A 71,283-nucleotide genomic window follows, 5' to 3' on the forward strand; every position below is an offset into this window, starting at 1 on the left:
AGGTGGTGGAGTCCCCATCTCTGGAGGGGTTTAAGAAAAGCCTGGCCATGGCACTGAGTGCCCTGGTCTAGTTGCCATGGTGGTGTCAGGGCAATGGTTGGACTCGATGAGCCCAGAGGGCTCTTCCAACCTCATTGACTCTGTGACTCTGTGATTCTGTCAGTATATGCCGTGCTGTCTTTCTGTTAGGGGACTATTGTACTCACTCATTCCTTAGTACTTTGAATTTCTTCTTATTGAATTGTACTATTTTTTAAAATTCCAAATTATTATTTCAGTTTGCCAAAACATTTTAAATTCTAATTTTGTCCTCACTCTTCCTCCGCTGCCTCTGTGTTTGGTATTGTCTGTACATTTAATAACCCTGCTTGTACCTCTTCATCCATGGCTTGACCTGGAACCGCGAGAAGCTGCTGCAGACACTCGGTTATTAATCTCTCCAGTCCAGCCCTGAGCCTCTAACTCTTGGCACAGACCCCGGCTGCAGCTTTTCAAGAACTGGCACAAAAGACACTGCATTTTTTTTACAGGGAAGAAAATATTTCAGAATATTTTGCTTATTTCTGTTGCTTATTGAACCCGGGTATATTTATATCATCCCTGATACCCTGTGAGGAGTCCCACAGAAAGACTTTGCAGACACAGCACGTGAAGAAATGCTTCATCTTTATTTTTTTCCCCCTTTGGATGCTGGTCTGTGTGCGACCTCCCAAGAACAAAGCAGCAAACGGGCATCAACCACCAAAGCAGCAGTTCCCAAGTGCCAACGCAGATGCATGCGCTGCGATCACTCCGAAAGGGAAATTCAAGGGGTAGCCCAGACCCTCTGTGTCAGATAACGTTTTTTTCTGAAAAATGCAGTTTTAGTTTGGCTTCTCAGCCCAGCAGAAGATGGATAAAAATATTCCATGTGCCGTGTTCCTGCTGTCACACGGCGGTGTCAGCAAAACGCCTTCCACTGCTGTCACGCTGCTGTTACAGCGGTTTTCTGCCTCGTGGGGAAGGAGCGAGATGTCCAGTGCAGTGTCTGTCCTGAGGAGATGGTTCTGAAACGTGGCCCTGGGCGGCAGCTGGAGATGCCAGCGGCAGGGGAACGTCCTGCTCCGTCCCAGAGCTCCTCAGAACCAGCAATGCCATCTCCTGCGTGTTCCTGCTCGGGTGAACCTTCCTGGCTGCAGCCAGGGGCTTTGGGCTTCAAACCAGTCAGAGCTCCACTTAGAATCATAGAATCACAGACTGGTTTGGGTTGGAAGGGACTTTAAAGCCCATCCAGTTCCAACTCTCCTGCCACGGGCAGGGACAACTTCCACCAGACCAGGTTGCTCCAAGCCCCATCCAACCTGGCCTTGAACACTGCCAGGGAGGGGGCAGCCACAGCTTCTCTGGGCAACCTGGGCCAGGGTCTCACCACCCTCACAGCAAAGAATTTCTTCCTAATATCTCATCTCAATCTCCCCTCTCTCAGTTTAAAACCGTTCCCCCTTGTCCTGTCACTCCATGCCCTTGTAAAAAGCCCCTCTCCAGCTTTCCTCTAGGCCCCCTTCCAGGTGATAGCCTCAAGCTTCGCCAGGGGATGTTCAGGTTGGCCATTAGGAAGCATTTCTTCTCAGCAAGGGTCATTAGCCATTGGAAGGGGCTGCCCAGGGAGGTGGTGGAGTCACCATCTCTGGAGGGGTTTAAGAAAAGCCTGGCCATGGCACTTAGTGCCCTGGTCTAGTTGCCATGGTGGTGTCAGGGCAATGGTTGGACTCGATGAGCCCAGAGGGCTCTGCCAACCTCATTGATTCTGTGATTCTGTAAACACCCATAACCAGGGTTAGCCTCCACCATAACCAATGCCACAGGACTCAGGAGTCAGTCTCACATGGTCCAGCCCTTCCCTGGCCACCCTGGGGCGGAGCTGGGTAGCCATCGGGCCACAGGAACTCAGCCAGCGTCGCAGGTGGTTCGCTGTGGTTGGGATGTTGGTGCATTTGCTTATGAACTGATGTGATGATTCACGGCGGAATTTTCTGTTCTGCAACCCAGGAGCGTTCCGGATCTCGATTTGAATTTGAATTGGAGATCCCCGCACGGGTTTCCTGAGTGGCTCTGCATCCCGATGAGTGTTTCATCGCCCTGCCACGTGCAGCTGCTGGCGGGACCCTTTGTGTCACTGAACCCTGAGAGAAAAACCCACCCGCTTGTGCTTTGGGTGGGGAAAGGAGCTCTCTGGGCTTTCCTGTCCCAGCTCTGGAGCTGCCGAGATCTGGGTTGGATCGAGAAGCACCACGGACATCAGAAGGAATTAGAGGTTAAGAAACAGTTCCCGGGTGTTTTCGCTTTGTCCCGCAGCTACAGCGTAATGGAATGAGCAGGGACTTCCATCAGGCGCTGGGCTCCTGGCTGGGAGAAAATAACTCTTCCGAGGGCTTCCCGAGGAGCAGAGTGTTCTTCACCGAGAGCGTTCGTATGCTGAGGGACATTTTTTTAATGTCTATCATTTGCCTTTCCACTCGCATTATTTCCTTCCCTCCCCACGGATGACAGAACGAGTACGTTGTCAATCTGCTCGTCTCCCCAAAAGCAATCATAACTTTGATTTTAATTTCAGTAATTAGAAGGAAATGGCTCCCCTTAGACTATCGTAGGGCTGTAACCATAACGTTGTGATTAATGACACAAAACCTTTGCCTACTTCTAGCCTACAGATGGGAGAGGAGAGGCAAGAGGGCAGCCTGGGAAAGCAGGGAGGGCTGCAGGGAAAAGTAAGGCTCATTTTGGTGAAAGTAAATTAATTTTACAATAAAAATATAATCTGAAACATAAATGCAGTGGCAGTGAATTGTAGAAACATAGAGTGGTTTGGGTTGGAAGGGACCTTAAAGATCATCTAGTCCCAACCCCCTGCCACGGGCAGGGACACCTTCCACCAGACCAGGTTGCTCCAAGCCCCATCCAACCTGGCCTTGAACACTGCCAGGGAGGGGGCAGCCACAGCTGCTCTGGGCAACCTGGGCCAGGGTCTCACCACCCTCACAGCAAAGAATTTCTTCCTGATATCTCATCTCAATCTCCCCTCTTTCAGTTTAAAACCGTTCCCCCTCGTCCCATCACTCCATGCCCTTGTCAAAAGCCCCTCTCCCGCTTTCCTGTAGCCCCTTCAGGTGCTGGAAGGTGCTAGAAGGTCTCCCTGGAGCCTTCTCTTCTCCGGGCTGAACAGCCCCAGCTCTCTCAGCCTGTCTCCAGAGCAGAGGGGCTCCAGCCCTCGGAGCATCTCCGTGGCCTCCTCTGGACTCGCTCCAACAGCTCCGTGTCCTTCTTCTGTTGGTGCCCCCAGAGCTGGACGCAGCACTGCAGGGGGGGTCTCCCGAGAGCGGAGCAGAGGGGCAGAATCCCCTCCCTCGCCCTGCTGGCCACGCTGCTGGGGATGCAGCCCAGGACACGGGTGGCTTTCTGGGCTGCCAGCGCACGGTGCCGGCTCACGGTGAGCTTCTCGTCACCCATCACCCCCAAGTCCTTCTCCTCAGGGCTCCTCTCAATCCATTCTCCGCCCAGCCTGGATTTGTGCTTGGGATTGCCCCAATCTGGGAACTTGGTTTTGTTCGGTGCTTTTGAAACTTGCCCAGTATTTTCAGAGTTATTAAAAATGGCTATTAGTGATCAAGAGATCCTCAAACCCACCAGCTTTAAAAATTCCCTTATGCTCGTTACCTTGACCACAGGACCCAGAAACACCTCTCCGTGGAGCACACCGTGCGGCTCCATCACCTGGGTTTTCCACAAACATGAGGCGATCTGCTAGAGAGCAGCTCCGTGGAGAAGGACCTTGGAGTCCTGGTGGACAACAAGTTATCCATGGGACAGCGATGTGCCCTTGGGGCCAAGAAGGCCAATGGCATCCTGGGGTGCATTAAGAAGTGAGTGTCCAGCAGATGGAGGGAGGTCCTCCTCCCCCTCTACTCTACCCTGGTGAGACCTCACCTGGAGTATTGCGTTCAGTTCTGGGCTCCCCAGTTCAAGAGGGACAGAGATCCACTGGAGAGAGTCCAACGGAGGGCTACGAGGATGATGAAGGGACTGGAACACCTGCCTTAGGAGGAAAGGTTGGGAGACCTGGGGCTTTTTAGTCTGGAGAGAGAAGACTGAGAGGGGATCTGATTAATGGGTGGGAATAGATGAGGGCTGGGTGTCAAGAGGAAAGGGGCAACCTCTTGTCACTGGTGCCCTGCGATAGGACAAGGGGCAATGGATGCAAGCGAGAGCACAGGAAGTTCAAGCTCGACATGAGGAAGAACTTCTTTACTGTGAGGGTTCCAGAGCCCTGGAACAGGCTGCCCAGAGAGGTTGTGGAGTCTCCTTCTCTGGAGACTTTCAAGCCCCATCTGGATGCGTTCCTGTGTGACCTGCCCTAGACTGGTCCTGCTCTGGCAGGGGGTTGGACTCGATGATCTCCAGAGGTCCCTTCCAACCCCTCACATTCTGTGATTCTAAGCAGTATTTTCAGTCTTCGTGTGTTATTTTGGCAGTTCAGGCGGAATTCTTGCTCTTACGAATGCCTTATTTTGAATCCCGTTAATTATCTTTTATAATTAAAACCCTTCGGGCTGCCTTGTCCTTGTTGTTACTCGCAGCGATGTTCTGCCGGTCGCTGGGCGAAGGGAAGGGATTGACGGGTGGGAACGAACCCAAACCGGATGAACCGCGCGGGGGCCGCGCTGCCCACCCCCCGCACCCCTCCGGCGGGGTCCGCGGGGCTCCGCGGGAGCGGGAAGGAGGATGCGCGGAGGGAGGACGGCGGCGGGGAGGATGATGAGGGTGAGGAAGGTGAGGAATGCACTGAGGAGGCGGGGGGCGGTGCGCGGGGGTCCGGCCGCGGAGGGCGGTGCGCGGGGAGGTGCGCTGAGGGCGGGGCGCGGGGCGGGGCGCACGGCGGGGCGCAGAGGGCAGTGTGCAGAGGGCGGGACGCGGGCGGTGCGCGGGGCGGTGCGCAGAGGGCGGTGCGCAGAGGGCGGTGCGCGGGGCGGTGCGCAGAGGGCGGTGCGCAGAGGGCGGGGCGGGGCGCAGAGGGCGGGGCGGTGCGCAGAAGGCGGTGTGCGGGGCGGTGCGCAGGGGGCGGTGTGCAGAGGGCGGTGCGCGGGGCGGTGCGCGGGGCGGTGCGCAGGGGGCGGTGCGCGGGGGGCGGTGCGCAGAGGGCGGTGCGCGGGGCGGTGCGCGGGGCGGTGCGGAGCGCGGGGGGCGGAGCGGGGGGGGGGGCCCTACCCGGGCCCGCACCGCCCCTGCCGCCGGCTCCGCGTGGGTGGCGGCCGCGCTGAGCGGTGCCTCCGCGCCCGCAGAGCGCCGGGCCGGGCCGGGCTGGGCTCGGCGGCTGCGCTGCGCGGAGCAGCGCGGAGCGGAGCATGTCGGCGCTGCGGCGGAAGCTGGGGGACGAGTACCAGGTGGTGAGCACGTCGGCGAGCGGCGGGGGGCTGCCCCCCCCCCGGGCCGCCCCGCGGGGCAAGCGGCAGCGGTTCGTGGACAAGAACGGGCGGTGCAACGTGCAGCACGGGAACCTGGGCGGCGAGACCAGCCGGTACCTCTCGGACCTCTTCACCACGCTGGTGGACCTTAAGTGGCGCTGGAACCTCTTCATCTTCATCCTCACCTACACCGTGGCCTGGCTCTTCATGGCCTCCATGTGGTGGGTCATCGCCTACATGCGGGGCGACCTCAACAAGGCGCACGACGACAGCTACACCCCCTGCGTGGCCAACGTCTACAACTTCCCCTCCGCCTTCCTCTTCTTCATAGAGACCGAGGCCACCATCGGCTACGGCTACCGCTACATCACGGACAAATGCCCCGAGGGCATCATCCTCTTCCTCTTCCAGTCCATCCTGGGCTCCATCGTGGACGCCTTCCTCATCGGCTGCATGTTCATCAAGATGTCCCAGCCCAAGAAGCGGGCCGAGACGCTGATGTTCAGCGAGCACGCCGCCATCTCCATGCGGGACGGCAAGCTCACCCTCATGTTCAGGGTGGGCAACCTCCGCAACAGCCACATGGTCTCTGCGCAGATCCGCTGCAAGCTCCTCAAAGTAAGTGCTGGCCTGCTGGCCCCCTCCGCGTCCCCACCTCTGTGCCACCCCGGGTCCCTCCGAGCGCCCTTGGGGCAGCAGAGCTTCTCCAGCCCTCGCTCCTTCCTCCCTGTCCCTGCGCTGCTCAGCCCTCGGGCACCACGGTTACTCCCAGCCATCTGATTTACAGCAGCCTTGTAGGGGGGTATTTACATTCAGCGCTGGGTTTACGTGCGGATTTATGTATTTCTATTAAATGCTGATTTCTCTGAGGGGTAAATACTTTGTACTTGAATTCCTTGGGGTGCATTTTAAAAGAAAGCGCTTTGCCTTTCTGGTGTGTTCCTGTGTTTTTGGGCAGCGGTGAGTCCGGTCAGGCAGAACTTTATTTACACGGTGCCTGAACTTCACGGAAAGCAGGATGATGGGGTGAGACATCTAAAAATTGTGCTGATGTCTCTGGGTGTGTAGGGAAAATTGGGTGTTTGAGGGTTTGCTACAGCGGCCGCGTATTCGTGGGGGGAGATGGAATGAGCGTGGAGTGGGGATGGCTTGGGTGATGTTTGACGCATGCAGAGCATCCCGCGTGTTTCTGTGGCTGGTGAGGGTCCCCTGCCCACGGTGAGGGTCCCCTGCCCGCCGTGAGGGTCCCCTGCCCCCCGTGTGGGTGCCCTTTGGGGCAAGCAGGGTCCCCTTCCCCGGGGGGTGCCCCCTGGCAGGGCTGCCCTGCTTTCTTCCCCGCTCCCCTGGCTGCCCCCCGCGGAGGGATGCTCATCCCCCCACATGCTGTGCCCAGATGCGGTGAGGCACAAGCACGTTCTGCTCAGAGGCTGCTGAAGTTGTCGTGTTTTGGCCCAAATCCGTGGTTCCGATGAGGGCTGGCAGGGCAGGATCGTTGCTGCGTTGGGTGGCGGCTGCAGGACCCCCGCTGCACCCTAAACAGGGGAGTCTGTGGCCAAAGGAGGGGCAGTGCTCGCCCTCGGCAAGCTGGGGGGGGAAGAGGAATGGAAAGAACCTCCATGATTTGGCTCCTTCGTGTCGTGCCCGGGTGGTGTCTGTGGCTGGGGACCGAGCTCGGTGAAGATGTCCTCACTGCAGCTGACCTGGTGGCATCTATCCCTGTTCTCATCAGCTGGAGACTCGGGAACGCTCTGCCCTGAGATGAGCTATTCCTTAGAGCTATCCCTCGTTGTTTCCTCGTGTCCAAAGGTTAGATGGGTACATTGAATGACGAGCAATTAGCCTGGTAAGTAATCACAGAATCATAGAATGGTTTGGGTTGGAAGGGACTTGAAAGATCATCCAGTTCCAACCCCCCTGCCACACGTATCATCTGGTCTTTGGAGGACATCATGGTTTGAGGTCTCTTCCAACCTGATTGATTCTGTGACTCTGTGAGGCCATCCTGACTAGGGAAGGGTCGGGCTGTCACGTTTAACATACATCTTCAATAGCTTTAAAGAATCAAAATGAGTCATTTCCATCACAAGTTTTGAACTTAGCCCTTTTGTAGCCAGCGGTGCCGCAGGGAGAATTTTAAAAGTTTTTTTCCTGGTGAGCTTAGACCATACTGGAGAAAAAAACCAAAGCCTTAAAAATGGCAAGTTAGTGCAAAGACCTATTCCCTGTAGTATCACAGAATCACAGAATCAATGAGGCTGGAAGAGCCCTCTGGGATCATCGAGTCCAACCATTGCCCTGACACCACCATGGCAACTAGACCAGGGCACTAAGTGCCATGGCCAGGCTTTTCTTAAACCCCTCCAGAGATGGTGACTCCACCACCTCCCTGGGCAGCCCGTTTCAGCATTGAAAATATCACATTTTAAAGAATTTCCAAGATTGTAAAGAACACGGATGAAACTTAGAAGCTCTGTACTTTTCTTGCTGCATTACAGAGTCAAAAGAGTCACTCAAGGTCGTTTCAGAGGGCTGGAGCCCCTCTGCTCTGGAGACAGGCTGAGAGAGCTGGGGCTGTTCAGCCTGGAGAAGAGAAGGCTCCAGGGAGACCTTCTAGCACCTTCCAGTGCCTGAAGGGGCTACAGGAAAGCAGGAGAGGGGCTTTTTACAAGGACATGGAGTGACAGGACGAGGGGGAACGGTTTTAAACTGAAAGAGGGGAGATTGAGATGAGATATTGGGAAGAAATTCTTTGCTGTGAGGGGGGTGAGACCCTGGCCCAGGTTGCCCAGAGAAGCTGTGGCTGCCCCCTCCCTGGCAGTGTTCAAGGCCAGGTTGGATGGGGCTTGGAGCAACCTGGTCTGGTGGAAGGTGTCCCTGCCTGTGGCAGGGGGTTGGAACAAGATGGTCTTTAAGGTCCCTTCCCACCCAAACCGTTCTGTGATTCTATGACTTCCCCAAACCATCAGCCCTCCTAACGAAGCCTGGTGCACGCGAGTTGGCTCTGACCCACGGCCACTGTCATCCTCTGTCCTAAAGCCAAGCTGGGCAAGGGGTGTCTCAGTGTCCCCAGAGTGACAATGTCACCCAGTAAGGGCCAGCCTTCGCCCCCCCCATGGCTATAACGGTGTTGCAGAGGTGTGGGATGGCTGATGGCAGCAGGTCCCTCCCTGGGGCTGCTCCCTGCCCTGCGTGTGGGCGGTATTTGGGGCTTTGCTCGTGTTTTTGCCTTTTAATTGAACAGCAGCCCTCTCTCTAAAGCAGGAACAGGCACGGCCCCGCAGGCAGGATCTTTATGCAGATGTGCTCTAGATGTTCTGTGGCTCTGATGTCTTCAGCTACAACCGTGTACCAGGGTGGGGGGGCAGAGGCAGGCGTGAGAAATGGGCATTTTCACACACAAGAACTTAAGCACATTTCTTAGCCGAAACTTCAGGGCAGTGAAACCCACGATTGTTTGTTTGGGATTCGATCCCCTTCAAATCCAGCCACCATTCAGGGGAAATTTTAAAAATAGAACCCAAATCCTCAGCGAGGCGCATAATCCCGTTTCGCTCTGGCTGCTGCCTTTTGCTTTTGGGCTCCCAACTGCTTCTGACACCCGTGTCCGGGGGCTTGGCCGTAGCTGCACCCCTCGCCAGGGGCTGCCCCGGGGGCACCCGGCATCCTCCCACCCCCCCGCAGCTGCCAGTGCGGGCGTTTTACTGGGGGCACTGGGTTTCTCTGGGAGCTGGTGTCACTTGTAGGAGCGATGATAGTCCAGTGACGGCTCTGCTGGTCCCTGTCCCGTGGGGCATCTACCTCCCACCCCAGTTACATACATAGTGCAGCAGGTCTGAATAACGAGGAGATGGAAACACAGTTAGGGGAGAACTTAGAGGAAAGATTACGCTGCTTCCAGCAAAAAATAAAAAATTAAAATCCCATTAAAAACTAAATCCCATTTCCAGTCAGTGGTATTGCTCAGGATGGGAAATCTCACGGCAGCTCAGAACGTTGGGGATGATGGAAACGCGTCTCAAGCAGTGATTTCACGTCGGGTTTTGGCTGCGTAGGATGAATACGACAGTTTGTAAAACTTCTTTTTAAAATCTGAGTAGCAAATAATGATCTTATGGGCCCGTTCTGTAGCTGTTGAGTTGTGGTTGGTCGTGTCTGAGCAGGCAGCTCTAGCTAACGCTAGCCCTCACCTGTGCTCGCTGTGTCGCAGCATGGATTTTTGTGAGGTTTTGGGTGTCTGGAGGGGAGATGTCCCCTTGTCTGAGGCCCAGGCAAGGGCCCTGTCTTGGGGCACGCTGGTTGTGCAAGGGCTGGCGTGCAAAGCTGGGGGTCATCTCCTCCAGGTGGGCGATGCTGGGGGTCGGTGGCAGAGCCATCGCTGATGTCGGTGGCCGGTGTCCTTCCAGGGCTCCTTGTTGGTGAGCTGCAAGGTGTGTGTTAGGAATAATTCATCCCTGCTCCGCACGGCCAGCGCTGGCTTTCCACCCGCTTCATGGCCACGGGGCTGGACCGGGGGCTGGCAGGGGCGTGGGATGCCGTCGGGGTGCTGGCTGCTCCAGCAGTGATGTCTCTCTCTCTGTCTCTCCCCTCACTGCCTGTCCAGTCCCGCCAGACCCCGGAGGGTGAGTTCCTCCCTCTCGATCAGCTGGAGCTGGACGTGGGCTTCAGCACGGGGGCCGACCAGCTTTTCCTCGTGTCCCCGCTCACCATCTGCCACGTGATAGACGCCAAGAGCCCCTTCTACGACCTCTCCCAGCGCAGCATGCAGACGGAGCAGTTCGAGATCGTCGTCATCCTGGAGGGCATCGTGGAAACGACGGGTGAGTAGGGACAGCGAATGCCCCGCGGGGCAGATGCTGCCTGCGGGTCTCACCAGCTGCGTGCGAGAAGTTGGGTGTTTCAGGTTGCCCCGTGGCATGGTTGCAGCTTGCAAACGCTTTGAGACAGCCAAAGTATTTTCCTACAAAGCGACGGTGTTTGAGGGATGTTTGGCAACGTGTCTGTTACCAAGGCGATGCGCTGTGGTCGCGGGGATGCAGAGGTGGATCAGCTGGGCTGGTCAAGAAACTCCCAATTTCCAGAAAAACTCCCTGCTGTGAGCACAAGTGTGAGGCTTTCGGGGCTGGTGTGCAGACCAGAGGACTCCAGGTTGTTTGTTTTTTTTCCCAGCAGAACTGGTTTGAAACAGACATGATGGAAGAAAAGGTGTTTTGTAAATAACTCGCTAGAATTTTAAAACAAAGTGGCGTGTTTGTACACTTTTGAGTTTATTTTTGTAAATATTTCAGGTTTAGGCATTATGCACAGAACAAAAACAAAAAGGTGGTGTTTTCCGGAGCTGTAAAGCCTAACTCACATAAGCTTGCAAATGTTGTGACCTAGTTTTATAAGATGAGATGAGTATTGGGTAAAATAGAGCAAAATGTTTTCTATCTTGATAGAACATGGAGGGATGAAAGGGTTTTAAAGTTAAAAATATCTTTAAAAATGTGAATAAATGAGAGAGGAGGAGAGTACAGAGCTGGAGGGCAGCTGGACCGGAGGAGAACTGATAATGGTGATGGTGAGAGCACGTAAATACGAAGGTGGAGGTGCTGCAGGTGGTGAGGAGGAGGAGGAGGAGGCCTTCCTTGCTTTTCTTCTCAGCAAGGGTCATTGGACATTGGAAGGGGCTGCCCAGGGAGGTGGGGGAGTCACTATCTCTGGAGGGGTTTAAGAAAAGCCTGGACATGGCACTTAGTGCCATGGTCTAGTTGCCATGGTGGTGTCAGGGCAATGGTTGGACTCGATGATCCCAGAGGGCTCTTCCAACCTGACTGATTCTGTGATTGATTCCTCATGGCACTGCCTTCAGCACAAGCACCGGGGGTTTACTATAAGCTGCAGCACTTCTCACGGATGGTTTCCAGCAGGAAGCTTTTGCTGAGCCTGGCTCGGGCAAGGAAAACAAGAGCAGGCGCGAGGGAGGGGGCGATTGGATCTAAAGGAGGCCCTTCCTTGACCAGAGGAGGGGTGGACACTTTGTAGGTTTAAAACTTGCAGAAAGTCAGGACCCATCTCTCTCTCCTGGTGCTGTCTCAGCAGGTTCTTTATTACAGTTTCCACCTCCCTCAGCATTCACCTTAAAGCCAAAACACACTTGGCAAGACCGAGGTCTTGCTCAGGGAACACACGGTAATCTGTGTACCGAGCCATGGGCAGTCTGTTTACGAGTGTACGTTATATATCAAGAAAAATGGGGGAGGTATTCAGGGACATACCCCAGAGGACACCTCTCCAGCTGGGCTGGCTGGAGGGCAGGAGCCAGCAGCCACGTTACTGACGGCTTGTGCAAAACGGGGTCCTTCTCTTTGTGGAAATAATGGGTTGCAGGCATCTTCCATCTGAGTTATCTTCACTTACCTTCTGCGTCTGGCAGCCCACAGCCACCCTGGAACAGAAGCAATAATTTGGAGGGGATTATTAGAAATACTATAAAATAATTTGCAGCTTGCTCTGTTGGCTGTTCTGTAGGTAAAGCTGGCAGGAGACTCGGTCTGTGCTTTCTTCCTCCTCGGTGTAAGATGGCCACCTGCCCTCGCTGTGGTGTGTACGTGGTGTCAGAAGTGCAGTGCAAGCCTTAAATGTCTGCTGGCGTGGAAAGACCAGAAATAACTTGGGTTTGCTTGGAAAGCAGGGTGCTATTTTTGGGTACTTGTGAAAACGGTGCTTGTTTTTTGTGTCAGAAAGTCAGCGAGTAGGTCGTACGTTTGAAAAGGCTTTTCCAATTAATTGAGATCGTGTGTGGCTGGAGAGAGGGGGGTGGTGGTACCGGTAGGTCTCACGGGGGCTGACTGATGTGCCGGCGGTTCAGGGGAGCCCTGCGGGTGAGGAGTATGTAGCCTGTGGGAAGGAGGATGGAGGAAGATTAAATAAACTGTGGCTGGTTTGCAAATGAGCTGAAGTTCCAGCTATGCGTGTTTGAAGTGGGGATGTCCTCAGGCTTCACCAGGGGAGGTTCAGGTTGGACATCAGGAAGCATTTCTTCTCAGCAAGGGTCATTAGCCATTGGAAGGGGCTGCCCAGGGAGGTGGTGGAGTCCCCATCTCTGGAGGGGTTTAAGAAAAGCCTGACCATGGCACTTAGTGCCCTGGTCTAGTTGCCATGGTGGTGTGAGGGCAATGGTTGGACTCGATGATCCCAGAGGGCTCTTCCAGCCTCATTGATTCTGTGATTCTGTAATTATGAGTGAAACCTGCGCAGATAGGGCAGCAGCCTCCAGAGAGCCAGTCTGTCATCCAACCCTGTTCTTAGGGTGGGTTTGTCTTGCATCCCAGGGGTAAAATAGATGTTTACGGCAGAGGGAATGTTAAAGAAAATTGGCAGAGTCCGGGTCTCTGGGTTTGCTGATTCTTCGTTAAAGCATCTCAGAGTTGGACCCACCACCGCAGTGAATGGTCCCTGACTCAAATTCACCATCAGTTCATATAGAAACTGATAAGTAGTTACATCACAAACTTCTCACGAGCTTCTGTTAAAATTCCACTAACTATTTCAATTCCACTTTCTTCATTTGTCAGGAGTCCACCAAAGTCCATCCTTCTCCATTGCTCAGCTGATCTTTATCTTCTGGTTCCGTTTTGGCTTCGGCCAACACCCCATCCTTGATGTTCTTGCTGTGATCAGCGTCCCGTCTTGGTCCAGGTTGACCAGAGTCTGGTTTCCACTGCCAGTGTCTCCTAAGTATTAACCTAAAATAGCTAAAGTCTATTTAGAACCTTATTTCTATTAATGCTTATTTCTAAGTGTCCTATATTCTTTTAAGGTCAAAAAGGTTAACCAGACATCCTTTTTACTGGAATCATCACAAATTAATTCTTCTAGGCCCACTCCTGCTTAGCTACTCATTAAGCTTGACTGATGATTGGTTCAGTCATAGGTCAGGATTATACAAAGGAGCTTTGAGAACAATATTCATGGATTGTGAAAGCCCACCTGTGTTTATTCAGATAGACTTATATTAATTATTCTATTCTTAATTCTATTTCATCTCTATTGATTCTTATTTGCTTAATTCATGAGAACTTCTACAACAATTTATGTGAAAATGTCCCTGGAAGGACCAACAGGGTGGATTCAGGGCTCTTGACGTGTTTTAAAATGCTTCAACCTTGAACTATTCTATAAATCATGATTTAAAAAAATATTTAGCCATATTGTGGCATTTCTGCATTCACACGTGGTCGTATGGTGCCACAGGGAGATGTACCACGTCAGGGCACGCCAGGACAGCACAATTGAAGGGTGAGTTGTCTGAAGGATCCTGTTTACTTTGCCATTTCCCACGCTATTCCCATTCCAGTCCTCTGGTATTGCAGCCTGGTGCGGGCCAGGGTGCAAGTGTCCTACAAGTTGTAGAGTATTAGTACATATTGAGTATTTCTCACTCTAATATAGCCCTTGTATTTATGATAAATAGGGACTTAGGCGTCCTGATAGCCTTCGATTTGAGTCAGCTCTGTCTTTCATAGGGACTTGGAGCCTCTTGGGTTCCTTCAGCAGCTCCTTATGAAGACCTTTTTTATTTTCTTTGACTTTTTTTTTCTGCTTTAATCAGTTGGCTTCTGATATGCAACGTTACCAAGGGATTTGGAGAATTAGTAAATATATACAATAAATCTTGTTTTGACTGTCTGCAGGGACAGTAAAGATTTTTTGGAGAAGTCTAATGAGTTGTTTAAGCAGGATCTTCTTGCTTATAAATCCCACTTGGCTGATTAAAATCACCATTTCCAATGCCTTCTCTCATTAAATTGTATAAAAATCATTTCTCGTAGATGCCTCCCAACTTGATTAAGTTTAATTTACTGCCTCATCACTGAGATTTTAATTTCTGGCAATATAAATATTTCTTTATGCTTTCCTTACCCTCCTTAATTGCAGCTTTTAGGTTGTTTGGATAACACCACGTGGGCAGTGGGAAGCAGACCCAGTGCATCCCTGGAGGGAAGGGAGCTTGGCTCTTGGGGGGGGTCACTTTCCAGCCAGCCCTTTCTTTTAGGAAACAGAAGCAAAATATCTCAGCAGACAGATTATTTTTAGGAGGATGCTTTAGGTAGCCGTGGGTGGCTCCTGATGCTCCTCTCTACCTCTGGCGTGACCCACAGTGGGCAGAGCTCTGGGGTCATCCCAGCGCTGGCTCCGGGGTTCGGTTCATTGACGGGGGAGTTTCACAGCTGAGATGTTCAAATGGCTTTTCAGAGCTCGAAGGTGGTTATGATTCATAAGAGTAATTGCTAATCATTGTGGAATATTTTTGATATATATTCAACCCCTCCATTATTATGGCAACGTATAATTTTGAAGAACACTCAGAGCGTTTATTTTCAAAACCTATTGTCCCGATTTCACATTATTGTGATGGAGGATTTGAAGCGTCGTCGTCAGCAAACCTTTCTGGTGGTGTTCGTGGGGAGAGCAAGCTTTGACTCTTACACTGGATTCCCCTTCTGGGGCTCTGCCTCTGCACGTGTTGAGGAGTACGTAGCCTTTTCCCATTGCTGTTATCCTGAGACTCACCGATAAGCTGCTGAAATTGCTAAAAATAATGAGCAGTTAATAAGAACCTGAAACATCCAGAAACCTGGCGGCAATGATATCTGCAGCCATTTTCAAAACTCATTAAATGTTATTTTGGAAACCTTTTAACATCATTGTCTGATTAAAGGAATCAAACAGCCTGCCACGCTTTTTAATTAACTAAATAGAGAGGGAATCAAAGGCGTATTCCACTGGTTTTACCTTTGAAAACAGGAATAGCTTGAATTATGAAGCTGTGGGTCTCCACAGGAAGGTTTCTCTCAGAAACAGATACGTGGGAATGATTTCAAAACTGAAACAACTTGAGTGAAGAAAGGACTGTAACACAGATCTGAAAGCTAATGGGATTTAGATAATTTCTAGAGCTATTTAAAAATGTTTTTTCTATGCATTATTCTCAAGGTCGCTTAGCATCAAAGAAACCCCAGTACCAATTTAGCAGCTTTAAAGGTGGAACATAAAATATATTTATTCTGTTTTTATCTTGCCATTTGGATTTTGGGGGGTTTGTGCAGATGTGGGCAGAGGACAGAAGAGAGGGAAGATACTCTGGAGTTAATGGAGGAGCTAACCAGAATTGAAGCATTGCATCACTTGGTAGTTGGTAGACTTCATCATTTATACCTTCTTCATCCTTCTCCACCACCTTACAGTAGTTTTTGTGACCAGATCTTGGTGTCCATAAGGTATCACCAATCTCATTGGGTTTGGTGGAGTATGGACATGCACGTGTGTCGTGGACCTGTTCGCCGTGGTCTTTGGCAAGGGATGAGGGGAGTCCTCACCTTCTGCGTCGGTGGGAGGGGACCAGGGTCTTGGGGAGCCCAAGCCAGCTTTCACCAGGGATAACCTGATGGCTTAATTCACTCAGAAATCACCTCTCTGAATCAGTTCTCTGCAAAATATCACAGATTCACAAATGGTTGAGGCTGGAGGGGACCTCTGGAGATCATCTGGTCCAACCCCACTGCTCAAGCAGGGCCACCCAGACCTGGCTGCCCAGGACCACGTCCAGACAGCTTCTGAATATCTCCAAGGAGGGAGACTGCACCTCTGTGTTAGTGCTGGCACTGTCACAGCGAGGGTGTGCCGAAACTGGGACATCATCGCCCAGCTCCCCTCTGCCCCTCCTGCAGCAGCCGCTCAGGTGCAGCACAGCCAAGGGCTCAGCTGGACCAAAGAGGACAGTTTTGGTGAGTGTGTCCCTGTTGTAACTTGCAGCCGTTGTGTTTTGGGTACCGCGTCCCTCCTCCTGCGTGAGGCAGCAGTTCCCCAAACCACGGGATTTCACCGCAGAAAAGCCTTCAGGGCTCTTTCTCTTTATCTTAGATCTCTTTGGAGATATAGAAGAGAAAAACGATGGTGGTTTTAATCTGGAGCTCTGCAGGAGCTCTCCTTTCACCACATATATTCTGAATAACCGGTGATTCATCAGAAGTCATGTCTTTGCGAAAAATACTTGTTCACGCTTAATCAAACAGAATACATTCTCCTTGAACAAGCCTCCTTGTGCTGCGTGTGCTGCCACAGACAGACCTTGTACCAGCAGTCTACACATCTAGCTCAGTTTTTTCCCATGAATAAGTATGGGAGGGCTGAGCACGAGCTGGTAATCTCTGGGGGAGTGACATGTGTAATCATCCCGAAAACTCGGGAGCACTAAAACTTGATCTCTGGTGTAAATCTGCACCGTGCCTCCAGGAAATCAAACATCTCTAACAAGAAAAATATGAATACGCAGTTCAAGAGTGGTTAGAAAGAGAGCTGGGGGTGCTGATCGACAGCCGGCTAAACGTGAGCCAGCAGTGTGCCCAGGTGGCCAAGAAGGCCAATGGCATCCTGGCCTCTATTAGGACTAGTGTAGCCAGCCGGTCTGGGGAAGGGATCGTCCCTCTGTACTCGGCACTGGTGAGGCCGCACCTTGAATCCTGTGCCCAGTTCTGGGCCCCACACTTCAAGAGAGATGTTGAGGTGTTGGAGCGAGTCCAGAGGAGGGCGACCAAGCTGGTGAAGGGGCTGGAGGGTCTGACCTGCGAGGAATGGCTGAGGGAGCTGGGGTTGTTTAGCCTGGAGAAGAGGAGGCTCAGAGGTGACCTTAGTGCAGTCTACAACTACCTGAAGGGAGGTTGGAGCGGGGTGGGAGTCGGCCTCTTCTCCCAGGCAACCAGCGATAGGACAAGAGGACACAGCCTCAAGGTTCACCAGGGGAGGGTCAGGTTGGCCATTAGGAAGCATTTCTTCTCAGCAAGGGTCATTAGACCCTTATATTAGTTTAATATATGGTGTTCTTGATTTTTACATATCTGGACGCGGGGCAGAAATGTTTGTTCCTGCTCTCCATCACACTCCTGTAATCAGGAGGGAGCAGGCTTTCCTCGGAGGGGTACAAGGAGAAAACACCTTTGTGGCAGTGGCTGATGTCTCCCAGGCTGAGACGGGGTCTCTGGTCCCCAGGGTGCTGTGGAGCAGCGGCAGGGCTGGGGCTGCTCTGCTTTAAAGAGAGCATTTTGTCAGTTGTATTGCAGTCTTAGCTGTTATTTTTATGTAGCAACTTATTTCCTCTCCTTGGTTAACACATCAGATCAGCTGGCAATGCAGCCTTCCTCTGGATGGTTATCCTCAATAAATTATTAATTATATTGTCAGTATTTTTTGTCAGCAGCCGATTGATACCTCTTAGGTGTTATTTATTTATTGTTTAAATAATACTCATCAGGATACCTGCCTCTGGCTGATGTTCTGTCTGCTTAAAACCTGGAAGAGATGCCCAGCTGTCTTCTCCATGGATACCTGTTACTTGTCCTGGATACCTTTGTGCTCGGTGTTCTTTGTTCAGAGCGCTGCACAATGGGAGGTTTTTACTCAATATTCCAGCTCACAGCAGCTCTCTCCCAGGTGGTTCCTCATGCACTTGCTCTCCTAAGAGATCATGAATTGCAATCCAAGAAAAAAACAAACTAAATACCCCTGAAACCTCTCCCACCAGTGTTCTGCAAGCCTGAGAAGAGCTTTCTAGCATCGTTTCTGTGTTCAGAGTGCTGAAGGACACTTATTTTTTTCAAAAGAGCTTATCTGGGGTTTGCTTGCTCTGAAATAACGCGATTTACTGGGCTGGTTAGGGGGGCTGAGCTGTGGCTGGGGCTCGGGGAAGGCAGGGGCGGAGAGCCCAGCTGGGTGGTGGTGTGCGAAGGGCTTTTTCTGCTTACAGCTACAGAGACTATGGCCGAGCTCTCCCCATGAGACACCTGCGTGCTGGAGTTGTTGTCAGTGTAGAGGTTGCTTGTCAAGCCAAAACCTGCTATCACCAAGCAAAAGGTGTTTAGGTGAACTTTCTTCTCAGCAAGGGTCATTAGCCATTGGAAGGGGCTGCCCAGGGAGGTGGTGGAGTCACCATCTCTGGAGGGGTTTAAGAAAAGCCTGGCCATGGCACTTAGTGCCCTGGTCTAGTTGCCATGGTGGTGTCAGGGCAATGGTTGGACTCGATGATCCCAGAGGGCTCTTCCAACCTCATTGATTCTGTGATTCTGTGTGATTCTGAGTGCTTGGACTTCATGAAGTCTAATGCCTGAACTCTCCATATCTGTGCTTGGACCCGGGATAACCAGGCTCGTTATCAGTATTTTGTGTGTCGGGGAGCGCTACAGTCGTGGAAACACACAAATTCCATCGCCAAGGTCTTAGCGTCTTCCTCACACAATGGTTCCAGGAATCTTTATCATTTGTGACAAAACCTGAGCACGAAGAATACTTCTAGGAAAGAAAGGAAATAAACCTCTAACAACAGAAGGAATTTTAACACGACGGGTAGGGCACGTGCATGAAGGGAATCCAGGAGCTGAGTAAGCAGCGGATGATTTCCAGCCCGGGAGTGCGTCGTGCCTGCCACGGTCTCACAGAGATAACACGCTGAACCAGCTCTAATCCCACAATCAATAACTCTCCGGATAAATAGGCTTCATAGACCGTTTTGCTGTCTGGTGGCGGAATTGCTTGTTGCTTTCGTGTTTTTTTCTGTTCTGCCAGCACCAAATGTGCTTGCAAAATTTGTGTCTTGGCAGAAAGTCAACTCCTTGGCGTAGGCAGGAAAAAAAATAAGGAATTGAACATGGTCTGCATTGAATATCACCAGGAATTACACACATGCATGTGTTGGTGACAGGACATTAATCAGGAGGTGTGTACTGAGGTTTTTGCCGATGGGTTTTGTCCCGTTGGGAATCGCCATGTGTTTAATTTAATTTAAGGAATGATAACACAGAAATGAATGTAAAAATGAGGTGGCCTCTTGGAGCAACAATTTTTCGAAGATTTCCTCTGCTCCTTGTTGAGGTATTGATCTGTGTCTGCAGCGGGATCATTCAGGACAAAGCTGGGCGCTCCCGTCTCCTGCATAAATAACGGAGGACACGGCGTGACTAATTGTTTGTGATTAAGGACATGTGTACGCCCGCGCGTCCGACTGGGCTGTGCTGCGTTGAGGGCTTTCAATCTTTCTCCTGTCGATGGCTGTTCGCCGTTTCAGGGCTCTGTGCTGCAGAGTGGCTCCTCTAGCAGGACCGTGGTGCTCTCCCTCCCTCCCGCGGTGGTTTTAATGTTGGGTGCACGTGGGTCTGTGGCTGATTGTGGCTTCTGGAGTGCTTTTGGGACTGGAGTAACTAAGAGTTGGAACAACTTTAAAATTATGACCTCAGAGTATAGGAAGGTGAAGGGTAATAAAGATCACAGAATCACCCAGGTTGGAAGAGCCCTCTGGGCTCATCGAGTCCAACCATTGCCCTGACACCACCATGGCAACTAGACCAGGGCACTAAGTGCCATGTCCAGGCTTTTCTTAAACCCCTCCAGAGATGGTGACTCCACCACCTCCCTGGGCAGCCCCTTCCAATGGCTAATGACCCTTGCTGAGAAGAAATGCTTCCTGGTGTCCAACCTGAACCTCCCCTGGCGAAGCTTGAGGCTGTGTCCTCTTGTCCTATCGCTGGTTGCCCGGGAGAAGAGGCCGACTCCCACTTCACTACAACCTCCCTTCAGGTAGTTGTAGACTGCACTAAGGTCACCTCTGAGCCTCCTCTTCTCCAGGCTAAACACCCCCAGCTCCCTCAGCCGTTCCTCGCAGGTCAGACCCTCCAGACCCTTCCCCACCTTGGTCGCCCTCCTCTGGACTCGCTCCAACACCTCAACATCTCTCTTGAAGTGCGGGGCCCAGAACTGGACACAGGATTCAAGGTGCGGCCTCACCAGTGCCCAGTACAGAGGGACGAGACAGAGATGCCTTTAATGTCAAATACTGCAATTCTTTACACATGGATGACCAGAAGCAGAGGGGTGGGCGTCCCACTGAATCCCCCCCAGTTACTGCTGTGTCTTTAGGCAAAGGGTATCAAAAGAAGTGGTTGGTTTGAGGGTGCCCTGGGGCTATGCAGTAGTTAATCGTGAGGTAGCTGGTGTCATCCTCTGAATTCCTCTCTCAGAGTTTTGCTGCCAGATTGGAGCTTGAACGTGCCAATAAGTATTTTGCTGGTAAAGGAAGGAAATGGCATAAAAAAAAAGAGAGAAAAGAATTAGAAGAATATTTAAACCCAAAAGGAGTGCGGGGGAATAATACATAACAAACTGAATTGCAAAAATATTTTCCTTAACATAAATGAGCCCAATTTGGGTGCTTGGAGAGCCCGTGGATTGCTGTGTTTCTGAAGCGGCTGGCTCTGGTGTGAGGATTTATTGTTCAAATCGTGTTATTGCCATTACTGCTGATGGGAAATTATGTTTCAACGTGGTACTATTGCTGTTGTCATTTGGATGTGAATTCAGATGAGCTGTTAATATCTAAATACAGCCAGAGTCCTGCATCTCGATCCCATGGCATGCGCTATTGCTGCATCTTTTCCAACAAATTGTGTACTGCATTGCACAGGAATTACTCTTGAGGAATCCATGTTCACCAGCAAGTTCCTCTTTGAAATTTTTATGCATTTCTGCCCTTAAAGAACTATTTATACGTACAGGCGTTAGAGTCATGGAAAAACCCTTGCAGAAAGCTGCGCAGGGTTGGTCACCTCCCTTCTTTTGTGTAGCTGGCAAAGAGCCAGGCTGGGACTGAGGCAGGGACATGTCTTCTCAATAGTCTGCTCAGGGTTTCTGGAGACAGCTTCAGCACATGAGGCTACGACAGCAGTAGAACAGCAAAGCCGGCGTGGGCATCCTCGGAGGTTTTGGTTCTCCTGCCCTCACTTCGATACCACGGCGGCACCGCAGCTGTAGCTCAACGGGGTGCGATGAGGTGATACTACTCCATGTCCGTGGAGCACCCAGGGGTGGGTGTCGTGCTGCTGGGTGCCTCCTTGGCTGGGCTGGCAGGTTTCTGAAACAGATTTCATCTGCCTTTCCCATAATCTCAAAGCAGCTGAACCTTCTGTCTTGTTTAAATTATTAACTTCAAGAAAGATGCTGAGGTGTTGGAGCGAGTCCAGAGGAGAGCGATCAAGCTGGTGAAGGGTCTGGAGGGTCTGACCTGCGAGGAACGGCTGAGGGAGCTGGGGGTGTTTAGCCTGGAGAAGAGGAGGCTCAGAGGTGACCTTAGTGCAGTCTACAACTACCTGAAGGGAGGTTGTAGTGAAGTGGGAGTCGGCCTCTTCTCCCAGGCAACCAGCGATAGGACAAGAGGACACAGCCTCAAGCTTGGCCAGGGGAGGTTCAGGTTGGACATGAGGAAGCATTTCTTCTCAGCAAGGGTCATTAGCCATTGGAAGGGGCTGCCCAGGGAGGTGGTGGAGTCACCATCTCTGGAGGGGTTTAAGAAAAGCCTGGCCATGGCCCTTAGTGCCCTGGTCTAGTTGCCATGGTGGTGTCAGGGCAATGGTTGGACTCGATGATCCCAGAGGGCTCTTCCAACCTCATTGATTCTGTGAACTCCTTTCCAGTATTTTCCATGTACGCCCACTTTGCATCCAGTCATGACATGACCAAGCCAAGGCTATCTTACAGGTTTTGCTTCTCAGCCAGCTTCTGCAGCACTATAATTAGGGATTTTTTTCTTCTTAGTTCCTTGTCTCCAGTTTGTGACCTTCCACGTAACACAGAATTTGCTCCCAAGTATTTTGCATCTCAGAGTGGCAATTTCAGCTCTCGGAGATGCTGATGTCCACAGTATAGAAACTTGGCTGGCCAGTGTCGGGGTTATCCGTGCCCTCTGGGGCTGCCTGGGCGTTCTCCTCCCACACCGGGGTCACACCAGGTACCCGGCGCTCTGTGCCACGGACCCTTCAGAGCCCCATTAATTATTCATTCTGTTCTGCCTTTTAATTTCTTGCGGTGACACTTCACATACATTATCTGCAGCCATCGAAGGGTACACAAACCCTAGCGCTAAGCACAGCAGCAGTGTTTCTCTGGAGCTCCTTTCCTCTTCCTCATTATGCTGCAGATGCTTTAAATTCACGCGGCACGCGGTAATGGGGATGAAATTTCCCACAGCGGAACATTGCTGACTTAATTTAATGACAGCGCAGATTTATATTTAATATTCCTTCTCAAGCAGGCAGCGCAGTGCGAGGTTTTCTCTGCTGGTGGCTGTTCCTTGCAGCACAGCTCAGCTGCCAGACCCAGGCGGGTTTTTGAAGCTGTGGGAAATTCATATAACACTTTGTACTAAGCGCCTCATACATAACAAAACATTGATTTTAATTTATTTTTTTTTTAACCTGGAAGAGCTTAAGACCTGGAGAGGAACCTCATGAAGTTCAACAAGGGCAAGTGTAGAGCCCTGCACCTTGGGAGGAAGAACCCCCTGCACCGGTACAGGCTGGGGGCTGATCTACTGGAGAGCAGCTCTGCAGAGAAGGACCTGGGTGTTCTGGTGGACAGCAAGTTCCCCATGAGCCAGCAATGTGCCCTTGGGGCCAGGAAGGCCAATGGTGTCCTGGGGTGCATTAGGAAGAGTGTGGCCAACAGGTCGAGGGAGGTTCTCCTGTCCCTCTACACGGCCCTGGTGAGGCCACACCTGGAGTAACCGTGTGCAGTTCTGGGCCCCCCAGTTCAAGAAAGACAAGGAATTACTGGAGAGAGTCCAGCGAAGGGCTACAAAGATGATCAGAGGGCTGGAGCATCTCTCTTATGAGGAGAGGCTGAGGGAGCTGGGTCTGTTCAGCTGGAGAAGAGCAGACTGAGGGGGGATCTTATCAATGCTTACAAATACCTTAGGGGTGGGTGTCAAGAGGAGGGGACCAGACTCTTCTCAGTGGTGCCCAGAGACAGGACAAGGGGCAATGGGCACAAGCTGAAACATGGGAAGTTCCATCTGAATATGAAGAGGAACTTTACTGTGAGGGTGGCAGAGCCCTGGCACAGGCTGCCCAGGGAGGGGGGGAGTCTTCTTCTCTGGAGATATTCAAACCCACCTGGACTGACCCTGTGCAACGTGCTCTGGGTGACCCTGCTTTGGCCAGGGTTGGAGTTGATGATCTCCAGAGGTGCCTTCCAACCCTTAACCATTCTGTGATTCTGTGACTTTAAAACCTGGCTGACAAACATGCCTCAGGATGTTGCCTTATCCATGATACCCGTGAAAGCATCCTCTCTTTCCACTCTAGGTGTGTCTGTGGATATATATTGCCCATGCAACTATGACAGCAGCATTAAGGTAAATAATATTCTCTGGGTGCCATGGCTCGGGGGACCTCGCTCCGAGGGGAGGAGAGGCTCCTGCAGAAGGCTGAGCTCACCTTGTAATTAATTCATCAGCAAAACTCGCTGGAATTAGAGCTCTGTTTTGAGAGAGGCTCCTAATTGAGAGTAAATGGCTCATTAGCGTTGAACAGATGAACCTGAGAACATCAGTAAACACAAACAAAATAATGAATGGCGCTCAGGTAGTGCAATATGCTGCTGCGAGTGAACAGGGAGGTGGGTCTGGCCCTGGTCTGGGTTTTGGGGACTCTGGGTATGCTACAAAAAAAAAAGTAAGGGAAAAAAAAAGACTGTTATTTTTTTTTTGCAAATGGAGCGGAGAAGAAACACGCTCTGGAGAGTATCTGGTCATGTCAGTGCACAGGATTTTTGAGAAGTAGCTGGACTTGTCCTAGAAAGTGATTAAAATTAACAACTTTGCTTTGCATTTGTGCAAATTTAAGTGGTTTTTTAGATGTGCATAGGAAGCCTGGCATTGCAGATGAAAATTTGCAATTTGTGATTCAAGTTGAATTGTGAATTGAAATTTGCCATTCAAATATTAATTCAAGTTGTCCCCACGCAAGGGTCCAGGTTATAGAATCAGTGCCTGGGGTCGGGGTGAGTGCCTGGGGTCGGGGTGAGTGCCATGAGGTGGGACCCTGCCCTCTGCTGTGGAGATGGGTCCTCTGATACGCGGGAGCGTGAAAGGCAGCGGCGCTGGTGCCGGCACGGCGAGGGTGCTCCGAGGGGAGGATTGCTGCGTGTCTGGCAGAGAGCCTGCGGCGAAGCCTCGGGGCTGAACTGAGACAGTGGAGGGGAAACCCGGAGGGGAACACAGCTTTCTCGGTTTCCTTCTTTGTGTTCAATATTACATGTTCTACAAGTTAACACAAGTGCTGGCACGGGGTGAGGGGCCCTACTGGGACATGGAAGTAGCACATTTGTAACTTGGCACACAGAGTTGGGTCCATCTGTGGGTTCAAAAGCTGTATTTCTCAAAAGGAAAACCTACACCACCTTTAAATGACTCTTCTGTGGCAAAGAATGATAATTCACACAGTCCTGACAGCGTTTGTGCCTGCTGCAGTCTACAACTACCTGAAGGGAGGTTGTAGCGCAGTGGGAGTTGGCCTCTTCTCCCAGGCAACCAGCGATAGGACAAGAGGACACAGCCTCAAGCTTTGCCAGGGGAGGTTCAGGTTGGACATTAGGAAGCATTTCTTCTCAGCAAGTGTCATTAGGCATTGGAAGGGGCTGCCCAGGGAGGTGGTGGAGTCCCCATCTCTGGAGGGGTTTAAGAAAAGCCTGGCCATGGCACTTAGTGCCCTGGTCTAGTTGCCATGGTGGTGTCAGGGCAATGGTTGGACTCGATGATCCCAGAGGGCTCTTCCAACCTGAGTGATTCTGTGTGATTCTGTGCTGTGTTGAGTTTCTGAATGCAATGGTATCACAAAAGGGAGAAATCGGGGTGGGGGTGAAGGAGGAGTGTTTTTCCATAGGGTGCTCCGTGGTGGTGGTGTTTTTCCAGAGCAGTTGTTGGCGAGCTCAGGACTTTCCGGCATCACATTGCAATGTATATATCTATAGTCATTAATTAACCTTCGCTAACTGCTGTAATAGTCTCACCCCTGTGCACACCACAGGGAATTATTTTCTCCTGTATTATCTTCTTGATGCTTTGTATAGAAACTGTAATGGAAGATGGGGCCATATGAAGAAAACAGCACTCAATAACTCTGAGCCTTATCTGTCTTCATAGAATAGTTTGGGTTGGAAGGGACCCTAAAGATCGTCTAGTTCCAACCCCCCTACCACAGGGACACCTTCCTCTAGACCAGGTTGCTCAAAGCCCCATCCAACCTGGCCTTGAACACTGCCAGGGAGGGGGCAGCCACAGCTTCTCTGGGCAACCTGTTCCTCTGGTGAGGCTTCTTTACATCTTCTTTACATGTACCATTGAGGCATTGACCCAGTACATTAATTCAAAGAAGAGAAGGCAGCTGCCAGGTGGTCCCTGTATCTCTTCAGGTCCTTCACCCCAACACCAGCCAACTTCTATCACGGCTACTTCAGGAAGACAGAGAAGTTGACAGCTCTCTGCCAAGGAAAAACTCTCCTTCCAGAGGGGATGGATAACTGATGCTGGCTCTTGGGTCCTGTAGCATCCTGTGAGACCAGTCTCCTGCCCAGGGGTGTGCAGCATGGTGCTGAAGGGCATAACTCGGTTTCTAAGTACATATGTATGTTATATATACATATGGTGCAGCAAGGTGTGTCTGGATTCCTGAGGAGGCTTTTACAGCGCAGGGGTGGTGGAGTCACCATCCCTGGAGGTGTTCAAAAAACATCTAGATGTGGCGCTTCAGGACATGCTTTAGCAGGCATGGTGGCATTGGGTCGATGGTTGGACTTGATGATCTTCCAGGTCTTTTCCAACCTTAACAATTTTATGATTGTATGATTGTCAAGTCCAGCCTGATACTCTTTTCCTCCAGCACTGACAACACTGATGCCTCTCTTCCCTAGGCAATTCTGTGTGCCTGACGTGTTTGCAAGTCATGTTTGTCAGCTAAAACCGACGCCTGCGCGGCAAATGCTATGTTTAGTTCAAGGGATCTCGTGTAAAGCACTGTGCATTAATTTTAAATACATGACAGGAGCTGTACCAGGCTGGGAGATGCCGGTGATGGAGCTGGGAGCTGTGAATGTTTCAAGTGCAAGACAGGCACTCAGATAGCTGTGGGTGAAGGAGCTGTAGCTGGAAAAGCTGGTTGCAAAATCATGTCAGAACATCTGTGTAGCAGAAAGGAGCAGAGTAGTCCCTCGGCGCAGGAGGAGGTGGTTCAGGGTTCTTAGGGTTGCCAGCGTCACGCAGTCCCCTTCTCCAGGTATGATCGACAGCCGGCTAAACATGAGCCAGCAGTGTGCCCAGGTGGCCAAGAAGGCCAATGGCATCCTGGCCTCTGCTAGGAATAGTGTAGCCAGCCGGTCTGGGGAAGGGATCGTCCCTCTGTACTGGGCACTGGTGAGGCCGCACCTTGAATCCTGTGTCCAGTTCTGGGCCCTGCACTTCAAGAGAGATGTTGAGGTGTTGGAGCGAGTGCAGAGGAGGGCGACCAAGCTGGTGAAGGGTCTGGAGGGTCTGAGCTACGAGGAACGGCTGAGGGAGCTGGGGGTGTTTAGCCTGGAGAAGAGGAGGCTCAGAGGTGACCTTAGTGCAGTCTACAACTACGTGAAGGGAGGTTGTAGCGCAGTGGGAGTCGGCCTCTTCTCCTAGGCAACTAGTGATAGGACAAGAGGACACAGCCTCAAGCTTGGCCAGGGGAGGTTCAGGTTGGCCATTAGGAAGCATTTCTTCTCAGCAAGGGTCATTAGGCATTGGAAGGGGCTGCCCAGGGAGGTGGTGGAGTCACCATCTCTGGAGGGGTTTAAGAAAAGCCTGGCCATGGCACTTAGTGCCCTGGTCTAGTTGCCATGGTGGTGTCAGGGCAATGGTTGGACTCGATGATCGCAGAGGGCTCTTCCAACATCATTGATTCTGTGTATTTTCTGTGCATTTCCTGTAGGCAGCCCCTGTCCCAAAGAAGGAGGTTGTTTCTCCCCTTCTCCCCTCTCTTTGGGGGCTGTCCCCTGGTTTCCACAGCTGAGCACCTCCGTCCCCCCTGGATCTAGCCCTGAGGTACCTGTGGGGTACATAGGAGTCCTGGGGCAGTCGGTGATCACCGTAATTTTTAGTACTAGTACACCAAGAGGGGACAGTACATGGGGTTTTCCCTCTTTCACGGGAGGCTCATGGTTTTTCCATCCCAGGAAGGCAATGTTTAACACAAAATACTTTCTCAGATTTTTTTTGGTCTACCAAAGCCCTGAAGATTAAAGTGCTCTATTTTGGGTGCTCAGCAGCATATGGCTGGGTGGGTGTTTGGAGCAGCGCAGGGCTGCTGAAGAACTCATGTATTCAAAGGGAAGGGCTGGGGTTTGGGTTTGGGTTTCTTGCCTCGTAATTAAAATGTTCTCATTCAAAGAGAATGAACTGTGCACTCTGGAGGTGTCCTCTGACCACAAACAATTTTCTTCTGATTTAACAAACCAATCTGTCTTCCCGTGTCTCTTCCCCAGCATCCCCAGTGGACAGTTACATTGTGCTGCGAATAAAAACACTGCGTTTTTGGCTGCACTTTGGAGCCAAAACTCCGTTAATTGCAGAACTGAGCTCTTTACTTCTTCTTGAAGAGCTGTAGTTGCAGTCTGAAGACAAATCCAGCACAGAGGAGCTACCCCTGGCTTTTCTTTAAGCAGTCAAGGAGAGGAGGTGGTTCAGGCAGCTTGGAGGTTAAGGGAAGTCACTTCAGATACTAAACAAGGGAAGAAAGTTGTTCTGATATTAATTAAGGATTATTGAGAACTTCTTGCATATAAAATTAAAGGTTGCTATAGATGGAGCAGACATGAAATAATGAGTGGTGATTTAGCCTGGAGAAGAGGAGGCTCAGAGGTGACCTTCTTGCAGTCTACAACTACCCGAAGGGAGGTTGTAGCGCAGTGGGAGTCGGCCTCTTCTCCCAGGCAACCAGTGATAGGACAAGAGGGCACAGCCTCAAGCTTGGCCAGGGGAGGTTCAGGTTGGCCATTAGGAAGCATTTCTTCTCAGCAAGGGTCATTAGCCATTGGAAGGGGCTGCCCAGGGAGGTGGTGGAGTCCCCATCTCTGGAGGGGTTTAAGAAAAGCCTGGCCATGGCACTTAGTGCCCTGGTCTAGTTGCCATGGTGGTGTCAGGGCAATGGTTGGACTCGATGATCCCAGAGGGCTCTTCCAACCTGACTGATTCTGTGATAGGAGTCATGCATAGACTGATGTTAAACTGAACACCTTTTGTTTACAATAATTTGGGGAGCCCAGAGCTGGAAAGAGTTACTGGGTTATTGAAGATGTTCCCTTGGCAGTCTCAACGTGCCCACAGCCACGCAGAATTTCAGGCGTCCATGGGGAGGTGGGCACGTGTACCCCGACCTCCCCCAGCCTCTGTGTCCCCAAGCGGGAGGGCTCTAGGGCACTTTGCCTTCTCAGTCTGCTCCAAGGCTTTGAAAAGATTATCAGGTATTAGCGAGAGGAAAGTTCTCACAGGCCTGGTTATCAGGAAAAATGACAGAGTGCTTGGGGCTGGAGGGGGGTCTGGAGAGCATCCTCTGCACTTTGTCAGGGCGTGGGTGGGCAGCTCTATTTTATGTCAGAGCACCACTTCATGGGTGTCACCAGCTCTGTGTGGGCACCCTGTAAACACCCGTTACCGTCCCCCTTTCCTCCCTCCATCCCTTTCCTCCTGCCCTTGCCCGACGCCGGCAGCGCTCCCCACGCGTCTTAGGGAATGAAACCCTTCCCTTGTGGTGCTGCGGCTGCTTGTTCAATAACATCCTGGTAGGAGGGAAGTGATGCAAAAACGGGAACGTGGCAGATGGCTCTGCAAAAAATAAAAACCTGCTCAGAGAAAGGAGCCGGAGGGGCTGAAATCAGCCCTGACGCACTCCTGCGCGGAGGTGGGAGGGGTGGATCAGTCTGTCGGAATAACACGGGGGGTTGGTTATGAAGAAAAACACCAGGTCGGGTTCTCAGAGTACAGATTTCTGTCACGGCGTTAAATATGCCTTAGTTTTGTGCAGATAGCTGAGATTCTGGCCCTGTTTTTTCAGAAGAATGGGGGACACTGCTGCGGGCTGAGCACAGGAGGGCAGCGCTGAAGGCTGCCGTGTTTTATTCCTTTTTTCCCTTTTTTTTCTGGGTAAGTGGCTCATGGGAAAGAGGGGAGGTCAGCTCACCTGGCAGCAGCCTGTTGCATTCCTTCACGTGGGAACAGAATTGATGTAGGCCGTGGTGTTCTGGTGGACAACAAGTTCACCATGAGCCAGCAATGTGCCCTTGGGGCCAGGAAGGCTAGTGGTGTCCTGGGGTGCATTAGGAAGAGTGTGGCCAACAGGTCAAGGGAGGTTCTCCTGCCCCTCTACACGGCCCTGATGAGGCCACATCTGGAGTAACTGTGTGCAGTTCTGGGCCGCCCAGTTCAAGAAAGATAAGGAATTACTGGAGAGAGTCCAGCGAAGGGCTACAAAGATGGTCAGAGGACTGGAGAATCTCTCTTATGAGGAGGGGCTGAGGGAGCTGGGGCTGTTCAGCTGGAGAAGAGCAGAGTGAGGGGGGATCTTATCAATGCTTACAAATACCTTAGGGGTGGGTGTCAAGAGGAGGGGACCAGACTCTTCTCAGTGGTGCCCAGAGACAGGACAAGGGGCAATGGGCACAAACTGAACCATGGGAAGTTCCATCTGAATATGAGGAGGAACTTCTTTAGTGTGAGGGTGCCAGAGCCCTGGCACAGGCTGCCCAAGGAGGGGGGGAGTCTCCTTCTCTGGAGATGTTCAAACCCGCCTGGACACGACCCTGTGCAACGTGCTCTGGGTGACCCTGCTTTGGCAGGGGGTTGGACTGGATGATCTCCAGAGGCCCCTTCCAACCCTTAACCATTCTGTGAGTCTGTGAGTCTGTGGTGCCTTGCTGTTACACGCTGGGTTTATAACATTTTCGAAACCATAATACGTGCTAACGATGGGTAGCTGTGGTCCTGCTAAGCATCAAGATGAGCTGTCTGCAAGATGTCAGAAAGCTATGTGTGTATGAGTGATTAAAAATTGCCCTGAGAAGAGGGACTGGCTGATAAGGAAAATACCTTGGCTGTCACGGCTGGTTTTTAAGTGTCAAGATCGCTGCTGGGAGAACAGCACAGCCTGAAGAAAGCGGGAGGTATTTATAGTGCCGGCGCATAAACAGCGTGTCTAAATGGAGCAGCAGAGCAGCAGCCTGGGTTTGCTGTGCAGGGCGATGAGAAATCAGGATGTTTAGTGTAAGACTGATGTCTCATGATGACTCTGGCATAAATGCATGCATTGCCTGCCTTGGTTTGCTCTGCTCCCCTGGTTCCCTTTGTCATACGTGCTTAATCGGTTCATCCTGACCTCCTTTTGTCGGGGCAACTTCTAGACCTCCGTAATAAATGGTGATGAAGCATTACGTTGCAGTCTACAACTACCTGAAGGGAGGTTGTAGTGGAGTGGGAGTCGGCCTCTTCTCCCAGGCAACTAGCGCTAGGACAAGAGGACACAGCCTCAAGCTTGGCCAGGGGAGGTTCAGGTTGGCCATGAGGAAGCATTTCTCCTCAGCAAGGGTCATTAGGCATTGGAAGGGGCTGCCCAGGGAGGTGGTGGAGTCCCCATCTCTGGAGGTGTTTAAGAAAAGCCTGGACATGGCACTTAGTGCCCTGGTCTAGTTGCCATGGTGGTGTCAGGGCAATGGTTGGACTCGATGATCCCAGAGGGCTCTTCCAACCTGATTGATTCTGTGATTCTACTCATGAACAGTGCATCTGTTCACTCGTCCCAGAAAGAAAGAACTCAGATTACCCACAATTACCAAAATCTGAACTATTTTCTCCTTCTGACCAGCGCCGTCATGCCCCTCACCTCCCTGCTCCAGCTCCATGGCCCACCCACTGCCAGGTGATGGTGATGGTGATGAAGGTGATGACTGATGGCCAACGTCCTTGCCCAGTCCTGGCAGGGGCAGGGTGGGCAGGGTGTGCATCGTGCCTTTCCCTAATCCCACATGTCTTCTCCTCGGTCCCACCATGGGAAACACCCCCAGGCTGCCTCAGGCAGGGCTTGGGATTCACAGACTTGTATTTTCATGAATTCGTAGAGCTCCTTTGTACAGTTGTTACCTTTAAGACTCTCTTGTCTCTTGCATTTCAGGAAATGCCATATTTTTTTTTTCTCTTTTAACAAAAGGGTTTTTTAATTGAAACATGACTTTAAAAGTAATCAGCAGCATTAAAGGCGTCGATGGCAAGGTGGCTGCCCATCTCCCTTCTGCTAAAGAAAATCAGGCTGCAAAAGTGCAGACATTAAAGCAGACACTGACAGCAGACAGCGGCAGCCACACATTGACAAGAAGTTTTATTGCACTTCAAACCATCATCAGTTTAATAAAAAAATACCCCCTGAAATGATGATGGGAAAATGTTAATGCTAAAAATAGCCGTTCTTTCCAAATAGATGGAAGTGTGAGAGTTTAGACCCCACGCTTTGTCTGCCTAGAAACCCTCCCGTCAGGCTGTACATTTCTCAGCCATACAGCTCGTCATCTTAACTTCATAGAATCACAGAACGTTAGGGGTTGGAAGGGACCTCTGGAGATCATCGAGTCCAACCCCCTGCCAGAGCAGGACCAGTCTAGGGCAGGTCACACAGGAACGCATCCAGACGGGGCTTGAAAGTCTCCAGAGAAGGAGACTCCACAACCTCTCTGGGGAGCCTGTTCCAGTGCTCTGTCACCCTCACAGTAAAGAAGTTCTTCCTCATGTTGAGGTTGAACTTCCTGTGCTCTCGCTTGCATCCATTGCCCCTTGTCCTATCGCAGGGCACAAGTGAAAAGAGGTTGCCCCTTTCCTCTTGACACCCAGCCCTCATCTATTTATACACATTAATCAGATCCCCTCTCAGTCTTCTCTTCTCCAGACTAAAAAGCCCCAGGTCTCTCAACCTTTCCTCCTAAGGCAGGTGTTCCAGTCCCTTCATCATCCTCGTAGCCCTCTGTTGGACTCTCTCCAGTAGATCTCTGTCCCTCTTGAACTGGGGAGCCCAGAACTGAATGCAATCACAGAATCACAGAATCAATGAGGTTGGAAGAGCCCTCTGGGCTCATCGAGTCCAACCATTGCCCTGACATCACCATGGCAACTAGACCAGGGCACTAAGTGCCATGTCCAGGCTTTTCTTAAACCCCTCCAGAGATGGTGACTCCACCACCTCCCTGGGCAGCCCCTTCCAATGTGTTCCTGCTCCCAGCCCTTGGCCAGCAAATTGCAGCCCAGAAACATAAAAATATTTAAGGTGAAATTCATGGCGCTACTTTGGAGAGAGAAAAGAGCCGTATAACCTTTGTACGTCTAAATTGCTTGTGAGGACTTTCACAGGGAAGCTGTTAAAAGCTTATTAGTGGTCTAAGCTTTGCCAACTCACAGCCAACTTCTGTAATGAAATGTAAGAGGGCCACATAAATAGCAGCACGCCTGTGGTTTTTTTTTTTTCAAGGCAGTATATTACGAGTTCTAGAAATTGCCTGAATGCAGCCAGCTCCATCTGGGTACTTTAGAAATTTAGAAATAATTTGAGGGTGATTATAGGGTAGAATTAGTCAAAGCGCTTATTTACAGATTTTTTGGTCCTCCATCTGCCCCCTTATTAGTTTGGGGAGGCAGCTCTCAGCTGTGCTGGCGGCGAGGCACAGCAGTAGGATGCTTTGTGGCCAGGAGGGACCATGTCCCTGGGTACTTTAGGACACGTCTAGATGTCTAAAGCCAGCACTAACCACTATAATGACTGTAACTGAGCTCAGGCAAGCCCAGCCTGGGGATGAAGGACAGGTTGCCCACATCCAACTGTGTCCATCACAACCCAAAGCCACCAGTGGGGACGTCACAGCCAACACACATGGGGCAAGACTTTGGGCGATGCAAGATGACGCTGGATTTGTGGTGGGTTTGGTGGCAACACCCGTTGTCCTATGGGTTGCCTGTGCCTTCCTGGGGAACTGGCCTTATCCTGCAGCAAAGAAGCTGTTAGGATCATTAACTGAATTATTAGGATTTCAGATGCCGGGGAGTTCTGACCCCAGGATGATGCTGGGAGCTCCGGTCGCTGTCAGCTGTGCCAAAGTGTGTGCACGACCCTGCTTCTTGTTGGTGTTCCCTGGAAATGAGGTATTGAGTCTAAACCTGCCAGAGAGAGAGAAAAATCACAACCTAAGCAGTCTGCTGCTTGGCTGAGGGTGGGATAAGTGCATCCACTTTCTCAGCTCGGCTAGGGCTCTGAAACCAAGAGTTGTGTCTCATTAGGAATAACAACTTGTAATTAATAACTTATGATATGACAGAGAGATGCGTTTTTCTCCTCTCAGAGAGAGGGGATGCTGAAAGGAGAAGGCATGGTTATTAAAGACAAATAAATAAGATACTTTCATATCAAACTCGAGGAGAGAAATACATCGGTTTAAGCCGCGCTCATCCTCCAGAGCTGCTCTGCTGGACCTTATTTAAGGAAGTTATGGCAGATGTTCCTAGATACGCAGGGCTGGGGTTTTTCTGTGTGATGGACTGTGACATTGTGTGCTGGCCTCTGCAGAGGGATGCCGGGTCACTACGGGTGGGTGTAAATGACTGAATTTAATCACTAGCAACATTTCTAAAGATGTCTAACACTAAAGCTCTGCCTAACACCATTTCAGCCTCTGCCCATGAGGAGGTAAGTTCCCAGACTTTGCCTTTGCCTTCCTTCAAGCTCGTTATGCATAATGCCTTGAAAACAGAGTCAGCTCCAGGTTTCTGCAGAAGGGATATAGCACGGAGGAGTGAGGTGTGTGGAAGTAGGGCCACAGAGATGCTCAGAGGGCTGGAGCCCCTCTGCTCTGGAGACAGGCTGAGAGAGCTGGGGCTGTTCAGCCTGGAGAAGAGAAGGCTCCAGGGAGACCTTCTAGCACCTTCCACTGCCTGAAGGGGCTACAGGAAAGCGGGAGAGGGGCTTTTTACAAGGGCATGGAGCGACAGGACGAGGGGGAATGGTTTTAAACTGGAAGAGGAGAGATTGAGATGAGATATTAGGAAGAAATTCTTGCTGTGAGGGTGGTGAGACCCTGGCCCAGGTTGCCCAGAGCAGCTGTGGCTGCCCCCTCCCTGGCAGTGTTCAAGGCCAGGTTGGATGGGGCTTGGAGCAACCTGGTCTGGTGGAAGGTGTCCCTGCCCATGGCAGGGGGTTGGAACTGGATGGGCTTTAAGGTCCCTTCCAACCCAAACCAGTCTGTGGTTCTAAGTACGGGGTATCTAGAATTGCTTGCCCCCGTAGGAGCAGTGCTTCTGGGTGCAGATCTCTTCCTCTGGACATGGGAAACAACGGTTTTGCAGCCTCTGTTTTTGAAATAATAGAGAGGGTGTTTACTGGACATTTGGTTGGGGTTTTAGCTGGAATACAGGCATAAGTGCACCTCTTTTTCAGGTGTGTTGCTGTGGTTTGTACGCAGGCAGAGCCTGGCTCATGGCGTTGCGATCACTGGCCGTTAACAGCTCTGGAGAGCCCTTCGTGATGGAAGCGCGTGTCAGGAGGGATGAACAAAACGCACCAAAACCTTTCACTGTGACAAATGGTCAGCTTTTTAACGACATGCACTGCGTACAGCGCTTCCAAACGAGAGTTTAAAATTTATACTGCAAATGAATATTAATAGTATAGACAACTTGGTAAAGTTCTAACAGGGCAATTAACATGATGAAGGCGTCGAAGGATCTGCTGGCTGCGTACCCTGCTGATGAGTAACTTTTTAGGGGAAAAAAGAAAAAGCACAAAAAAAACCAAAAAGCCTTTCGTAGCAGCAGCAGGAGAGGGACACTTACTAGCCCGAGCCCATGCCCACCGCAACGTGCAGTCCCTGGGGGGGTGTCCCTCAGCAGCCCAACCCCCTGATGATCTTTTTCTACCACCATGGTTGGACTCGATGATCTTTTCCCCAACCATGCTTCATGGTTGGACTCGATGATCTTTTCCCCCAACCATGCTTTATGGTTGGACTCAATGATCTCTTCCCCCCCACCATGCTTCATGGTTGGACTCGATGATCTCTTCCCCCCACCATGCTTCATGGTTGGACTCGATGATCTTTTCCCCCAACCATGCTTTATGGTTGGACTCAATGATCTCTTCCCCCCCACCATGCTTCATGGTTGGACTCGATGATCTCTTCCCCCCCACCATGCTTCATGGTTGGACTCGATGATCTTTTTCCCCCACCGTGCTTTATGGTTGGACTCGATGATCTTTTCCCCCACCATGCTTTATGGTTGGACTCGATGATCTTTTTTCCCACGCCATGCTTTATGGTTGGACTCGATCTTATTCCTACACCATGCTTCATGGTTGGACTCGATGATCTTTTCCCCCACCATGCTGTATGGTTGGACTCTGAGCCATGAGCTGGCTGCTCAACATGTGTAATAGCAGAAGGGCATTGCAGAGCTTATAGCTGGGGGCCTGGGGCTTTGCTGGGGAAACGGAGAGGGAAGGAAGAGCCGAGAAACACAGCGGAGCTGGAAGAAAACCTGAGAATTGATTTCTTGTCCAAGGGCTTATCAGAGCCTGTTAGCACCTCTTAGCGTGACAGGTATTCCCTGTACTGATGAGCGTATTAGTTTCTGCTGTTCATCCTGAGAGGCTGCTAAATGATTTGCACCCTCAGGTTTGTTAGTGAGTAAGATAAATTGATTTTTAAAGAAAAATTATATACCTGCAAATACTTATCTCTCCAGTGAGCTTACAAAGGGTTACATCAGTGGAACAAAATGCGAAGCTGATTTTCCTGAGGTTCAGCCAACACGTTTTTCGATAGGAAGCAGGTATAAAACTCCTCCTTTGAAAGCCTGCTGGCAGCAGCAGCTTTGGGAGGTGGCAGGGTGATCGATCAGGAGGTAGAAATAGCCCTGCAGCACAGCGGCTGGCGGGGATGGGCGAGCCGAACCCGGCAGCCTGCGGGTCCCATACCCTGGCATCGCCCTGGGCGTGCGGCATCGACGTGGGGTCTCTTGAGGATACAGATGGGGATGGGGACAGGGATGGGGATGGGGATGCAGATGTGGATGAGGATGAGGATGGGGATGCAGATGTGAATGGGGATGGAGATGTGAATGGGGATGCAGTCACCAGCTGGTCCCCTTCCCCAAACCCTGGCAGCACTGCTGACCCGCGCGTTCCCCCCACGCCCCTCATTACACCCCCCATGGCATTTTGATAGCGCTCCTTTTACAGTAAAGCTTAATTCTTTTTTTTTTAGTGTTGCCAACGCAAAGAAAAAGCTGTGCAAGGGGTTTCCAGCCATCAGCCAGCTCTGTGCAGCTCGGGGTTGCGGTGGCCCCGGCGCCGTTCCCACGGGAGCCCTTGGGGCACGCCGGCGGTGCGGTCACCCCCGCAGCAAAGCCTGCGAGGTCGAAAATTACCAACTTTCCTGTACAGGGAGATCTGCATTTTAAGCAATTTGTTATCTAAAGCGTAGGTCACTGGAGTTAACCAGCCATCTGCTTCACGGGCACCGCAGACCCACTTCCAGCCATGGCGCCCGCATTTGCATGCATTATTAGGCTAATGAGGTCTCCCTCGGAAGCCAGGTCTGAAGAAGCAGAGGGGGAAAGGTCTGGGCTAGGTACAGCTAATGAACAGCTGCAGAGGAAAGGACACAGATGGGAGAAGTACTCACTCTAATTACCATTTTTCTAAAAATTGCAGGTTTTTTTTTTTCTAAACCCATTAGGTATGTGATTGCTTCTGCTTCACTTAGTAAACAGAGCTGGAACACATGGTGACTGGGTGAGAATACACCTTCAAGTATAAAATCCCGTCCTGTTGGAGGCTGAGGGGAGGAGGGGGGGGATTGCTCGGGCTCAGGGTTTGCTGCTGCGGGTGTGTGAGCTCAGGTGAGCGTCACGGGCGGTGGGACGGCGTTCAGTGCAAAAAAAACCCCAGGTTTGTATTTGTCTTCTAAGAGAGAAAGGAGAAAACTGTGATGTTTATGTCTTGTGCTGTACTCAGGTGTATTTTGCAGCCTACAACTACCTGAAGGGAGGTTGTAGCAGAGTGGGAGTCAGCCTGTTCTCCCAGGCAACCAGCGATAGGACAAGAGGACACAGCCTCAAGCTTCGCCAGGGGAGGTTCAGGTTGGACATGAGGAAGCATTTCTTCTCAGCAAGGGTCATTAGCCATTGGAAGGGGCTGCCCAGGGAGGTGGTGGAGTCACCATCTCTGGAGGGGTTTAAGAAAAGCCTGGCCATGGCACTTAGTGCCCTGGTCTAGTTGCCATGGTGGTGTCAGGGCAATGGTTGGACTCGATGGTCCCAGAGGGCTCTTCCAACCTCATTGATTCTGGGATTCTGTATTAGCAGTAGAAATTGCTATGCAAAACTCAAACTTTGATTCCATTAGCAGTAAAGTATAAAAAGATTTTCTTTTTCAGGCACATATCCATCCCCTTCTCCCCCCACTATTGTTTTTCTTGTGCCTTCCAAAGTTTCCTTTAATTTCCTCCTGACTTAAAGGCGTTCTTGCCAGCTAAGCAGAGGATGTGTTTGCAGAGGCAGATTTAGCTTCCTGAAAACCAAATGTCATATATCCATTTTGCCATCCTAGGATGAAATGGCAGGGTGATTCTATTTACAGATTGCTACAGATACCATTTAAAAAAATAACAGAAAAAGAAGCAGCAGGGTTTCTTCTAGAAGGCTGCAGCAATCCACGGTCATCGTTTCCCTCTGATTTCCGAGGTCAGGTGGGTCACCGCGATGCCCAAGTGTGGGTGCTCGGGAGGAGGGAGGCGGTGGAGGAAGGGGAAGGGCAGTGTTGTGCCTCTTAGTCATATTTCTTCTTCCCTGCTGATTTTTTGAAGCTTGGATCTCAGCCTGGCAGCGATGAATCTGCGAGCAGATCGCTGGTGGAGCCCTTAAAGAGGAATAAATGTGTTTCATAGGACATCCCTGGGGCTGGAAGGCGCCGACACGGGCTTGGCTTGTGCATTTCTTCTCAGCAAGGGTCATTAGCCACTGGAAGGGGCTGCCCAGGGAGGTGGTGGAGTCCCCATCTCTGGAGGGGTTTAAGAAAAGCCTGGCCATGGCACTTAGTGCCCTGGTCTAGTTGCCATGGTGGTGTCAGGGCAATGGTTGGACTCGATGATCCCAGAGGGCTCTTCCAACCTGGTTGATTCTGTGATAGGGTCCATAATACGTAGGGTCCGGCTTTGTGGGCAATAAGATGGAAATGTGGCATAATTTAGTGATACTTTCTGATCCCGACAAGTCCAGCTTTACATTACAATGAGCAGCTCTTGCTAATTTAATCGCAGGGTTATCAGTTAGCCCTCTGTTTCCCTCTGTCAGCAGCACCTTCTAAAGTGTCTGTAACAGCAGCTGTGCTGCTATTCAGTTACACTCCTTCCCCTCTCATTGGCTCTTTTCCCCTTGAGGCTGATGATTTAATGGCCACTGTATGTAAATGGTGGCCATGCCAATGCCTTTTCTTTTAGACATTTAAAACACAAAATACATTTCACTGAAACGTTCAAAAAACCCCCAAGATTTATGTTCATCCACAATTGTCCGTAACTGGTGAAGGTTTTTCTCCCTTGCTCGTTGCAGGGATGACGTGCCAAGCCAGGACATCCTATACCGAGGACGAGGTGCTCTGGGGTCACCGTTTCTTCCCCGTTATCTCCTTGGAAGAGGGGTTCTTTAAAGTCGATTACTCCCAGTTCCACGCGACGTTTGAGGTCCCCACCCCACCGTACAGCGTGAAGGAGCAGGAGGAGATGCTGCTCATGTCCTCTCCCTTGATAGCGCCCGCTGTGAGCAACAGCAAGGAAAGGAATAACTCGGTGGAGTGCCTGGATGGTCTTGACGAAGTCAGTACAAAACTGCCTTCAAAACTGCAGAAAATAACTGGGAGGGAAGACTTCCCCAAAAAACTCCTCAGGATGAGTTCCACCACCTCCGAGAAGGCCTACAGCATGGGGGATTTACCCATGAAACTCCAGCGGATCAGCTCGGTCCCCGGGAATTCGGAGGAGAAACTGGTGTCTAAGACCACCAAGATGATGTCGGATCCCATGAGCCAGTCGGTGGCCGACCTGCCCCCCAAGCTGCAGAAGCTGTCGGGGGGCGGCAGGATGGAAGGGAACCTTCCACCCAAACTGCGAAAAATGAATTCGGATCGGTTCACATAACCCGACGGGACTCCTGGCTGTCCTCCAGAGCTTGAACTGCTACGGGCAGGAGAGCAGGCCCTCCACCAGCCGCACGTGTGCGGGACTCCGTGGTCCCCGGTGTGCCGGGAGGCAGGAGCAGCCCCTCGGTGGTCGGTACGAACACCGGGAGCTGGTGTTCGTTGGCATGTAGTATCACAACACGCATGCAATAATAGTGTGCAATTTTTGCATATAGTTTTATGGCATGACTCCTACTATATTTATACTGTATATTCTGAAAAAAAAAAATATGGAAAGGGGTGTTGCTTTCCCCTCTATTTCTTAGGAGTAAGTAGTAGGTAAAACATGCGAGTCGGTAACTTTCAGGGTAAGTTATAAATTGATTTTAAAAATGTTTATTTTATTTTTTTCTGATGTGGATCGTGATGTTTTCTTCAACAAAGTAGTTACGGTGCATGTCTTTTTTTCTTAAAAGAAGGTGTACTAGTTAATTCTTAACACCAAATCTGCTAGCCTTAAATTAACTGCTGGTTTCTATTTTGCTTTAACGTTTTCTTGGGGTTTCCTTTGCCTGCGTTTAGGCTACCAGAAAAAAAATTAAGATGTTATTTCATAAGGCATTGTTTAGAGAGGAAACTTGTATTAATAAGCCTAGGCAAAACAATAAATAAATGAATAAAATTCACACTTTAGATACAATTAGTAAAAAATTTTTTAAATCTTCATGATTTGTAATATACGTGCAAGAAAATAATTTTAAATAAGCAGGACGTGCTTGATTTCTGATGTTGATAGAATAACTAAACGTGAAAACAGCTGAATGAAAAGAGTCCCCATGAAGCCAAGCAGGAATTTATTCTGGATTAAACGGCACCCCAAAGGCAGGGCCGGTGACGATGAAGGTGATGGTTGTGAGAGCCGCCGTCTCGCAGCCGGAGCTGCTTTCTCTATGGTGAAAATGATGTTTAAACATGTTCTTAACTGAAGTTGACCCTGTGGGTTTCAAAATGAGTAATACTTTGTATAAATGTGTGGTTTGATATCCTTCTGTGCTCGTGTTGGGGTTTCCTTTTCCGTGGTGGTTGGCTCCGGCGGGGTGGGGGTTGTGCGGGTGCCCTCCCCGAAATGCTGGAGGTTGGCTGTCTGATGAACTTTGGGGAAAAAAATTGGTTTTGTTATAAATGTTGTCATGGAATAAGAACTCGTAAGCTCAGCTCAGACACCGCTGTGGCTCAGTGCTTTCACTGGAAGTCGCAGCGTGTGACCCGTCAGTTGTACACCCAAGGACTTCCTACTAACTTCCAAAGGTACTTTTCATCGTTCATCATGATTTTTGAGCGGCACTGCATGCTTTTTACACCTCTGGCTGTGCCTCAATTCTCTGCACGTGGCTGTCGAAGGGAAGGGCGTGCGTGGCTCCCCGTTTGCTGATCCTGTGCTCTACACGCGCGGCGAGCGTGTTGCTGATGTGGCAAGGTGACATCTGGACTTCTTTTCCCCCGTTTGCTAACACTTCCTCAGGTTGTCTTGTAAAATACCGCTGACTTTTGTACCGCACGTAACTCTTCTACCAGTCCTCGACTGGCAGCACAAACAGCCATGTACAATTGCCAGGTGCCAACGGTAAGAACCCCACCAGGTCCAAACCAGAGAGCCAGGAACGTTGATCACAGTGCCATGGTCTAGTTGCCATGGTGGTGTCAGGGCAATGGTTGGACTCGATGATCCCAGAGGGCTCTTCCAACCTCATTGATTCTGGGATTGTGTTTGGGGGATGGCTCACAGTCTGGTTGACTTTTCTTTATGGAAAAGTAAATGTCACGTGTCCCCAGAGTAAGAGCAATGGTGTTTTACCAACCGTGCCCCAGTGGCTCCAAAGTCCTGCCCTTGGGAGAGCCAAGGGGCATTTTTCCTTGGGAAACGTTGGGTTGAATCGGTGTACGAGATTGAATTGAGTAGGAGCAGTGTGGATGTATCCTCACCTTTATTAAATCAATGCCATAGAAAATATTAAGTTATGATTAACAGAAAAGTTTGATTTTTTTAAAATCAAAGCGTGCGCCTGTCCTTGCTGGACGCAAGATTTCTGAGGCTTGTGGCTTGTGTTGCGTGTGGTAAGGTGACCGTGCGTGCGTCTTTCGTTAGTAGGAGTGAAAGTACAAACGTGGGTGGTAACTTTCTTTAATTATTCATTTTAGGAAGTTGCTTCTGGTTAATAGTTAATTTTTATTGGTGTGGCCACTTTTTTTTCTTCCCCTAATTAACATTTTGGCCCAGCCCTAACGCTTGTGCTGAGTAACTGTTTGATTGCACAGCCGGTCTGTGTTCTCTACTGCTGAATTTATGCTTGAATTATACTGTAAATTGTACATATTCAAATTAGAACAAACTAAATGCATTTTCTGGCATGCGGTCTATAACTGTATAAATGTACAAGTTTATTTGAATTATACAAAATAACAAACTCTTGTATTCATTAATACTGCAAGCTCAGTTTTATCTAAAGCTATATTAAACTTTCAAAAGTTGTTCGGTTTAAATGTGTTTGGTTTTTATCCCATCCCCTTTTTATTACTTTAATAAATGACTACGTATTCAAGCTGTTTAAGGGCTTCTGATTTCACATTTGGTGTGTGCAAAAGGCCAATCTCTCGATCGCTTTTGAAAGCAGCAAAAAACACAGCCTGGGTTTAGTTGAGCGGCGCTTTGGGGGTCCTCGGCGGCGGTCTGGCTGAGCCCAGCCCCAGGACGCTGCGTTGGGAGCCCACAGGCTCCTTCCTGAAGGGCAGAGCCCAAGGTAGGTGCTGAAAAACCGATGGGCTCCATAATTCAGGCACGTCCTGCTGAATTTTGAACGTGACGTTGATTGATGACATGATTTTTATCGTTATCTGGAATTACAGCTCCAGAGATCAATCGAGGCTATCGGATCTCCCCATTAGAGCAGACCTTCCCCTTTGGTTTTTACTGTAAACTGCCCCATTAGTGGCTGGATATCACCGCCCAGGGTGGGCAAAATTTGTTCTGTGCTGTAAAAATAGAAATAATAAAAGAATGATGAAAGAGGTGTGATGATAACTGAGTTTTTTAACTCCTTCCCCTCGAGAGGCTCCTGAATGAAGGTTACTAGAGCAGAACCGTATTTAACTGCTCACCTGGCTCTGAGTCCTGACCTTGTATTGCTGGTCCACCGTGTGCTTCCCCTATATGCTAATATATATATATATTATATATATGCTAATATAGATATTATATATGCTAATATGGGTATATATATGCTAATATAGATATATTTTTTCCATACTGTTAGAAGTGATGAGATAGTAAAAGCTTTTTCTTTTTTCTTTGCTCACGCACCTGGTTTCCATTCAGAGTTTTATTCTCGGTGTTGTTTCCACATCCCCTGGTGCAGCACAACTGGAGTGACCCAGGGATACCTGTATCAGCTCGCAGATATCCCGGCTTGTGGAGGGCATCCCTGGGGCACCGAGGAACCGTTCTGCTGCTGCCTGGGGTGTGAAGATGCTGCAAACCGAGGAAGGGCAAGAAAGAGCGAGCAGCCAGGTATAGCAGCTCGAAAGGAAATATATTCTCACCCTGTGTTGGGGCAAACAAGGAGAAGGATTTGAACACCTTTAAATGAGGTGTGAGGGTGAACACCTTTAAATGAGGGGCAGGAAGGGCAGAGCAGTATTCATGTGGAGTCACCATCTCTGGAGGGGTTGAAGAAAAGCCTGGACATGGCACTTAGTGCCATGGTCTAGTTGCCATGGTGGTGTCAGGGCCATGGTTGGACTCGATGATCCCAGAGGGCTCTTCCAACCTGATTGATTCTGGGATTCTGTGATGTGTGACCATAGACTCACTGCCAGGGATTCGGGGTGATTCATGCTTCTCACATTTCCACTTCACAAAAAGTTGGGGGGAAGCAAAGGAGAAAGCGAGGAAGAGACAGAGAGGGACAGGAAGAGAGCGAACTGATCCTCTTATGGCAGCCTAATTTTTGGATGGTTATAAGTACTATTTAGCGTGAGTGCAGGAGTGGTTGTGTTAATCTGTTTACACCACTTCCAAGCACTCCCTGATTGCTGGAAAAAAGCACTTGATTTATTATTCCCAAGACAAACATCTGTGTGTCATCCATCAGAGGCTGGAAGTCCAGGCTGCCCTTGGGCTGTGTTGACTCTAGACATTAACTATCCACTGGCTGAGACTCCTCTGACTGTTTCATCCATCAGAGACCCACATGTGAGTCTCCCTGGGTGGGGAGAGGCTCTCTTGACCCAAGTATTGTCACCATGTGAGTCCTCTCCCATGCCAGTAGGTCTCTTCATAACGCTCAGGGACAGTGGGCATCACCAAGTGAGAAGTGGAGACAAGCCCAATGCCACGAGCATCTTCTCACTATTAAGTCCAGCTTATGGTGATGGCAGCTGGGCACCTCAGTGCCACCACCGAGGCTACCATCGCTTTCCTCCCGTTGGGACAGGGGATGCTGATGAGAAGCGAGCAGAATATCTCACATGACAACCACGTATGCAATTTGTCTTTGAAACTGCTTGCCAGCCCACGCCGAGAGATCCACGAGCACTCGTCACAGCCCCACGCAGCAGCTTGTGTGTTGGTGCCCAGCTCCATTGGCCCCGTAATGGGCTTTGCCAAGCTGGTGGAGGCTTGAGGAGCAGCAGGAGATGACGTGAGGATGAGAAGTGCTGGTGACTGCAAGCGCCGTGGGCTCAGCAGAGCTGTGTACCCAGGTACGGGCTGTAAGGCCATATACAGGTAAGAAAATACACAGGATGCACATAATAATTACATGTACATTCCTAAGAAAATATATGATCTGTGATGTCTACGTGCTGTAACACCTCAGTAACATCAGTTAAGATAGCTGTTCGCTAATTCAGCTTTATTCCCTGTTTCCACTCTCCAAACTTAAATTTGTTATCTAAAACGTTTGTAGGTTTAGATAAGCTTTTTGGGCACTGCCTTGGGAACGGGGTCTTTGGATTCCTTCCACACCAACTGCGTGCAACGGAAAGCTCGCGACAGATGGACGAGCGTGCGCAAGAGGGAGAGAGCAGGCGCGGCGGCACCGCTCACTGTCGGAGTAACCTGGGGAGACTTTTCTCTTGGCATCCTCCAGACATGCCCTGGGAAGGTTCTGGGCATCGTTTTCTTAACAGTTTGAAAGTAAACATGGATGCTGGAGAGTCAGTGGAGCGAAGTGATGTGCTCTCAGTAATGAGAGTGTCAAATTCTAAAATACAAGCGTGCATCCAAAGAGCGCATCAATATAAATTCCTGTTGATGTTTCTAGGAATGGAGTCATTTATTCTGCTTCAGCCATTCCCTGTGGCATAGGTGAATGAAAAGCTCTAAGCTTTGGGAACCCACCTCTTGGCCACCATCTGAATGCCCAAAGCTTGCCCAGCTCCTGGAAGCCGGTGCCTGAGTGCGCAACGCCCAGCCCCACCAGCACCAACCCAGACCATCCCATCATCTCATGATCCCATGACCTTCATGGGATCTTCATGCCAACAGCAGATGATCCCAGAGGTCTCTTCCAACCTGATTGATTCTGTGATTCATTGGTGATATTGAGTGATGCCGCAGGGCCACCAATGCCAGCTGCCTTCTCCAAGGGAAGGTCCCTTCTTCTCCTTCTCAGGGAGAGGACCTGTCCTCCTTCCCACAGAGCAATGGGGATCTCACCTGACAGAACTGGCAGCGCCCAGCTTTGCTCTGCTCTGTTCGTGGAAGGAATATCGCTTCTTAAGGGACACAAAATACCATTTAAAATGTGTGCTGGGCATTATTGATAGCCAAAAAACTCCATGGCCCCCTCCCAATGCATAATTTAGAATTTCATATTAAAAAAAAGCAAGAAACAACCGTTTCTTTGACAAGCCCTATTCTTAATTTTTATATACTATCCCTAAATTATCTGTTATAAAATTAGGGTGTCGTGTATCAGCTCCACTGCAGGTCCTGCACAGTGCAAATATTTATCAGCAGTTATTTACAATTCTGCACACGCACACAATATCTGACTAGACCACGGGTCCTCCATATCGCTACCTTAATACTATTGCATAATTTATGTATTTTATATCATATTTTTACTTGTGCATACAAGGAAATCTATGCTGAGGAAATGGCACTCTGTAGGAGATGTCAGATGTTGTTGATACTTCAGTCCCGCAGTTAACGGAGCAGAAAGACACAGTGGAAGAATGTTTTTAAGTGCTTGTAGGTCTAGGTGGTGCGGAGACAATTTATTGTCTTCTTAAATCGAGGCATCAAAATCCTAACCTATAAACAACTGGATGTGCAAAAAAAAGATGCTGAGTTAGCTGTCAGTGCGTGTGCTCTTTACTCAGGCTGCCTTTTCCTTCCAGCAGTGATGGAGCTGGAAGTGCTCGGGTGCTTTCTGGTGCTCTCCAAGCATTGCACGTCACATAATAAGATTATACCGTGCAATCAGCTCGTTGATATCCCTTTGCTTTGTTTCTTTTTTTTTTTTTTAATAAAAATCCTGTGCTGCCATTCAGTGAGACCTGGCCAGGCTGGAGAGCTGGGTGGAGAGGAACCTCATGAAGCTCAACAAAGGCAAGTGTAGAGTCCTGCACCTTGGGAGGTGGTGCACCCCATGCACCAGTACAGGTTGGGGGCTGATCTACTGGAGAGCAGCTCTGCAGAGAAGGACCTGGGTGTTCTGGTGGACAACAAGTTCCCCATGAGCCAGAAGTGTGCCCTTGGGGCCAGGAAGGCCAATGGTGTCCTGGGGTGCGTGAGGAAGAGTGTGGCCAACAGGTCAAGGGAGGTTCTCCTGGTTTTTTTTAATAATGAAAGAAAAAATATTCTTGCAGGGTGCACAGGAGGGAAGGAGGCAAGCGGCGTTGGGTCTCCCACTCTGGTAGGACATGCTGGTGTGGGCATCTCCAGTGAAGCTCCTGACTTTTATATAAATAAGCAAATATTAATGTAATTATTGCTATGGTAAAAAGTCTGGTTAGGCCAACTGCCGTAGGAGTCAGGGTGCTGCTGCTTCCATAAATACCTCATCTTTGTGTTAAAATGGAAGGGATTTGAGAGATGAAAACTTGAATTACATTTCTAGCTCTCTGCTTCAGTGCCTTTTAAGTAGGTTGGAGCATATAGACTTGCTTCTAAAGAGGCGAGGAATAAAAGTAAGAGAGAGAGGGTATTTTTAATGAGAGCTGAACTTCCTTCCCAAATTTTTAGGAGCTAGCATATTAAAAATAATTGGAAAAATCACCATTCTTCAGGCAATCCCATTAGCCCACACCACCCCTATGGGGCTGCAGAGGTGGAGGGGGTCCTGCAGCCTGGCCACGGCTGGGCAAACCCCTGATGCTCCTGCAGAGCATCCATTCTTTCATCTTATTGATTCTCTGCAAAATAGTCCTCTAAAGCAGAGGAAAAGGTTTTGTAACTTAATTTATGACCCTTCTTCCTGCTCTAGACTTGCCTTTTGCTTTTTTTTTTGTCTCTAAGGTTGCAGGTGGCTGTATTGCAGCTTGAACAAGAGGGTGCAGGCTGCAGAGGTCCCTTCCTCCCTATCCAATGAACCCTCCTCCTGAAGGATGCCTTGTATTGGGCTCTACGGTTTTGCAACGTCTGGTAAAATGTGAGTAAAGCTTTCAGTGATAGCCTGCTGCCTGCTCCTTCTTGTACCCTGGCTTGGTGCAAACGGGCCGTTTGTGGATTATCTGTTTCTATGGTGATAGATGGGAATAGATGTTGTGGTCCTGGCCGCCTCCAGCTGCCTGTTTTCCACAAGGTCTCCGTTATCAGCAGTAAAATACAACATCCAGTTCCCCGTAGATCATCAGCTGAGACTTAGGGACAAGATCACAGGCTTCAGACCGTGAAAAATCACTGTGGTAAAACTGCGTGTGGAAGTTACAGGCTGTAGCAGCGCGGTCAGTGATAACCACCCTCCGCATCCCAGGGATGCAGGGATTGCTATAAGGGAGGAAAGAAAAAAAGAAAGAAAAAAAGAAGTTGTTCAATTTTGGTCTTGTAGAGCCAGAAATATCCTATTGTCACGGGCAGATCAGAAACTGGGAAATCCACAGATGCCCTACATAGTAATAACAAAGGAGGCTGATGCAGACACGAGTTTTAAAAGCTGTAATGTTATTTTTCAGGGGAGTTAATAAAAAAAAGACGTGTATTTTCTAAAATGTTCCCCTTTCACCCTTAGATCTGCAGCCTGCCGTTTCCAACGCCGGCTCCCACAGCGACGTGCAAGGGCAGCACTGCCAGTGGGAGCCGGGCACCCACCGGGAGGGTGTTCTGCGTTGGCTGTGGAGGCAGGAGAGCTTCAAATGGAAATGCCAAACCCTTACACACCTCCGAACACCACTGGGGACTGAAGTCGTTCTTAACGTTATCTAAAATCCTGGAATGCGAGTTTTGCTGGAGTAAAAACCAAGTTATTATCCCCCCTATCCTCTTATGATTCACATCACGACTGGCAGCCGCAGCGGGTATCATCGTGCCTCTCCTAAATCTTTCATATTTCAAATGCATATTTAGGTGCCTCTTTCCTGATAGGAGAAACCTCGGCGTAGCACTCGGGGGAGTTGCCCTTTGGAGGGAGGTAGAATTGAAATATTTTAATGTGCTACGCTTCCAAATGGCAGCTTACTGCTTATGGAGATAAGAAATAAATAATAGAAGAGTGAATCGCATGATTACTCAGTCCCCGAAGCACTAAAGACACGGAGTAACTGGAAAACTACACTTTTAGGGAGCAGGAGAGTTCACTGCTTCGGTGAGGTGTGTCCATGCTTACCTGGAGTTAGGTACAAGGATGAACTCTCTCCATTAAAGCCAAAAGAACAGAGCAGCAGACAAAGCCAAAGGTAAAAATTAATGTTTAACTGTTTCAGTGAAGCACTTAGCGTTGGAAAGTCTTGATGTTAATAACAGTTGTAAATAAGCAACGAGCTGTAGTAATGAGAAATGTCCTGTATCCTTATGTATATAGCAGCATCATTGATGGAAGCAGGATATAGGCACACACGCATGTATGTGCACTTGCCCATCTAATCTGACTTGGGGATGGGAAAAATGTTGATTCTGACCAACAACCTCATTTGGTTTGATCAGAGCGGGGCAGCTCCGGGGCCGAGGGAGGGCAGCTGGGCTTTGCCAGTACCCAGCAGGGAGATTTCAGAGGGCCAACAGGCAAAGAGCATTGCTAGGTGACAATATCAGCTGAGTAGAAAAATGCAAACCATTCCCAGCGGTGGCTGGAGGAAGCACTTAGCCATTGGAACAACCTTCCTGAGAATTTCACAGAATCCCAGAATCAATGAGGTTGGAAGAGCCCTCTGGGATCATCGAGTCCAACCATTGCCCTGACACCACCATGGCAACTAGACCAGGGCACTAAGTGCCATGGCCAGGCTTTTCTTAAACCCCTCCAGAGATGGTGACTCCACCACCTCCCTGGGCAGCCCCTTCCAGTGCCTAATGACCCTTGCTGAGAAGAAATGCTTCCTAATGGCCAACCTGAACCTCCCCTGGCCAAGCTTGAGGCTGTGTCCTCTTGTCCTATCGCTGGTTGCCTGGGAGAAGAGGCCGACTCCCACTGTGCTACAACCTCCCTTCAGGTAGTTGTAGACTGCACTAAGGTCACCTCTGAACCTCCTCTTCTCCAGGCTAAACACCCCCAGCTCCCTAATTTGACCAAAGACATTTAAATTAAGGTTTCTTAAGAGCTGCAGGTGTGGGCTTGGCGCAGCAATGCTGGCAGCACTGTTGGCACATGCTCAGCAGGACACAGCTGATCGCCGAGGTCCTTCCCAGGCTTTCAAGCTGTAAGGTGCCCATTTCTCAGTCCTGCATTGATAGTTCTCAATAATATTTCGCTGAGATCTTTTAAGTTAGCGTTACGGTGTATAAATTAAATATTCAGGGCAGGAACGTAGGACATGCCTGTTAAAAGTGATTAATATATAATAAATATTTAATAATTACCATTTGTAGATATATAATAAATATTATTTATATAATATATTTTTTTATATATATATATATATATATAAAAAAAATATAATTTAGAACAAGAGGACATAGCCTCAAGCTTCGCCAGGGGAGGGTCAGGTTGGACATTAGGAAGCATTTCTTCTCAGCAAGGGTCATTAGCCATTGGAAGGGGCTGCCCAGGGAGGTGGTGGAGTCCCCATCTCTGTCTGTGTTTAAGAAAAGCCTGGCCATGGCACTTAGTGCCCTGGTCTAGTTGCCATGGTGGTGTCAGGGCAATGGTTGGACTCGATGATCCCAGAGGGCTCTTCCAACCTGGTTGATGCTGTGATTCTGTAAACACTGATGAACCCTTATTAGACTTCCTAAAACTCTTTCCTAGTTTTCTTATTGTCATCCTTGCCTGTACCAGGGGAAAGCAGCAGCAGCATTTCACGTGATGAAACATTACATGTACTTCCCATTTTTTTCCCCTCTCAATAAAACCTCCCGTCGGGCGCAGTGCGATGCGCAGCCAGGAAATGTTGTCGCTGGTTGTAAAGGAGCTTTTCCCGGTATTTTGTGTAGAGCTGTGTTTTTATGTAGGTGGTTGTGATTAGAGCTGACGTTAATTAGAAGAAATGCTAATATACCAGATGGATTTTTTTAAAAGGCAGAGTGGAGGAGCAGTAAGCACAGTACATGTGCTCGTGGACAAGGTATGATTTGTTAGCTACGCAAGTACGACCCACGCACTACGGCATTTAAGAGACTGGTGTAATGTGCTTTATTAATAGAATTAACAGAATTTTAGTGTGCATCCCTTACTTATGGATCAGAATTTATCCTCGCACAGCGCTGGCACCCTGCCCTTGACACACCGCACGCTGCAGCGATGAGGCGTGAGCCTTCCATGGGTGCAAAGCTGGAGGGAGAGCAGAGAAATTCAAATGTCAGAGCTTGTAAGGCTTAATTGCAGACTTTTTTTGGGCTGTGGAACCAGGATGGGGCTGCTGGCTGCATTGCAGCTCGTGCTTGCTGCAAAGCATCATCTACAGCTGCATCCCCCAGCACCAACCCAGCCATCCCCTGGGTACCCCACGGGGTTTGGGGCCATCGCCCAGCCTCCCGCAGAGCCCTCCACAGTGGGCAGGCAGGGCCGGTTCTTGGGCTGCCTCCTGGTACCCTCAGCTGCCTCCTGGCCCCCTCAGCTGCCTCCTGGCCCCCTCAGCTGCCTCCTGGTACCCTCAGCTGCCTCCTGGCCCCCTCAGCTGCCTCCTGGTACCCTCAGCTGCCTCCTGGTACCCTCAGCTGCCTCCTGGCCACGAGTCGCTGCCGAGACGAAAGGATGCTGCGTGGGAAAGGATGGAGCCAGCCCGTCCTGCGGTGCCATGGTAACAGCTCCCCTTTTTATCCCCCGCGTTTTCCATTTTGCGTTTTTTGAAATTAATTATTCAGCGTAGAGCAGGAACAAAAAGGAGATTACCCACCCTGGTCCCGCAGGTATCCGGGAAGAAAGAGTTTCCAGGGGAGAGCAGGATTAGGGAATGGTTTTTCTGTAATCATCCTTCCAAAACAGCAATCGAGGGTGCACTGAGCATCCTGCTCCTCCCTGTGGATCAAGAGATTTTTATAACCACACGCATATTATTGAGGATTTGCTACAGCTGTTAAAAAAATCATTGAACTATATTTGTTTTCTCGGCACACCCAAGCATCCTTGAATCGTGGCCGGGTTCATTTGGGGGTTGGGTCATCTTTTGAGAAGTACCAAAAGATGAAATTGTATAAACCATGGGCTTTATAAAAAGTGTGTGCAGTCCTTCATAGACCTACTGCAGAGGACTGAAAGAGCTTCACTGATTTTTCAATATTCGTTTTATGTTTCTACTGACATCTGTCAAAACTATTACCAGAACCACAAACCATCTTTTAACCAATATTCTTCTTTTACCAAAAAATCTTAACAATTTTTTAGTCCACCAATATGTTCAGAACCAATTTGACAAGCATTTGAAAATATTCCTGATAAATGCTTTACTTAAAAGCATTCTTTTGGGGTAAATATGTCATTTTTAAGTAATGGCTGCTTTAGCAAAGGTTTTGGATGCAGCTAGCAATAGGACAAGAGGACACAGCCTGAAGCTTCACCAGGGGAGGGTCAGGTTGGCCATTAGGAAGCATTTCTTCTCAGCAAGGGTCATTAGCCATTGGAAGGGGCTGCCCAGGGAGGTGGTGGAGTCACCATCTCTGGAGGGGTTTAAGAAAAGCCTGGACATGGCACTTAGTGCCCTGGTCTAGTTGCCATGGTGGTGTGAGAAGTAAGATCGTGCATCCTCCCGGCGTAGTATTTTTAATCGCATTTTTATTTATTGGAAGCTGACTCCCCTGCAAACTAATATTAATTGGGGTAATAATAAGCCTACACAAAGGGATTTGTTCACGGTTTGAATTATCACCACAGCCCTGATGATAGCCGCTGAATTCCTGTAACACGGAAGGGCAATAACTTCACACTTAACGATCTTTTCATTAGTCCCTGGTAAAACAGCGTTAGTGAATGCAGTATATCACAGGGCAAGATATATATATATATAAAGGAAAATACAACCTCCTGCAGAAAGGACTAAAATGTTGAGAGGCACATGGAGATTAGCAAGCCTTTATATATATGTGTGTGTGTATATATATATAAATCTATTTTACATATATTAAAAAATATCTATATACTTTTTTATATATATATATACTTATGTATTTATATATATAATATAACACTGTGATCAAGAAGAATCTCTGCATCACTGCAGTGTTCACAGAATCAATGAGGCTGGAAGAGCCCTCTGGGATCATCGAGTCTAACCATTGCCCTGACACCACCATGGCAACTAGACCAGGGCACTAAGTGCCATGTCCAGGCTTTTCTTAAACCCCTCCAGAGATGGTGACTCCACCACCTCCCTGGGCAGCCCCTTCCAATGGCTAATGACCCTTGCTGAGAAGAAATGCTTCCTGATGTCCAACCTGAACCTTCCCTGGCCAAGCTTGAGGCTGTGTCCTCTTGTCCTATCGCTGGTTGCTTGGGAGAAGAGGCCGACTCCCACTCCACTGCAACCTCCCTCCAGGTAGTTGTAGACAATTAACCAGCACTGCTGTACTTCATGGGCATCATCTCTCCACTCTTACAGTACCAGGTGGGGTTTTTTAATACAAAAATATTTTTATTATTTACTCCCGAGGTGTATCAGTACTGTTAATGTGTAAGTTGTTGGAGGAGCTCACTGGGGCCGGGTTCAGTGGCAGGTGGGTGTCCCATCATGTTCATAATCAGATGAAGCTTCAGGTTGTATCGATGCTTTCATGATTTACACATCGGTTTTGAAGTGCTGATGGGAGTTGCTGGCGTGAAAAGCAGCAGGATCCAGGGGACTCGATGGAGGGGATCTGATTAATGTGTATAAATAGATGAGGGCTGGGTGTCAAGAGGAAAGGGGCAACCTCTTTTAATTTGTGCCCTGCGATAGGACAAGGGGCAATGGATGCAAGCGAGAGCATGGGAAGTTCAACCTCAACATGAGGAAGAACTTCTTCACTGTGAGGGTTACAGAGCACCGGCACAGGCTCCCCAGAGAGGGTGTGGAGTCTCCTTCTCTGGAGACTTTCAAGCCCCGTCTGGATGCGTTCCTGTGTGACCTGTCCTAGATTGGTCCTGCTCTGGCAGGGGGTTGGACTCGGTGATCTCCAGAGGTCCCTTCCAACCCCTCACATTCTGTGATTCTATGAATAGGAGGTGGGAGAGGAGGTGTGCTCCAGTCCGGGTGGGATGTGAGACCTTCAAAGAGCAGCCTGGGCCAGGGGTTCAGCCCCTGGTCTGGTCCCGGAGAAGAAGGAGCCCCATCGAGGCAGTGCCAGGAGGTGTAGGTCATCCAAGGGAAGATACTGGTTGCTTTAAATAACTTACTAGACAAATGAAGATGGAATTGCGCTGCTCGTTGTCTTTTAGGGGAAAACCTCTGCCTTTTTGAAAGATCATGCTGCAGTTCCTCAGGAAAAAAAAAAAAAAGGAAGAAACAGCTGAGTTCTGAAGGTCTGTGTGCCCATATGCCACCGCTGAGATGAAAACACCTTTTCTTAATTAGCTGGGAGAGCAAAGTGTCACAGGTACGAGGCGGACAGGTCTGATTCCTCAGCAGTTCCCTGGCAATGCCTCATCCCTCCAGCCCCTCCTAATTAACTCCATCATGGGGAGAAACAGACCGCAGGAGGTGATGGAGAGGGAAGAGGCAGAAAAAGCAATCCCCCTGCCTGGCATTAATGTGGGTTATAAATAGCAGAAAACCTTCCAGCCTCTTTTAGGAGAGAGAGGAGCCATCACTGCCCACCTGGGCTTTTGCCCACTGGTGATTTTTTTTCTCCCCGCCTCCAGCTTTAAGAGGCCTGAAGATGCTCCTGGCACAGCAGCACCCTGAACTCCCAGCCAGGACATACTCACTCCTTGCTTAAAATTAAGTACCTAATTTTTTAGGTACTTACTGATATTTATTTAAAAAAAGAATGTTCAGAAAATTAAAGTCAAAGTCAAACTAAATACAAACCAAACAAAAAGTGTGGTGGTATTCCTGAATATATTTCACCCCTAAAAATTTTCATCGGAGTATGTGAAATATGACCAATTTGTCACATTCAGCAGACAGAACAGACTAAAAGAACAGAATATCCGGACAAATACAGAGGGAAATAAATAATTCTGCTGAGTATGGCTTCTGTTGGGGATGCGTAGGGCAGTCTGGGCGTATACAGAGACATTCAGGATGACACGTGTGTGCAGACACACCACACGTGTGCGGGCACCGGTACCTGCCCCCTGGTGCTCCAGGGTCACTACGTAGAGAAATAAAATTAACAACATCCAAAAGGTTTCCTCTAGAAACGTCTCTAGCAATGCAGCAGCAGCCATCCAAGGAGCCCAGCCTTGACACACACCCAGTAGGGTTTTCTTCACCAGGTCGCAGCCACACGAGAAGTGGAGGGTCCACAGGTCTCCTGGCCCAATGCTGAGATGGAAACTCCTCCCAGTGGCAGAGCTGCCGACTTAAATACGGCAGGAAAAGGAGTAAGCACTTACTTGTGGCTACTTTATGGTTATCCCACAACTCAGTCCTCCCACAGCATTCCACGCACTGGTGGTAGCTCTTCCAGATAAAGGAGGACAAGGTGAAGGCAGATGCGCAGCTCTCAACACCTCTCTCTCTGCTGTCCTACACTTCAGCATCATGCTGCCAACAGACAACTCTAAATAATAATATGGAAATATTAATTTTAATTATTTTTTCATAATAAATCCCAGAACATATATCTATTATCTTTTTCCAACCCAGATTCACCCACTACTATTAAAGATATTCCTGGTTGAGTAGCACCAGGTACAAACAGCTGGTGAACTACCCTACTTCCACTAAACACCCCGATGTGTTGGTGATGCAGCACGGCCCACCGCACCCCCATACTGGTAAGAATTTCAGGCTATCATGGTCAATTCATGAAGCAGATATTCACAATACCTGATGTTGTTTGAGATGCTGAGATGTTGTTTGAGATGCTGTCAATATGAGCAGACTAACCACGACGATTCAAGCATCCAGCCTGATGTCCTGGATTTAAAGGAACCGAAACTCTTCCAAAGCATTCAAGTATGAAAAGTCATTTTTAAATGTAATTGTAACTTTTCACTATAATTAACTATGTTCACATGTTCCCATCATCGTTGCTTTTCCTCAGCACCCTGGTAGCTTTGTTTTTACTTATTGACTGCAGATACTGGTTTCAAATTCCCCTATGAATTTCTAAAAAACATTTAATTACGTGCACTTTCCACCAGTAATTCACATGTATGAGCTAAAATCTTTAAGAATCCTTTTTTTGGCATTTAAATAATGATTTCATGCATGACACAAAAGCAGCCTTTTGTTGTTGTTTCATCTTTTTTCAAAGGCATACGAGCTGCACGAAAAGCAGAACAATCTGGAACAAGATGTTCACTAACAATTTACTCAGCAAGACCCCAGGGTGTGAAAGAACATCGGCACGGGAGGGAGAGAAAAGATCTGCAGAGCTCGAGACCGTGTGCTGCGTGGCAGAGCCCCAGCACAGCCCCAAACATCTCACCTGAGAGCAACCCCTCAGCTGGAGAAAGAGAGCGGATTTAAACTACCTGACTCTGTGTCAGTAATTTCAGCTCTGACTGTGAAACTAATTAGCAAGGTCCTGCACATCAACAGCTACTTGGGAAAGGAGCAATGCTAGTAAAGAGCAGCAGCATTTTTATATATATATTTTCATATATTATTAATAATATTGTTATGTGATATATAAAAATACATTTTATTTACTAGCATAATGATGTCAAACATATTTTTATATATATAAAACCATGTGTGTGTGTGTGTGTATATACACACAGCAGAAAGGGTGAAGGGGTTGTACTGAGCTGACTCTTCAAGAGTCTACTGAGCCCCGCACTTCAAGAAAGATGTTGAGGTGTTGGAGCGAGTCCAGAGGAGGGCGACCAAGCTGGGGAAGGGGCTGGAGGGTCTGACCTACGAGGAACGGCTGAGGGAGCTGGGGTTGTTTAGCCTGGAGAAGAGGAGGCTCAGAGGTGACCTTAGTGCAGTCTACAACTGCCTGAAGGGAGGTTGTAGTGAAGTGGGAGTCGGCCTCTTCTCCCAGGCAACTAGTGCTAGGACAAGAGGACACAGCCTCAAGCTTGGCCAGGGGAGGTTCAGGTTGGACATTAGGAAGCATTTCTTCTCAGCAAGGGTCATTAGGCATTGGAAGGGGCTGCCCAGGGAGGTGGTGGAGTCACCATCTCTGGAGGGGTTTAAGAAAAGCCTGGCCATGGCACTTAGTGCCCTGGTCTAGTTGCCATGGTGGTGTCAGGGCAATGGTTGGACTCGATGATCCCAGAGGGCTCTTCCAACCTCATTGATTCTGTGACTCCAGCAATCCCGAATCCCAAAGTCATGGAGGGGAGGCCATCCCTGGGGTGGTGGAGCCCTCCCCTCAAAAGCCCCCTCAGCATTTGCCTTCCTGCAGTATGGCTTCCTGTGCCTATTAGAGCAGAAATAATGAAAACCTAAAACCCGATTAAGTTTAATAAGTTTTTTTTCTTTCATGAGAGCTTGCGGACACATTAACTGCCAACTTCTAGATTAATTCTGTTCATTGAGCTGCAAATGTTTTAGCAGGAATAAAATCCGTCCTTCACAAAGAAGGGAGAATTCTTCTTCCAACAGGTAACTTAGTAATGATAACACAAAATTAATTTAGCTTAATGGTCTGGAACTGCTGCCTTTTAGGGGCTCTGCTGGCCCTGCAGTGCTTCAGGCGTAGGATGGGTCTGTCCGTGCACAAGCTTGGTTAACTGTAACTTGCTTTGCTTACCTGAAGTATCCCTAAGTTACTAATGTATTTAGAGCAAGTAAACAACAAATACTAAAAAAAAAAAGCCTAGCATTTAAGAATGTCTTTCTATCTTTTATTCAACTATTTGATCACTCTGTCTGTGCTTCCGTTATGCCCTATATGCAACAGAATCACAGAATCACTCAGGTTGGAAGAGCCCTCTGGGATCATCAAGTCCAACCATTGCCCTGACACCACCATGGCAACTAGACCAGGGCACTAAGTACCATGTCCAGGCTTCTCTTAAACCCCTCCAGAGATGGTGACTCCACCACCTCCCTGGGCAGCCCCTTCCAATGGCTAATAACCCTTTCTGAGAGGAAAAATATGTTATAATATATGTTGCTTCCTACCTCCCCTATGCACATTTCAGTTGATCAGTCCCTCCAGGACCTACTGTCTCCTAGTAGCTGTTATTCACCCTTTTCCTACCAGGTCTGTTCATCTTCAGCTCCCCAACCACGCCAAGTGCAGCCTGGCTGCCTCAATCCACCTTCTGTAAGAACTGGCAGCCTCTCTTGCCCTATTAAAAACCAATATGGCAGTTGGAAAATAATGATCCACTGGGGTCTGCCACTGCTGCTGCTATATTTAGATTCTCCTGCTGCTCTTTCCGTTGTGCCAGAGTGAATTTATTTCTACTAAATAACCATTAAATTGATCTGTTTGGACAGAAGTGGCATTGTGGTGTTTTAAATAAACCTTTATTGCATTTCTTCAACCTGTAAAGGTTGTGTTGAAGGCAGCCGTACCATCCAGCATCTGCAAGCACCTTGTCACGTAAAAATGCAGGAACACAGATGGTCGTTAGACACTGGAAGGGGCTGCCCAGGGAGGTGGTGGAGTCACCATCTCTGGAGGGGTTTAAGAAAAGCCTGGCCATGGCGCTTAGTGCCCTGGTCTAGTTGCCATGGTGGTGTCAGGGCAATGGTTGGACTCGATGATCCCAGAGGGCTCTTCCAACCTCATTGATTCTGTGATTCTGTGAGCAGGTCGGGGAGGTTATCACCCTCCAGGGACCTGCAGGAGAGCGGGAGTGGAAATATATTTGCAATTCAAGTAGTTGCATGTATACACAAAATGCTATTTTTTTTCCCTCTAAGAAAGCAAAAAACACCCCATGAGCTGATCCAAGCACGCTCACGGCCCCAGAAGGATGCTCCAGGGCAAGGAGGGACCACCACCTCGCCTCCAATCTGCAAGCTGTTTGTACCCGGCTATACACACGGTCTCTCCCTTTCCTTCATCCAAGAATATATGTTCTCATTTACAAAACGGGCCCTGAAGATTGCATTATTCATATTCTCCAAATAAGCACCAGCAAAGGGCTATAATTCTCAATGAATCTTCTGATTTCCATTCCACGCACGCCTTCACGTTTCCCCAGAGCACACTGCAGCCCTCGCACCCCGCCTCTTGCTGCAAGTTACAGCGCCGACAGCTTTCTCCCACATACCTTATTTTCCTTTTTCTATAGTCTGCTCCTACGGAGTCCTTCCTCCTGAAATAGCATAATCAAAAATCCAAAGCACAGAAGATTTTATTTTTTGTTTTCCTCCTCCCAAATTCACTGATACAAAGGTCAAAAATAATGAAGCCGCTCCTGAAGTGTAAAATTTCCATGGGGGTTCTCTCCTTTTTGGTGCAATCTCTCTCTCTTGCACAAAAAGCTTCCTGTTAAAGCAGCTTTAGGAGGCTGCGTTGGGACAGGGTGGGATGCAGGGAGATGGGCTGGGTGAAACTCATTGGCAAACCAGCACACTGAGAGCCACTGCTTACTGCAGGGAGAAGAAAACAAACTAGAGGCCACGTAAAATTACAGTCCACTTACTGCACCAGTTGGGTTTGATTTTTTGAGAAGACTGAAGCACTTTTTACAGAACTCACAGAACAACCACTAGTTGCCATGGTGGTGTCAGGGCAATGGTTGGACTCGATGATCCCAGAGGGCTCTTCCAACCTCATTGATTCTGGGATTCTGCGACTTGCCCGATGACGGTTGGTCAGTCGTCCCAGAGGTACCTCAGTAACCCCGGTTTAGTCACGATGGCAGATGTTGAGGAAGGCTCCTCAGTGGTGACCTCGTGTCTGTGGTCTCAGGTGCTCAGCATCCCTGATCTCCTGAACCCCTTCCCTCCCTCCACCCCCGGTTTGAGCAGCCAGACCTGGATCTCAGCAGCCAGCAGAAGAGAACACAGCAGACAGCATGCCAAAGAGCTTATGCTCTAATGTTTTAGTTTAGTGAAGCTTCTCTAGGGTTTGTTTCTTACCCACCAGAACCACAGGCGTGACCTCGAGGGAGCCGTTACAAACCTGGCAGGCTCTCGCTCGCCTTCACCCCTTTTCTGTGCACTTAAGTCAGGCATTTCCATTAGAGATTTCCTTCTCTCTTCAACAGCTTTTGACCCGGGGCAGGAAGGCAAAGTGAATAGAGTGAGGAGTTAATGATGGTTTTGCTGTGAGTCATATTTGGAGTGTGGAGATATCTGGGGACTTAGAATAGAACTGGGAATTGACCCTGTTGGCTGGAATTGAACATATTTGTTAAAAATACATATCCTTTTTCTAGTTAAAGTGTTTCTCTCTACCATTTCACCTGGACTTCTTCTTAATTACTTCAGTTCTCAGAGCAGAACAGGCATCGGGCTCGTTGCTGACCCTGGCACGGCCAAGTGTCACAAGGGAACTTGAGCACAATTCCTCGGTAAAAACAAATTTAAAGGAGTTTTATTGCCAAAAGTAGGTGTGTTAAGTAGAAAGTTCAAGACTTAAGATTTTGTCACAGACACTTTATCAGCTGGAGTTTCCTGCCCATGGCCTATGAGAGCCTCCTGTGGGAACCCAAGTGAGCTTGGTGGGATATTTGTCATTGCTGGTGCCCTGGGCTCACACCTGCAATAAATATTTAAAACATGATGTACATTTTGGACTTCTCACTGCCAGCTGCAAAGGTCTCCATTGTGAATTTTATTTCCCCTCATTTACAGGGCACATTAATATATATAATCCCCTATTTTTATTCCAGATACAACAGAATCCAAATTTTCAAGGAGAGCCTATACATTTTGGTAGAAATAATAATTACTCAACCAGCCCATTAGAAGACTGCTTTAACTTTATTTTTTCCCTTTACCTATTTCCTTTTCTCTAAGGAGCCATGAGGAGTAAAGCTGACGTTAACCACTCATCTTTTTCCTCCTACAAGTGATGGATTGTTGAAGAACTTGACTCCACGAGATCCATCACTTCATAGGACGATCTTAAATCTTCTGGTCTATTTGTCATTTGCATTTGCTCTGTCTGCTCCATTTGCACAAATTATATCTAACTGAAAGAATTTTATGAAGCTATTATATGGTAATGTCTGGAATATTAAAAGGTGCTGATGTATATGAGGCCAAAGCCTATTTATTTGTCATTTCAAACTCTAGTAGAACCATACAAACAAAATTTGTTTTCTTCAGGGAAGGCAACATTAGTAGGCAGAGTTCATGCTATTTTGCTTATACTAACCTGTGTTTAAATGCATTATAAATTTGAGGAAGAGACCTCCCGTTTGGATAGTCTTCATGGGAGTAACTCCAAGTGTTTTTTTTAAAAAATCTGAGCATTTATAAAGGAGATGGCAACTGAAGAGCATCTTCCCCAAAGTAGACTGGGATATCAGGAGAAGCAAATCTTTAATTCCCTGAAGACAGCAAGCACTGAAGTATTTAAGAGGAAGCAAAATACCTAAGTCCTGCTGCCTCAGCCTACAAAGCCAGAAGCACCTGCCCAGAGTCATTTCAGGCTGGAACTGCCAAAATTTGAAGGAGATGATGGCACGTCGTGGAAGCCCAGGGCAGAACCTCAGTCCAAAGGCTGCTCTTTTGGAACTTACCTTGAAAAACTCAGTCTTTTCATTTCATGGCAAACTGAAGACAGTTTAACAAACTACATTACGTTATCTTTGATTTATGTTTTCATCACCATCATCCCTGGAGAAATCTTACAGGGCCTGTGCAGAAAATCCCAGCACATGTAATAAAGTGCGCAAAGCCCATTGCAAAAATGTGAGGAACAAGGTATCCCCCAGAGAACAAAAAAAAAAATCTAAAGAGGTATTAATTTTTTCTGTGACAGCCAAGAAAACAATTGGCCAATAAGAAATCAGTTTATTATGGAAATGCCTTTTTTTTTAATGGGAAAAAATAACATTCAGTACCATGTAGTGAAATAGAGTCCCCTGATAATTGGACACAGTTAATACTGCATTCACTTGCACACTAATTTCTGGCTAGCCATTAGCTAATCAGCATAGGAGCCAATTCTGGAGATTTTCACAAATACCAGACAGGGTAGGAGAGGACATGTGGGCAACTCCAACATCCATTTCAGAGGCTGCCCAGCCTGGGGGTGTCCAAACGGGACGGGAGAGCCTCTGGACACCCAGAGTGTTCCTGGGAAGGGGGTTATTTGGCTGATGCAATCCTACCACGTGCAGTGACTGATGGCACCATTATCTGTGAAAAAAAACCCTCCTCCTGTCATACAAATGTTCAGCCACTTGAGAAGGAAGAGGCTTTTATACCAAGGACTTGTTACTGAGCTGCTGAGCTAGAGCTGTCGTGGAAATTAGACCAGCTGAACCATGGCACTGCAGAAATCTCGGCGTGGTGCTGGTGATGAGTCTGATCCACTGGAGCTTGCCAGAGAATCAGAGAGAAAAACTGGGATTATTGAGCATTAGCAACTATTTTTGTGTTAAAATATAAACCCAAAGCAGACAGAATGCAATTACGGGCGATGCCTCAGCAGGTTTCCGCCACAAAGTCTAAGCAAGTCTCAAAGAGGTTACAAAGAAAAATAGGATTATAGCACTCATTAATAGAGAATAAGATCAGATTTTTGAAGTAGTTTGCAGGTTTTTTGGCTTATAGCAGAAGGTGACGTATCTAAAGGGGTGCTAGAAGGAAGCTACCAGAATGATTTATAAGTTCAGAAATAATCTTTGTTGTGAAAACCTCCCAGATTTCATCCAAGGGAAGGCAAAGAGCTCATGGGAGGAGAAAGACTCTTCAGTTCTGCAGACAAGGACAAGGTGATGCAACGGCTACGAGATAGATAATTTCAGGACTAAAATACAGATGCAAGTTTGATAGCAAAGGTAATTTTATCGTGGTAAATTATTCTGATAAATGCATGTATTTTCTGAAAGAAGAAATTTCATGTCAAAACTTGTATATTCTCTGAGCTCACTTACTCAGAGAGAAATTACAGCTTTCAGAGAGGCCGGTCAGCACGAGAATAACCCTCCATCCCCCCCAAAACAGGCTTTGATGGTCACGTCATCAACTCCCATCCCTGGAGTAATAACAGTAATTTGAGAAGCAGCTCAGAGCAAGTACTTTCAGACTGCTGCGTACGGGCCGTTCAGAGCCCTGCGAGGGCAGGAAGGCTTTGGAGCTCCTTGGGTTGCAATTTGCTGAATGGTCTTTAGACTTTTCTAGAAATTTCTAAAAAAAGCACTCAGAAGCAATAGGTTGGGGTTTTTTTTTTCCCCATTTCTAATTGGAATATTTATTTTCCCGAGTTTACTTTCTTATTAATAAATACAGGGATGTTCATTTCACCTCCCCCAAAGCGTTTGGGGACAGTGGGCCATCAGGACGGGCTGGCGTGGTCACTCGCAGGTGAACGGCAGCACCAGCCCCTCATGGAGTCTGGTAGAGCCAAAACTAAAGACAAATGGCTGCTTTATTTCTCACCCCAGGAAAGATGAAGTGTTTCTGATGTGTTGAAGAAAAGCCTGGACATGGCACTTAGTGCCCTGGTCTAGTTGCCATGGTGGTGCCAGGGCAATGGTTGGACTCGATGATCCCAGAGGGCTCTTCCAACCTCATTGATTCTGTGATTCTATGAGGTATTTTGGATGCTGCTTCTTACTGAAGGACACAGCAAGAACAAGGCACTTGCATTACTCCAAATAAAACAAACCACACGGCAGAACTTCAAGGTGAAATTACTTTCTAGAGTGAACTTTATATGAATGCTTTAAATATTTACCACCTGGTTTATTTTAGACATTATTGTCAACAACATAAAGCCTTCAGACTAGAAGACCTTGCTTTCTGCAGAAGGCAATGCAGTATATAAAGACTTCTTGAAATTAGTCATTTGCAGCAGTAAAAACGTATTTTTTATTTCACTTTTCATCATGCTATTAAAGAGATTGCTACTGTTTCTGTAAAACAACTGCCCACACAGCACCTGCTAATGTCATAGCTAGAACAGTGCATTAATCTATTTTTCCAGTGTATTCTGAAAGCATAGACTGTACAAGCATTTAGTAGAATTTCTATTACTTGCTAAAAGTGTGCCCTAAAAAAAGATAAATCTAAACCAAGAAGTAGTCTCCTCACCCTTTTGAATAATTTCCTAGCAACTTAAACCAAAGAGACATATATTTATATGGCATCTGCTCACAGAGGAAGGATAAATGAGGCACTAGTCAAGTATTTTCCAAGGAGATACAATTGCTACGTGGAATCAGGGCTGCTGCCATGCCGGCGATAGTGAGATCGGCAGGGACAGCCCCGCAGAGGATGGAGCTCCTCTGGTCACTTCAAAAAAATATGTTGAGGTGTTGGAGCAAGTCCAGAGGAGGGCAACCAAGCTGGTGAAGGGTCTGGAGGGTCTGACCTATGAGGAACGGCTGAGGGAGCTGGGGTTGTTTAGCTTGGAGAAGAGGAGGCTCAGAGGTGACCTTAGGGCAGTCTACAACCACCTGAAGGGAGGTTGTAGAGAAGTGGGAGTTGGCCTCTTCTCCCAGGCAACTAGCGATAGGACAAGAGGACACAGCCTCAAGCTTCACCAGGGGAGGTTCAGGTTGGCCATTAGGAAGCATTTCTTCTCAGCAAGGGTCATTAGGCATTGGAAGGGGCTGCCCAGGGAGGTGGTGGAGTCCCCATCTCTGGAGGGGTTTAAGAAAAGCCTGGCCATGGCACTTAGTGCCCTGGTCTAGTAGCCATGGTGGTGTCAGGGCAAAGGTTGGACTCGATGATCTCAGAGGGCTCTTCCAACCTCATTGATTCTGTGGTCCCCAGCCCTCGGGGAGCTTCTCCTCCAGCCTCCCATGGCAGAGACGGGGGATGCTCAAGGCTGACCCAGCAGCCAGCTTGGTTTAACTCAGTTTCCCAAGGAGACTGAGGATGTGGAATGTGCTCCCCCCATGGTGGAAGTGAAGTCTGTATGGAAATGAACTACAGCACTTGCTGGGAATCGAGCAGGAAATCTGCAACTGGTAGCACTGCATACAGAATCACAGAATCAATCAGGTTGGAAGAGACCTCTGGGATCATCGAGTCCAACCATAAGGTACACCACAAGGTATAACAGACAGAGTAGAGGATTTAACCAAAAAAACATTAAACTATTGTCTTCAGAGAGGGGAAAACACTGACAGCAGGGAGATAAATCTGATACTCTTTTAAATTTGCATTTATTTTCCATTAAACTTTGGTTATTTGAGATGGCCCCTGTTGGTTGAAAAGTCATTTAAATACTTCCATTCTTTCATGTGTATTAAAATATTGATGAAATATATATAACATACTATAATTTTTCTTCCCCTTTCCCCCCTCCATTAGGGTAAAACATTCCCTTAATTAATAGATTTGAGATTGTCATAACCCATCATTCCCTATTCCTCATTACATCTTCCCCCTGCCTTTACATTTCAGAACATTTATTAAATGAAACACTTAAGAAATGGCTGCAGAAAACCTCAGAATCTGTTTCTATAGAGACAGGTCTGTCTTGATTCAGTAAAAGGTTTTTATAAAAAGAGGGAAAAAGGACAAAGCATCAGGACAACGGGCAGCATTAAATATGCTGGATAATTGTAATCCACTGAGATTTTGGACTTACAGATGAGTCTAATTAGTGAATAGCTCTTTGTAACAAGATTGCATAAGCGAATGGCTTTGCCATTGGACTCCCTCTTCCCTGGAGGGAGCAGGGGGCTGTGTCCCATCTCCACCCCGTGTCCCATGTCCACCCCGTGTCCCATGTCCACCCTCCTGCTGCTCCTCTTGTCCCGCAGGTGATCCAGGATGGGCTTTGCCATTACTACAGCCAAGGGGTTGAGTAGGTTTGATGTAACTGGAGAGCAGCGCTGACCACAACCACTACTGGAAATGCATTTACCCAAAACACCAAAATACTCAAACCACCCCAAAAAACCCTTTACATCTGGTGTTAGAGAGAAAAAAACACCCAAAGCCAAGCTCCACCTTTGGCACCCAAGCCATGCTGCGGTGAGCATGTCATTTGGGAAAGATTTATTTGCCCTGTTCTTTTCAGATCACAGGCTGAGGCTCATTAGATATTTGCAGGTAATTTACATTCCATTTCAAGACCATAAAGTATCCACCATGGGGAAAACTGGTTATAGTTACACACCACGCACATTCCTCAGCCCTTTGAGAAAGAGGAGCAGTGATTTATCAAAGTGCCACTCCACGGCTGTAATTTCTTGTCGGGGACGTGCTGTATTTTATTCACAGTACTTCAGTAATCCTGATTGAAGTGTATTTCAAAAGCTACCGAAAGTAGGGAAAGGTGTTTTTTTTCTGTTGCCAATTTTTTAGAAGGAAGGCTTCTTGTATACGTATTTTGTATCATTATTGTGAAAAAAGTGATGAAGAGGCACAATGCACTTGGAACAGCAGTTGGTGCCATTGAGGCTGTGTTACACCCCCAAAACCTCATTAAATACTCTTTCTGCGATAGACAATAAAATGATACAGTTTTGTACTTACTGCTCATCATGGATACTGCACTCGATAATTAGTTCAGTCTAATCATCACGACCTTTTATGCCATTAATAAGCATTTCTACTTTTCCCTTGTGAGTAAGGGCCACCAGCTCCAAGTCCAGCGCTGTCACCTGCAGCCTACAGACATTTTTCAAGCTATTTTGAATCACTCTTGAAAACAAAAGCAAAACCACACTGCAAACAGAGGGAGACACACAGGAATAGTGCAAGAATTTTGGCCTTGCTTTGTTTAAATGAGCTTAGGGCATTTTGAAGGCTAACATGGGCAGAGGGGCTGAGGTCTCCAGTTGAACTGGGGCTTTCTGGCACTGGTGGATCACAGCAAGGTGCAATAGAGACCTCAGACATGACTAACCATAGGTCCATGATGGAACTGCAGGTTTTTACATCTCACTCCCCTCCAAAAGTTGCACAATTCTCTCGTGAGCAATGGGGCAGAACGCGGGCACCTGCGTAAGACTGTGTGTAGGAGGAGAGGTCTGGAGCTCCAAAATTATCACCATCCCTTGCACCGACTGCAACACGCTGCCTGTTTAGATGGGATAAGGAACAGAACAGACTTCTCACCATGGGTGTGCGGAGCAGAGACACGCCAGGTCCCAGCAGTCGTGTCCAGTTGCCATAGAAACCACCTTGCTTAAAAAGGACAGTGTTTAATGTTCCGTTAACATGAAGTACTGCGGTGAATTGTGCTCGTTTATGATCGGGTGTGTTTGGCACGTGAGGTAATTCCTGGGTTTGTGGAATTTCCTGGACTATCATTTTGAAAGCTGTTCGTCATAGCACCTAGCCCAAACGCCAGCGAGGGAGCCTGCCTGCAACGACATTCCTACGGCAGGGATTTCTGCTCCCTCCAGCCTGTCGCTGCACCAGACCTGAGCGCTGTGGATAAACACAAGGCAAGACTGGGACACTGGGATAAAAATAAACAGTCAAGTTTGCATAGTCAAAACTTTTAGCAACAGCAAAGTGCTCCTCAGCCTTCTGCAGCCATGCAGCAGCTCGCAGGTCATCGCAGCGGGCAGCCCTTGGGGCAGCCCGAGGGTTTGTGGACCACCACCACCCCACCACCCTTGGGGCGATGGGCAGGAAGAGACCACGTTCATGAAAGCACACAGCTCTGGGGCAGGAGAAAGAACAACTCCAAAAAAACTGGGGTTGTCAGCAATCATACCTCTTATTCAAGGCACAGGCCATGTACTGAAGTTACTCAAGCTTGCTAACAAAGTAAAACGTAGGAGATCCATGCATAATTCTGTATGCCAGAGATCTTGCACAGATAGCTCAGTATATCTCCTTGGACCCCGTCAATGTTCACATTTTGCATTTTCTCCTGGGCTATGTATGTAACAATGCAACATTCTGGTCTTTTTTTTTTGTCAACGGTTAAAATTTCCTTAATGAATAATCATAAGCCTGGGAAATAAAGAAGAAAAAATATTATTAGTCTATTAGCACCAGTGAAAACAAGAATTGAAAGTAGTAGGGTTTTTTTTAAAAAAAAAAACTTATTTATCTTAAGAAATAAAAGGGCTGCAGTGACACCCTGTCACTTCCCCACTGCCCATTCCCTTCACAGAATCACAGAATCAATGAGGTTGGAAGAGCCCTCTGGGATCATCGAGTCCAACCGTTGCCCTGACACCACCATGGCAACTAGACCAGGGCACTAAGTGCCATGTCCAGGCTTTTCTTAAACCCCTCCAGAGATGGTGACTCCACCACCTCCCTGGGCAGCCCCTTCCAATGGCTAATGACCCTTGCTGAGAAGAAATGCTTCCTGATGGCCAACCTGAACCTCCCCTGGCCAAGCCTGAGGTTGTGTCCTCTTGTCCTATCGCTGGTTGCCTGGGAGAAGAGCCCGACTCCCACTGCGCTACAACCTCCCTTCAGGTAGTTGTGGACTGCAAGACAGTTGTAGACTTCCATTCGGCGAAGGGAGATGCAATGGCCTCGTTACACGGATACATTTCCAGATGCTTCTCCTGCTGACTGCAACACTTTGGGCATTGCATTGCAAGGTCCCAGGGAGGCAGGGGCACAGATGAGATGGCTACACGCTTCGCCTCAAAAAATAAACCAACGTAGGTGGAAAGCAAGCTTTGCTAGGCTTAGCTGGAGCTATCTGCTGATGGCAAACTGCGCCTGCTGCAGTGCCATGTTTTACAGCTGAATTTCAGAGGTCCTCAGGATTGGGAGCAATTTCTTAATTCATTTTATTATTTACATAATTATTGTAATTATTATATTTTCAAAACTAAAATATGTAATCCTTACTCTTTAATAATAATATTTGTTTTCCTTTAGAAGCGCTGCCTCTGATCTACATGCTAAATTATACCAATTTGAAGAAGTCCGAGAACTGCTGCTTTATTTTCCTGGGGGCTTTGTTTTACATAAGGGTATTTCTGCATCAAATTCAGGATCAGCAGCGGGTGGTCAAAATCCCTCCTGTGAGAACATAAGCACTTTATAATCCTAAGGAACCAAATGCTCAGGAGGTGAAAACAGGTGAAATATGAAAGCAGCAGCCACTAAACAATAATTTATGGGGTGGATGTACAGACCCTGGCAGTTTGCATGGCCTGTGGGAGAGGGCTCAGATGTTTTGAGGCATACTTGAGAATAACCTTCAAACTCTGAAAAACTGCTCCAAGACTCATTGCAAGCAGCCACGTGACCGCTTCGGCTTGGCATGGTTTGCTGGCAAAATGCCACAGCTAAATCTTGCCTCCTTTTTATATGCAAAGATCCCCTACCTGGACCAAGTTTCAGGATTCCCAGTCTCATTCAACACAATCATTTGGTTAAATTTTTGCAATAAGAAAATTAAGTTGCTGATGATATGTTCTCTAAAAAAAAAAAAAACCTTATTCTTACACTCACAGAATCAATGAGGTTGGAAGAGCCCTCTGGGATCATCGAGTCCAACCATTGCCCTGACACCACCATGGCAACTAGACCAGGGTACTAAGTGCCATGGCCAGGCTTTTCTTAAACCCCTCCAGAGACGGTGACTCCACCACCTCCCTATTTGTATCTTCTGGGAAAAAAAATCCTTACATTTGGTAATTCTTAATAACACATTTCTATAAAAGTTACATCATTGTTGGCAACTGAAAATAGAAAACCATCAAAAAGCTGTTCTTACAGTGCAGAGATGAGTCAGTTCTCCTTCGAGAGCGCCCGCCCAGAGGTATTCTCAGACTGGAGAAGAGATATTTTGGTCACTACAATTGCTTCCCTCGTGCAATCAGAGACATCTGAAAGGGGCCAGCTCTCCCAAACAAGTCCCCAATCACCAGGCTTTGTCAGGCAAAACGTTGAGTTTGGCATTAGGGCTATTATTGGGAGACGGGAATAGTTCTTTCCATCACAGGAGAAGCATCTGAGGAGAAACCTTGGCATGACTGGGTAGCTCGGCGGGCTGCGGGCTTCTAAACGGAAAGAGAGGAGATTTAGATGAGATCTGAGGAAGAAATTCTTTGCTGTGAGGGTGGTGAGACCCTGGCCCAGGTTGCCCAGAGAAGCTGTGGCTGCCCCCTCCCTGGCAGTGTTCAAGGGCAGGTTGGAGGGGGCTTGGAGCAACCTGGTCTGGTGGAAGGTTTTATGAAAAACACCCTGAGAGCAGCAATAATGCCTTTAACTCCTACTTTAAAGCTGACAATTCACTGAGATTTTTTGAAGTAGCTTTTCTTGGGGTTTATTTTGTTATTAATAAAGTTTCCCAAAGAGGGAGGAGGACCCCGAGCAGCCCAGATCTGCCTCGCCGTGCTCACTGCTTGCTACAACGGGCATTAAATTAACCCCAAACGGAGCAGCTTTGGACAGCAGAGACTCCATCCACAGCACGTGGGCTGTGACCTGTCTGTGCACCACAGCAATTGAACAATCAAGTTATGATTTTATTAATTTGTGGAGAGAGAAGTAAGCAAATTATCTTTCTCATTATACATTTTTATGACAGTTTTCCCAGTACACACCTAACAAACTAACCAGAGATTATTTGAGGTCAATTTAAAACCGTAATAAGATTTCTGGAAATACGAAGACTAGACACTATTATTCAAAGTCTTCACAATGTTTCTGCAGTGGGAACACATATTTTCTGTAATCATCTGCCTTTATTTTCTTGCCTACCTTTTTCAGCGTGTTCCCTGAATAACTCACTGGATGCATCTGCCACTCATTAAGAGGAAGAGCCCTCGGTAACACCTAATGTGTCGCCACTCATGGCACGGTCTCCAGAGACGTCTCTAATTTGTACAAGAAAGTTCTTCCTCCTCCTGAGTGTAATCCCTCAAACTATATAATCATTAAGACAAGGTGTTAAAAAACAAACCAGGAAGTAGCAAAACACTCAGCAGTCATTGAATGAAAATACCTTAATTAAGCAAAGAAGGTGGTTGTTATTAGAAACTCACTGCTTATTTATAAGCAGCGTAAAATTTTAATAAGGATAAAGCCAGCAGTTGCCTAACTAAAACTAAACTAATTAGGTCAAACGAGACCAAACCACATAGTGTGAGGAGAAGTACATCTTCAGCACCACAGCTTATATTAAAAACCTTATTTTATATATATATATATATTTTTTAAGAATATATGTCAAGGAGAAAACGGCTGCTTAGAAAAGAATCAACAGAGGAAGAAGGAGGGTTGGGTCCATCAGGAACAGCATAAATAAAAGACAGGTCTGAGGCTGATCAGACAAGCTTAACCACAAGAACGAGCAGCCATGGAGAAACCCAATTCGCAGAGCCACCGAGCTTTGGTTCAGGGTTAAGCAAGGACACAGAGAAACGAGTTGCAATCCAGACATGTTGATTTAGACCAAAGAAGATTTTTAATGTTTTATGAGAGAAGGATAATTACGTGCTTGACCACAAAATTACATGTTATTAGGAATAATTTTATTCATTTCATAATTAGAAGATTAACCAAAGCTCTCTATGTAGCTGTAGTAAGAGTTCATCTTGCACATTATGTGGCATATAGTTCATTAGTTGCAACTAGCTGGTCTTAATCTAAGGGATAATGGCCCTTTACATTCAGCAAAAATTACAATTTCCTTTATAAGGTCTATTAGCTTCAGCTGACAACTACTAGCCTATTACCTTCATTTTGTAGATGGCAAACTGACTACAAACACAGTAAATAATAGCAGACATCACATTTCTTGGTATTTTAACCGAGTCCTACCAAAGACACATGCTGCTCATCCTCCCATTTCACCTCCAGATAAGGATCTGGGTCTGCAGAAGCAAAGAAACCTACCGGAGGGGAAGAGGCACCTGTGATAACTTTCAGGAAATCACTGGGAGTTGGCCTCTTCTCCCAGGCAACCAGCGATAGGACAAGAGGACACAGCCTCAAGCTTGGCCAGAGGAGGTTCAGGTTGGACATTAGGAAGCATTTCTTCTCAGCAAGGGTCATTAGCCATTGGAAGGGGCTGCCCAGGGAGGTGGTGGAGTCACCATCTCTGGAGG

The 71,283-nt window shown here is 48.5% G+C and overlaps 1 protein-coding gene across 1 annotated transcript; it reads left to right on the plus strand.

Annotated features, from left to right (window-relative positions):
• The first annotated feature begins 5,378 nt into the window (after positions 1-5,378).
• Positions 5,379-39,530, plus strand: KCNJ3 (potassium inwardly rectifying channel subfamily J member 3). The gene is made up of 3 exons (XM_068407806.1): positions 5,379-6,056; positions 10,039-10,255; positions 38,947-39,530. The coding sequence occupies exons 1-3, from the start codon at positions 5,379-5,381 to the stop codon at positions 39,528-39,530; spliced, it is 1,479 nt and encodes a 492-aa protein (XP_068263907.1).
• The last annotated feature ends 31,753 nt before the right edge of the window (positions 39,531-71,283 follow it).

The sequence above is a fragment of the Nyctibius grandis genome, chromosome 9, assembly GCF_013368605.1.
Source record: "Nyctibius grandis isolate bNycGra1 chromosome 9, bNycGra1.pri, whole genome shotgun sequence".
Taxonomy (NCBI): domain Eukaryota; kingdom Metazoa; phylum Chordata; class Aves; order Nyctibiiformes; family Nyctibiidae; genus Nyctibius; species Nyctibius grandis.

Excerpts from the sequence above, each read along its gene's own strand:
- KCNJ3 (XM_068407806.1), top strand. The coding sequence starts at position 5,379 with ATGTCGGCGCTGCGGCGGAAGCTGGGGGACGAGTACCAGGTGGTGAGC. Across the intron at positions 6,057-10,038 it reads TCCGCTGCAAGCTCCTCAAA|TCCCGCCAGACCCCGGAGGG; the intron begins GTAAGTGCTGGC and ends CTGCCTGTCCAG. Across the intron at positions 10,256-38,946 it reads GGGCATCGTGGAAACGACGG|GGATGACGTGCCAAGCCAGG; the intron begins GTGAGTAGGGAC and ends TGCTCGTTGCAG.